Source organism: Chiroxiphia lanceolata, chromosome 3 (assembly GCF_009829145.1).
Source record: "Chiroxiphia lanceolata isolate bChiLan1 chromosome 3, bChiLan1.pri, whole genome shotgun sequence".
Lineage (NCBI taxonomy): Eukaryota > Metazoa > Chordata > Aves > Passeriformes > Pipridae > Chiroxiphia > Chiroxiphia lanceolata.
The window spans coordinates 52,698,937-52,765,001 of record NC_045639.1 but is presented as its reverse complement, the minus strand read 5'-3'; the positions used below and the strand labels follow the sequence as shown (position 1 = coordinate 52,765,001).

Genomic DNA, 66,065 nt, shown 5'->3' with positions numbered 1-66,065 from the left:
GATACTTATTGTTGAACTATCGAGGTTGTGGAGAACTGCTGAGAATGTGCTCTATCACCCTCTTAGAAAAGAACAGAAAAGTCTTGAATGGCCTTACTTTAATCCAGTTATTATTTTTAACAAATTTCTATGTTCAAGAAAACAAATGTATGAGTTTTATGCAACTACAGTGCTGGAAGCTTAACTCCGTTCTCTCCAACTACTATTTGGACCCAAAACAAATGGAAAGCGTGGAAAACGTGAAGTGACAATTGCAGTAAAACAGGATTAATTTTCTAGCATTGCTAATTATTATGACAGTTTTCACCTATTTTTGGGTTCATCTCAAGGGGCTGCACAGCAGCGTGAAAGGCACAATCGGAGACAGAAGCATGCACAAGCTGACAGCTACAGCCAGTGGAAGCAGCAGGGCTCCACCTCAGCAAGAGAAATTTGGACTACTCCGTGCTCTGCTCAGTGGTGCTTGGAGTAATTGGTATTTGTCAGGCTGGATTTGGAAGACCTGCACTATTGACTCATAGCGTAGGGAGCTGTGCATCCCTAGTGTGTTAATGTCCAAAATTCTTTAACCATCTGCCTCACAGGACTTGTTTTTTGTACTTTTCCGGGAGAAAGTATGTGTGTGTGGATGTGTACACATGCACAATTATTTCTCTGTCAGTAAAGCCTTTTGGTATTGGTGCATTAAGTCCAGCAATGCAAAGTTTTGAATTACTGATAAGAATATCTAATTGCAACTGTTTCTGCAGCCTATCTCTGGTAGCTTTTTTGGAAATTGAATCTCTCTCTTTTGGTGGTGTAGATCTCAGGAGCTACCAGAATGAAGTGGGATCCTATTTCCTTTCCTTTTCTCTTATGATGGGAGAGATTTCATGTAGGAATTATGAATCATTTCTGCATCTAGTTCTGATGATTTAATCAATACTGGAGTTTTACCTGGAACAGGAATAAATAGGGATAAATAATATGCTACTTTTCTTTTTTTGCAAATAATCTTAATTTTGGAGGAAGCCCTTGAATGGAGAGAAAAGGCTGTTTTGAGACAGCAAAAGAGGGAGGAGAAGAAAAAGTGTGGTATTTGATTTAAAACTCTCTAGATATTCAGCATTTAAAATTATTTCTAACTTGGAAAAACTATGGGCATGCTGCGCCTATTGTGTCAACCTGTAAGCTTACAGGTCTATTACAGACTTAATATGAAAATTTGTTGGTTTTTTTTTTTGACTCTTCAAGTAGGAAAGGAGTCCACGTAAGCATAATTCTATGTGAGGAACTCCTTGTTTTGTGGTTGGGGTTTGGACTTTTTTTTGGTCTTTTGCTTGTTCAATCATACAAAAGTAACCAACTGTAACGAGGGCCTGGGCTTACTTCATTTATATGAAACATGTCTTTCTGTTAACAGGAAGCCAAAGTGGTTTTCTTACAGTAGTAGAGCCAAAGTTGAATTTCCTGTTTTGTGTGTGGCATTTCAAAGCAGCAGACATTTTAAGATGTTAGTGAACATTTCCTTGACACTTGAAGATTTATACCATTTTGTTTTGCTTCAAGCTGCAGTACTCTTACATTTTTTAAAAGCTGGCTTCATTATGAACTGAAACAAAAATTGAGGTGAAAAAAGGAAAAGGAAAAGTAGAATAGAAAAGCTCTGAGCTAAGATCAGGCTGAAATTCTCATCTCTGTATAAGGGTAATAGGAGCTAAGCTTGCCAAAAGCTGAGCATTTCAACACTGACAAAAGATGGTAAGGTGTTGAAGAGAGTACCACATTCCTTGAAATTTGCCATGGGAGAAGTTCCAACACCTGTCTGCTCTGGAAAAAAAATATTTTTCTAATTTATTTCCTCTTGGTAAAAATGCAAAGGGAGTGGTTTATAAGCTGGCAGTAAGTTAAAAATGACATATGCATGTAATTCATTGATAGTTCAGCAGCCTTGATGTATGATCTCAAAATGATTGATTTTAGATGACTCAGCCTTTAACACAGAAAATCCATTTCTTTGGGAAAGTATTGCAGCTACCAGTGTCTGAGGCTTATGCACCCCATCTGGTTAATTTTGAGGATGCAGGTATACAGCATTTCTACAAGGAAACAGCTTGTGTCATCATACTATAGCTTAGTAACCACTCCCTGTGTCCTAGATGCCTTAGGACCTACCCAAATTATTCTGACAGTTGAAGCTGCTTATGGCAGTTTTACCTTCTCCCACACAAAAATAAAAAAGGACATGAAAACACATCTCTCGTTCTCATGTGAAAAGAAACTAACACTAGTCTAGCAAAGATTCAGGTAAGTCACCTTATTTATGACTGTTCAGCAAAATTACTCACCTGGTGAAATGCCATACGTGCATACTAATAGCAGTGCTCTTGCGCAAAGCTTTCAGTGATGAGAATTGGCCAAAAGGAAGTATGGGTGTGCCTATTCCATTACCCTCCATGTAGAGAGGAAAAGCCATGCACAGAGGAATATTTGCAAAGATATCTGTTAGGCAGGGGCAGCACCTGCAGAACCATGAAGGTATATGGAATCCCGATTTGGTATTTTACCTGTTATTTTTTTTCTTCGCTGGTTTAAAACTCACAGCACAATGTTTGCACTCAGCGCTGCCTTTTTACTGCTTGTTGCCCACACGTGAATTTATTTTCATGGAATAACACACACATCTTGCAGAATGAGAGCCTTATGTTTGCACTTGTCAATTAAACACTGAAATGAGAGAATATTTTCCTCAGCCTTTTTTTTTCTTTTCACTGCAGATTTTTGAGTTTACTGCTATATAATAAAATAAGGTTTTGCTGGTTCTTAAAAAAAACAATATTACTATTAAATTGTGTAATCTGGAACCAGGAAGAGTCAGTGAATCGTTTGACTGAGGAATGCCTTTCACTTGTTGGTAATGCAATTTTTGAAACTGCTGTTAAATTAGTTAACTCTCTTTAATTGATTGTTGTAGGCACCCTTTAGAAAAGTTGGTCTCTTCTGACAGGAAGGGACGTTCCTGATTTATTTTTAGCTCACAGAGAATTTAGCTCAATTAAAAGAGGTTTGGGACCTCCCAAGGTTTTCAGTTTAGCTGGATAGGCCAGCCAGGCAGCAGTACCATGAAGATGTGTTTCCTAGGAAATGAGCTTGTCCTAAGAGCTCAGCTGCTCTTTCTTCTTTGAAGGAAGAATGTCCCTGTCCTCTTTGTTCCCTCAATCTATGATTCTATGGATCTCCTACATGCTCCCACTGCTTGCCTAGGGCTAATCTGCTTGTCATTTGGCACCTCTGTCAGCTCAGCTGAGTCACACAGCAGGGAACAGGCACAGCAAGTTGGATACTCATCTGCAGTGATGATGAATAAAATTGCCTTACGGAGAGGTTCAATGCCTGACAGAGTCCTCATAAGGGAGGCAGCTGGATTGTGTAGGCAAAAGCAGAAGGAAGAAGAGCTGAGTAAGTGGGAGGGAAGAGGGTGACTTTTTCCTTTTTCCCTGACTCAATTTTCCACAAAGTTTAACCTTTGCTTTCACCAAGCAGTGATTTCCCCTTTTTCCCCCTGCAACACAGGGAATTGTGAAGACAACCCGAGACAGCAGTTTTCATGTGATCTCAGCCTGTGCTAATGCTTTCTGTGCCTAATGCATGGCCAAACATTTTGTTTCTGGGCCTGTACAAACTTCCCAATGATATGTTTCCTTAGGATCCTTCCTGGCACACTTGCTGTGGCAATGCTGACCGGAGAGAGGCAGTGGTGGAGAGGCTGGAGCACAATACGTCCACCCATTTATGACACCGCACCTTGGGTTGAGCTGCCTCTTGTTTTACACCCTCTTGTGGTGGTACAACACAAAAGTGGTTCCAAAGTTTTATAAGAATAGAAATGAGTTGTTCACCACGATTTGGACATTTGACTTTTGTCTGCTTAAAAAAACTGCTGAGCTTCGCTGGGCTTCCTGACATTCCCTTATGAGCTTGGAGTCAGCACGTTCACTGGCAACACAGAGGGCAAAGGCATGATTCCTGGCATGTGACCCTATCTCATCACTGCATATTTTGGAATGGCTCAGTCGTCATTCTTCTTATATTACTGTGTCTTGTTTCTTATTGCTGGAGGAAAGTACCTACTCTCAGTAAGAAAGTTCCTGTACTATCTTCCTGTGTTCAAGAAATATCCTAGTTGTCACTAGGGGATATTTAAAATTGTCTGACAGAAGCCGTGGAAGTCATTGGAATACTGTGTATGGTGACAAACTGCTCTGTTATTTTTGATGGTGAAACGTATCTCTCCTCTTTCCACTTCTTGGCAGAGTGGTGGCTGTCTTGGGCAGACGAACAAGTTTGTGTACTGCCGATGGGAAAACACAGCTTCTGCAAATGTCTCTGTGTTTCTGATGGAGAAAACTGATCCCTTAGCACAGCCTACTGGCTGCTGGTGAGACAGCAAGCAAGGGTGAAAATCACAGGTTTGTATGTGAGAGGGGAAGTAATAGTGTTACTACTGTGGGTGTGATGGTCTCAGTTCATATTTGAGCATGTTTTGCAGTGAGGCGACAGCATTTGCTACAGGTGGAAAAATGGAGATGCTGTCTGGCACACCAACCCGCTCCAGACCTGAAACAGCAGTAAAATGAAACCAACCTCAGTCTGGGGATAAAGATGCTCTGTGAGGAAGAGCAAGGGAACACCTGAGCAGCCAAGGCAGGCGCGAAGAGAGCAGAGGTGGTAAATCAGAGATGGTCTGTGAGGGGAGTGGGAGTGGGGAAGGGGTAATTATTGCCTATGGGAAAATGAGTAGCATAAGATCAGTGTAAACCTATAATCAGCCATACAAGAGAAGTCTCAGAGGGAATGATTTTTAGTAGCTGGTTATTTAACTTCCAGAAATCTCATCCAGCAACTTATGAAAGCCGTTTTGCAAAGCACCCTAAAAGATGAGGTCTGAAAGGTCATAGATTGTTTTGTGGAAAATGCCCCCATGCTGCATTTAAAGACCACAGTGTGTTTCTGTCCCTCGTGAAATGTTCTGCTCAAGTCTGGTAAAACCCCAAAGCCACCATCATGGTGTGTTGCAGGAAAAGAGCTGAAAAGTCAGAGGCATCTCCAATGTCCTCAGCCCTTGCAATGGCAGCCATGTCTTGGTAATTGACAGGTCTACCTGTGCTCTTGCATTCCTGTCATTGAAATAGAAGGTATGTTTCTAAGGTGTGTTTTACTAAATCTTATTTTTATTACAGACAGTAAATTCAGTTCATGTTGACTAGCACTTAAATTCATAAATTACAGTAGCAATGAAGACGATCCTGAGAGTGATGTCCTTTCCTGAGAAATTTGGAAATTTTGCTCTACAAATGCCAGGAGGAGTCCCCAGTAAGATTTCATACTGTTGTAGAACACACACACTACCTTTCCAGATAGATGTGATATTTCATCATGAGCATAATTTGTTTTCTGTGAAAAAATTTATTCTGTTCATCTTGCTGATGACAAGTTGAGGCAATTTGGGTGACTGTTTTTCTGAAATGTATTTTCTAGCACCAGAAAAATAATGACTTGTGGTGCTAATATTATTTGGAAGAAGCAGATGAGAGTCTTAGGACTGAGACAGCACACAAAGCTCAGCACTTTGGAGACAGTGACACAAATTATGTCTTGAAAAGAGGATGTGGGAATTTCACTCATTAAAGAGAGGAAGGAAGCCTGTCCCATGAGGAATCAGAGAAATGATGAAGGCAGAGTTTGTGTGACAGCACTGTTCATACAAAAATAGGTACGTGAAGTAACCCCTGGAAATAAAGTTCAGATGCAGTAAGGTATTTACTGGTGTAGGAGCACGGCTGCTCTGGAGAATTGCAGGGCAACCCAGTTGGGTCGTAGCCCAGGCAGGACTGGGCAGCACATCAGCTGACACCTGGAACTAGCTTTAAGGCAAGAGGATCCCACAGAAAGAAAAAAGGTGATGCAAAACTGCCTCAGTTCCCAAGTTCCATGTGTTTCATAGACACCACCTGGCAAGGGAAGCAGAGCATCTAGACATAGTAAAACATGTCTTGGTGTCAAGAAAGGATGGGAAGGTAACATGAGAGAAACCACAGTAGGTTCAGTTCCCAAAGACATATTTGTATGTAGTAGGCAGCTGCAACAGGTTGGCACTCTGGGCCTGAACTTCGTTGCGTGGCCTGAACCATGATGCTACTTTTAGCAATGTTCACAATTCAGTTTCTACTGCCTTCTATTTTCCAATGATTTTGCTGGTTTCAAAGAGATGAAACCCTACCGTACAGGTTTACACCTTCTCTGATGTACTACCTACCTCCTGGATAGGAAACAGTGATAAATTCTGTTTATGATACAAGGGAAGCTGCAGGGACACTGCACAACCACCTAGCAAAACATCGCTATCTCTGAGACATCATGCCATCTGAAGCCTTCCAAAGTCCCACAGTAAAATGATTCATTGGGTTAAGGGCAGGACATAGGGCTTTCTTTGATCAAGGTTTCTTTGCAACCATTTCTTACTCCTACTTTCTCTGTCAAATTTTATAGTAAGGATCAGCACAGTAACTATACACAAACCTATATTCAGTTCTTAATGTTGCATCAAATCAATTCCACGGCACCAAATTCACCTTTTGCATTAGCTGAAGAAACAGAATATATTTTTTCTCTGTAGATTCAGTGAAAGTTTTGGAGTAATTTGTAGTTGCAATATCAGGCTAAATTCCAAAGTGCTACATTAGTGAGGAATACGAAAGTAGTATGGCTAAAGATGAAAGAGAGACATTTATTGTGTATAGCTCCAGTTAATCACTTCTAATCCAGCAGTCTTTTCTGGAGTACACATAAATTTGCTTATACCCACAGATTCACAGACTAAGGTGCTGATATTGGTTGCAACAAAACATCTTGAGCTTGAAGAAAGGTGTGCTAAAGCCTGTAAATTACTGAACACTCACAATATTTTGTTCCTTGTAACACTTTTTATATAACATTTTATTTCACTGTTCTTTTCATCATAAACTTAGACAAAAAAAGTGATGCTCCTCTTCACATTCTTACTGATATCTCTGTGAAAAGCCCAGTAGCAGCCATCAAATACATTATTAGAATCTATGCACTTAAAAGGAACAATCATTTCTAGAAAAGAATAGGACAGGAAAGAAGATTGCTGCTGTGTTGGAGAAGAAGCAGCAGTAGTTCCGCTGAACTTAAGCCAGACAGAAGGTAAAACAGCAACTACAAGGCAGAGGCAGTATGTTAAAGGGAAAGAGGTGGGTGCGTGGGAAGGGGAAACATTAGTAAAACAGCTTGTGGAAATATCCACCTACATGGTATTCAAAATTTGCCCTAAATTTTACTCCAGTATAGGTAATCCTGATCTCACTGAATTTTCCTGCACAATAAATTTACTTATACTGTTTGTTTTCTTCTTCTAACTCACTTCTAAACTGTATTTTATTATTGAGGTATATTTGTTTAGGGCCTGTAAGAAATTTGTTGAAGTTTTGCCATGGTTACCTAAAATCTACTGCTACTAGTGACCCGTATTATTACTTTTAAACCAAAACCCACAAGGGTTTCTTCAGATGATGTTTTGCTCGTCCCTTACAGGCAAATTCACCAATCCAGAGATCTGAAAGCCAAAACCAAATGATAAAGCTTTCTGTTAAGACTTTCTACAAAAGCATTCTGCTAGTCTTTTACAAATCTATATGATCCCAATGTATGATGTTTTGTTTTAAGAAAAGGGGAAGGTATTCTTGATTCAATAATTTGAAATCCCATTATATACCTTCACTATACTTCTGTCTAAAACATGTCTCTCCTACATATATTTTCACAAGGGAGCTACCTGAATTGGACATTGCTTCACTTCCTGCTGACTGCAATTCTTTTTCTGTTTCAAGACTCCCTGCTATTAGAGGGACTAAAACTTTTAGCTGGTGAAGGATCTGGAGCACAGGTCTTATGAGGAGCCTGGAGAAAAGGAGGCTCAGGGAAGACCTTATCGCTCTCTACAACTACTTGAAAGGAGGCTATAACCATGTGAGAGTCGGTCTCTTCTCCCAGGTAACAAGTGATGGGATGAGAGGAAATGGCCTCAAGTTGCACCTGGAGAGGTTTAGATTGGATATTAGGAAAAATTTCTTCATGGAAAGGGTTGCCAAGCATTGGAACAGACCACCCACGGATTGAGTCCCAATCCCTGGAGGTATTTAAAAGACATGTAGATATGGTGCTTAGGGACATGGTTTAGTGATGGACTTGGCAGTGCTGGGTTAATGGTTGGATTCAAGATCTTAATGGTCTCTTCCAACCTAAATGATTCCAGGATTCTGTGATTCTACTTCAGCTCAACCAACAGACCGAAATACAGGTGGTGTGACTGTCCGCAAGTAATTCTGCTGCTACTTCTCCTACTTTCATATAATTGACATGGGGTTTTTCTGCCACCTTTAATCCATGATTTTCTTAGGAGCGAAGAAAACTTTCTTACAATTATCTCATATTCAAAATCCAAATTACAGAGATAATGATGGTAGTATAAAAGGCAACATAAATGCTCTATCAAATGCTTAAAAAAATAAGTCTTCTGTTGCTCTGTAATGAACTGCATTAAGCCAGAGACCATCAGTACAGAGGGAGGTTATAGTTATTAGCAACACTGATGGGAGGCCTCCTGTTCAGAGTTCATCTGGTGATGATACTCATCTTCTCCATTACCAAGAATTAATGTCAAAGTATGAACTTCTCATGCATCATAAGCTGATGCTTCAACATGATCTGATCTTCTCTTGAAAAAAAAATATCTCATGAACATTGTACTATCACTTTTGTGTTAGTCAGCGTTATGATGCTACCATTCTCTCTTTTTATCTAATTGTATTATAATACATGGAACAAATCTTGATTTGTAAATCTTTCAGAGCAAGAAATTATCAGACTCTTGCCTTCATTACCAGACCCCCTATCACATTTGGATCCACCAGGTTGTATTTATCGCTCTGACTCAATGCATTAGGGAGAAAGAATTCTGATGCTGCATACTGACAGCATTACAAGAGAAAAATAAAATAGATATTTATAGAAAGAGGCTCTGACAGTAAACTGATATGCAGAAATACCAAAGTGATGCATCATTTACATATGAATGGTGTATGCCTTGAGCCTGCCTGTTCCCTGTTCTTTTGTCTTCTGTTCTCTGGAACATCAGATACAAGAAAATATTCCAATGAATTAATTAAAAAAAGTAATTAAATTTGAACAGCCTGTATCATCTCTGTATTATTCAGTAAACCATGCAAACATTTAATATTAGAGGTTGAATATGTACATTCACAGACTTGTTAAGCAGTGAGAGAGAATTCAGATTATCCTGAACTAAATTGCACCTTATTCACAAATATATTGCTTCTTCGAAAAACTCAAAAGAAAATACTACTTGTTAGAAATAGAGGGAGGAGAGGGAAGGAATAAAGGATGTGATCCTTTGCCTGGTAAAAAATCAGCCAAAAATATCTGAAAGTACAAACACTTGTGCCTTATGCCTTCACTTTATTTGCTAAAATGTAATACATGGAAGCACTAATCAGTACAAAATTTTAAAAAGATCAAGAGAAACAGCAGCTGGTCAAACAAGAAATTGGACACCAGTAGAAAGTAAAGTGTTGCTCTTATCACTTAGTTTGGAGATTTCAGTACTGGCGATTCCTAGATATATTTTCTGATCAGCTAACAATCCTGCAACAAAAGTTATCACTTTGATCCTATATGATAAAGAAAATGTTTGATAGAAAGCAAAAACTGAAAGAAGGCCTTTCAGTTTGTTTGTAGGAAAAGGCTTTCAAGAGAACGTGATCTTAAAAAACATAGTTTTGAGAAAATTAAGTATCTCAAGTAAGTCACTGGAGAAAATTACTGAATGGTCTTTGGAAAAATCACAGCTAATTTTTTTTTGTGTAAATTTGGCAAAAGACTGATCCTATATAGAAACCTTTTTTGGTAAAAAAAAATACACCAAACCCAGTAAAAAATAAGTAGCAAGAAGGACAGGGACACCAAGGGACTGCCTCTGCAGGCAACCCATGCTGGGGCAAGAACCCTCCTGAGGCCACCAAAGTAATATTTTCACCACTGCAGATGGCACATAGTTGATCTCCAGAGTTTTTTTGTTTTTCCTGATTACCTCAATCCTTATGAAAACTTTGTGTTAATTAGTGCCATTAGTGCCTTATTTTTTTGTTAATTTGGAGATGTGGAAAGGTCTGATGTAGATTTTTACAGTAACCTTCCATTATTCAAAAGGACAGTCATATGCCTGTAGCACAGGTAAGCCTACTCATGCTGCCTTGTCTTGAATAACAATAAAGCCAAAAAGACAGAGAGTTCAGCTGTTGAGCTCACTCCTCCTTTTGTTAGCTGAGTGAACTGGCATAAGCCAGCTCAAAGCCAGCTCAGCTGTGTATTTCTTCTGCTAAGGCATCTGCAGTTGCACTCAGCTGTATTCTGGCTTCAGGAGAGACAAAGTCACACAAAGAGAATTGGGTTCATGAGTTCTGTATCTGCAGTGGAAAATTTTCAACTCTGGGATGAAACACCTCTTGTCAGAGAGGACATTTAAGCAGGAAACCTCTTCAACTTCTCTCTTCCCTTACACATAGCCTCCTGAAAGTAGGGAATTAGCTGATGTAGTTGCCAAGACCAGAGAAGGGCCTCAAATGTCATCTATCTGGACTTCTGTAAGGCCTTTGACATGGTCCCCCACAATGTCTTTCTCTCTACATTGGGCAGATATAGATTTGATGGGTGGACAGCTCAGTAGATAAGAAATTGGTTGGACAGTCACATCCAAAGACTAGGGGTCTAAGGCTCCATGTCCAGCTGACATCAGTGACAAATGGTGTCCTTCAGCGGTCCGTACTGGAATCTGTGCTATTTAATGTTTTCATCACACGCATGGACAGTGGGATTGAGTGCACCCGCAGCAAGCTTGCGGAGGACACTGAGCTGAGTGGTACATTGACAACCTGAAGGATGGGATGCCATCCAGAAAGACCTGGACAAGTTTGAAGTGGGACCCTAGGAATTTCATGAAGTTCGACAAGGCCAAGTGCAACATCCTGCACATGTGTTGGGGCAACCCATCAGACTGGGGGATGAATGGATTGAGAGCAGCCCTGCTGAAAAAGACTTGAGGTGCTGGTGGCTGAAAAGCTGGACATGAGCCAACTGGGCTGCATCAAAAGCAGTGTGGCCAGAGGTCGAGGGAGATGATTCTGCCCCTCTGCTCTGCTCTTGTTAGACCCCACCTGGAGCATTGCATCCAGATCTGGGGTCCTCAGAATAGAAATGATATTGACCTGTTGGAGAGAGTCCAGAGGAAACCATGACAATGATCAGAGGGCTGGAGCGCCACTCCTATGAAGACAGCTTGAGAGAGCTGGAGCTGTTTAGCCTGGATTATAGCAGCTGTCCACTACTTGAAGGGGGCCTATAAGAAAGACAGGACAATCTTTTTAGCAGGGCCTGCTGTGATAAGACAAGGGATAATGGTTTTAAACTAAGAGATGGTAGACTGGTTTTAGTTTGGACTGGATATACAGAAGTAATTTTTTACAATGAGGGTGGTAAAACACTGGAACTGCAATAAAAGCTTAGAGGAATATTTATGGTCTTTGAAGAAGCATTCAGTCTCTGTCTACTTAGGGCTAACTCATGTAACTAAGGGCTGATGACCCTGCAGTAGTGCTGGGTCTAGAAAGAAACACCAAATTAAGGCTATTATGGACAAAAGTGTCTATTAGGGCACTAATATCTAGGGTGGGTAGAGACTAAGCAGCAAAGGTCATCACATGGCCTAACTCTAGTCCAAATGTTGTCACCTAATCTGAGAATGTCACCCAACTCCAAATCAAAATTTGTGGCAGCCTTTCTAAAAAAGAAGAGACTGAGGAAAGGGCATCTGATTTTTCAGTAAGACAAGTAGGTGGGAGAGCAGAATGGATAGACAGGTGGCAAGTATGACAGAATGAAGAACTGACTAAGAATTTCAGAGGTCATTGGAGGAGCAGATGAGAATGTGGAAAAAAGATGAACCAGCTGAGACACGGTGTGAACCAGTTGTGAAAAATCTGTTGGATGCTGTACCTCACCAAAGCCTTTTAAAGAAACTAATATATAATGACATAAAGGAAAACAAATCCTTCATTAATTAATAACTGAATGAAAGGTCAGAAATGAACAGTAGGAATAAATAATAAGTGGAAGGGAAGTTTCCAGTGATTTTCCAGAAAGTTGCTGTCCTGTGTTAAGAGGGGCACGCAGTGAAATAACAATGCTTATAAAAACACATAGTTATTTAATATAGTAAAAGCTAGGCCATATATCACAAAGAACTCCTAAGTGACTGGTCAATCAAGTGATAGATGGCATGTCAAGTTGATACATATACAAAAGAATGTGTGCGTGTGGAGAAAAAAAATCCCAACCACATATGTACCACATGGGTAATAAATGAGATGTTATTGATCAGGCAAAAGATCTTAAGAGTCATTGTGGGTAACCCCTTTAAAACATGCATGCTCAAGAATGTTCAAAATATTAATTAGCATGCTAAGAAATAAAAAACTGAGGAGTTATACAATAAAATCTGTAAAAGTATGACCGGTATGAAGAAGAGAAGAAAAATAGTCAGGATTATTCTTTACTGAATAGTCCCATTGACATCATCTTGCTAAAATGTCATACTAAATGACCATTATTCACTTCCCCTCTTTACCATCCCCCTACCCCCCCCCCCCCCAAATATAAGTAATAGTTTTGCCCAACTAAAATATCTGGCAGAACTTTCAGAAGAAACAAAATATTTCAGCACAACCATGGGACTCCTTGCTAGAGCACGTTTTAGGTAACAACTTCTATCAGTTTATAGATTCAGGAATTCTTTCAGTCACCCCATAAAGAAAAATTCAACAAAGTCTTTTTAAAATTATGAATACTTCTGGAACAATAGAGAAAATGTGCCTGGTTACACTGTCAGGACTCTGAAACCCACTGGGGCAAAACAGCTTGCCTTTAAGCTAGTAAATTCCTTTTTGCCTCCAAAATTGTCTAGGAGCATACAGGTCAGCAGGGAACCAGGCAATAATGCCAGGCTGTACCCTGCTGCTGGGATTAGAAGTACAGGCAAGCTTGTCCCAGTGCCTGGGAATGTGCCCATGCTGTTTAATAGGTAAGAGCCTGGGAAGCCTCCATCTGCCAGAAGCTGAAAAGGGAAAGTTTTCCTCTGCTCACCCTGTCTTTCTCTTAACAGAGATACGCTCCTGTGCTGGCCTTCTCCTGGGGCTGAGTATCTACAGCGAGTTCTCAGCACAGGAGGGACAAACCCAAATACTAACCGGAATCTTTTAAAAATATTTTTAAAATACTGAACTATTGGGATTTCCCCTTTTTTAAATGAAAACTACAGCATATTCTTTAAGGCAGGTGGGTAATTAACCTGAGAACCTCCAAGGCAGTTGTGTTCATATTGGTTGATCATATGGCATTTTTTAAAGCTAAACTACTAATATACGGCATAACATGTTAATCAGTATATATTTCAATACAGTATGTTGCAAATATAAAAGAAACATACACTTTTATTAAAGCTTTGCAATGCAGACACAAAAATTATGTAATAATATCCTACTTACTGTAAAGCACTACCAATGAACATTCAAGCCTTCTGGGAAAAATAAAAAAAAAACAATGACTTTTTCTTATTTTTTGCTAATGCTCTGTTAATAAAATTTGTTTCCTCATATCCTTAAACCATCAAGGCTAAAGCATTAATACTGCTAGAAATAATTACAGTCAGCTTGCTTAATTAACTGTTGGACAACAGAATCAGAAAATCTTTAAAAATATTTGACTGTCTGTTGGCAAGCCACAATATTTTACCTGTGTACCATTCCATTCTAAGTAGAGGAAAAATACTGATTTCAATTAATTATGTAAATTTTGTTAAAGCTGATGAACTTTTGATGAGTCATAAATCTATGATTTTCAGTTTACTCAAACATGTTTTTGATCCATCAGACTTTTCAAATAGTCATTCAATATTTTTAAATTTTGTAAGGTGGTTGTATGTGAGCATGTCAAATTACTCCAAACACATCAGACAGTAATGGTGTCATAAGATGCTAATCTATTTACATCTCCGGTGTATTTTATATTGTTTTTGTTATTTAAGTAATACTCCTGTGTGGTGTAAAACAATATGTCAATTTCTTCCAAGTGCCTGTCTTATGCTGTTTAAAAATTAGATGCAAAACCTCTTAGAATGGTGATGACTCTGTTTTAAACTTTAATGATGACTATGAGATTATACAGCTAAACTAATACAAAATTAAACATTAAATCCACGTGACAACACAGTGGAATTTTCAACAGAAAGGGAAAAAAAATAAGGCACTTCCCTTATATTTAGTTTCATATTCTGATATCTAGACTACACGTTTAGCTGGAACACAGTGTTGAAACTCAAATAATCCTTTAATTTACAACTTGCAAGTATTTGGCCTTCAATCTTTATTATGCAGTCTATGGCAGAAACAATTTCACATTAAACGCTTATTGTTACATAGATTTTTAACAATTAAAATAAGAAATACATTTTGGCTGCAGAACGAAAAAGACAAAAAACCTCCCTGTTCCATAGAGCTGTATTTTAGAATACACTTAAATTCATCAAAGTATATTTTCCCCTGGTTAACTACTGATGATTTATTTACAAACCAAGTAACAAACAATGTCTAGAAAATACCATCACACCACAAATTATCTACATGGATATTTCTATTTCTCATACTAGAAAACAGCTAAGGAGGCATTTACTGCAGTACAATGTTCTCTCCTGAAATCTTAATGTGTTTTAGCAGCTAATACAAAATGCAGATGCAGACTGTATTACACTAGTTAGAAAAGCAAAGATATTACGGGTTTGGTTAAGAAAAAATAGATATCTAGCAAAATGTAACCTTTCTGTTTGTTTGTCTGGGTTTTTTTGGTTTTGTTTTTTAAAACAGGACTAATGCATTAACTGCTCCAAGCACTTCACATAGGGGCTGTTGATGACTTACAAATTGAAAATGTTGCTGACAGAGCAACTGAAATTTGAGAAACTATTTGAAAGAGAAGACATCATCAGCCTGTGCAAGCTTTGACAGGCTTATAGCTACATTTCTATTCACAAAGGAATTTATGTTAATGTATAGTGTTTTGGGGATAATTTGACAATCAATAACATGGAATACTTTCATTTACTCATCTCTTTTAGAAAAAATGATAGCTCATTGTTTTGATTTTACTCTTTTCTTACATGAGAAACAGAAGCAGAAGGTGAAGCTTGGAGTTTTGGGGTGTTTTTTTAAGTGATCACTGAAAGAAATATTTTCCCTTTGAAATTGCAATCCTGTAAGAGAAGACCTGTTGAACTGCAAATGTGTTGTTCTAGATGACCTTGTTAGACTTCAGCACGCAAATAACCCGCACAGGAAACACTTCTACAAATTTTAAGAATAAATAGAGTGTACCCAACGATATTACAACTTCATATCCCATTATTTCCCATCATTAAAAGCTCACTTTCATTTTTCAAAGTATAGTTGTCCAGCCTTTGAATTTTTGTTTCCAACCTGTTTTACCACTGTAAACTTATCAAGAGCATGTCAGATTGCTACAGGCACAATAGCTGTGTTTTAGACTCGTGTACGTATTCCTGGTAAACATGACTGTTTTGAACACTGGAGCCTGGCAAGCCCCCGTATCTCTTGGCTCTGCTTGCTGTTATATTTCATGCTTCTATTCTGCGCAAAGTAGATGTGCTGCAGAAGCAATTTGTGACAGACTGGAAAAGCGGGTGCTTTCCTCTGTGGTATTTTTTTGAGGGAAAGTATATCCTACACGTTCCCATAGCATACTGCCCAGACACACTGTGGCACTGGTGTACAACTGCTTTGAGAGCCATGCAGCAGGAGACCCTGTCACGGCAGTGGAGTAGTTTCAGCTTCTTGAAGTTCCAACTGAAAGGAAAGAAATTGCAAATACAATGAACAGTTGCTTGGTATCTTCCCACCCACAAGTTCATGTGTGTGTCTACATGTGTGCAGGTTTCTTTTAAGAGGAATTTATTTCTCATTTGCATCTACTGTCCTGCTGTATAAAGCTGAACACATAGAGAGTAAGGCATAAAGACCATGTCTTTGCCATGAAGTAACAAAACACAGAAAAGTTTCATGTTTGGCCTTCAAAGACAAAACAACATTAGTAGGTCTGAAAATTGACTTCGAATTAGAATACTTTGTATCAAGCCAGTTGTTCTCTTTCTAGAGTGGAACTCTCTAAGAATTTCACGAGTATGGAAAGATATCACTCCCTCCCTGTATGCTTTCTGGAGCAGTTACAGAAGAGCTGGTATTTTAGCTGATACATTCTATGTTTCAGGATATTGTCTGACTTTTGGATTTTCAGTTAAAGTCCAGTTTAAATGCTGTGTGAGACAGACTTACATCAGAAAACAAACCCAACAACATCTCAGCCCTGGGTGTCCACAGTGTCCGTGTTAGGTTCAATCTGCATGTAGGCACAACAGCACTACAGATGTTTTCATCAAGAAAACATGCTTACTGCACAGCATGTCCTGAAAGTCCAGAATCCCTTTTTGCTGCCCAGCAAATGTTGTACTAGAACTTGTTGAAAACAGGGTAGGAGATACTGCAAATCAAGGGTTTATGGCATGGACAGAAGAATCACAGATGAAACCTGAAGATTCACAAAGAGCCCATGACAGTACGAATCAGCTACAAAAGAAAATTTGATTTTAAGGGTCTATTGAACTTCAACAAGTGTTTAATTGATGTCACTATCTTACCAGAAATGGGCTTCTTAACAAATCAATACCTTTAAATTATTATTGAAACAAAGTATAATTTACAAAGGAGACACAGCAATTTTCTAAAAACACACAGAAAGGCCATTCTCTATTAATACAGGTAGCTGTGAATCTGGCAAGGTTTGGAGTTACAGAAACTGCCCAGCTTTTTCGTGTTTCCATAATAGGACTCACAAGCATTCCTCATATTTGCTTGCAATCTCTCATATAGCACTGCGAAAACTGAAAGGTAAGAAATCACTTTCTTCGTTTATTTAATCAAAGTGAAACTAGCTTTCAATTTTTCCTTGTTTCAACCTAAAAATAGCGTTTCTTGAATCCAATATCCTTTTTATTTCTACATGTGGCTGCCAATCCAAGCAACAAGAGCAAAGTTTTCAGGGCTGAGCCTTTGTTTACTGAACACATCTGAGGCCTCATTTTCAGCATATGAGGAGGATTTGCAGCTTCCATTAGGGCATTTAGACACTTCAGTAGTTAAGGAGAAAGCATCAGAAGCTAAAATTGCAAAATATAGTTACATAGGATGACTAAATAGTCCTGAAGATGTGCCTATACATAATTTGCTTAGTTGCTTGGATACATTCAGGTGAAACAGCTATAAAAACAGGTCACAAAGAAACTAATTCACAGAAACAAATTTCTTGGATTTCAATAATTATTAATAATTGAGTTTCCTAATTATTTATATTTTTTGGTATTAACACAGCAAAAATTTAATATACTTGGAAAACATAGTTTTCAGGAAAAGTAATTATCAATTAATTTTAAATTTAAAAAAATAAAACTTCTTTTAATCTCAGAGATAAAGTAATGCAAATAGTCTCTGAGCATCTGAAGTAAGAGCTATTTCAAAATGCTTGCCAAGGTCTTTTATACGAATCAGGTTAATGCCAATGACATCAAAAATTCTCAACCATTCGCAAAAGCTAGTCTTTGGTCCTTATTACCTTTCCCTACCAATACTGGGTCATACAGAAAAAAGTTCAAAGTAAGCAGTTTTGCGTTCTGAGTGTTTTTTTCAGGATTCCATCACTCCTTCTCCATGCAAATACAATTATAAGACTGCATATGCCTCCCTCAACTAAAGTGAGCTGAGCCTTTATGCTCACTTCAGAACAGATGTACCCTATGCATTTTACTGCAGGAGTTAGTTGAGTGTAACACAGCATACATCCTCCCCCAGATGTGAAACACCTATCTTACAACTCTTCCAGTTTTTTGCATGCCTGATTAGCCACTGTCTTTTATCCCTCAGAGCTGTGTTTGTCTATTGGGCATATACAATTTCTATAAATGCTCGCACCATCAGCGTTACGGATCAGATGTTGCTCTGTGCATTTGCAAGATGCTGCTTTTCTGTAGGAGTTTTGAACTTATTTCGCGCTTCCACTTTCTGTAGATGCTGATAAAACAATAATCAAACTCATAATCTAGACCTTTTCGGTAATGCCAAAGAGCCATAGAGTAGACCAAAGGCCAGTATCTTAACTCAGAATAATATGAATATTTATGATGTTTTCTGTTAGTGCTTTTGCACTGATAGAAAATACAGTTGTTCCTTCCACCAGTCAATGCTTATTTTTAAGTGCTTTAAGAGTGTTAGGCCTTATGTGATTGAGCCTTGCAGTTCTCATTAACTTTAGCAGGAGAAAAGAATTCTCACTTGGCAAAAAAGGAACTTGTAGAACATCTGTTTCTCAGAAAATTATGTGAAGTGTGCGTAGCACTATACAGCCCTGCCATTAGAATTCACACCAAATGCTCTCCAAGGCCTTGTCTTTACAAGAAAGAGCTTGTCAGTATACTTCAATCAATACAGATATATGAGCTAGACTTTCTTGTACAGAAGGCACTTACCTGTGAAAAGAATACCCTGTCAATAGAATTTACAAAATCTGACTGTCTAAGCAAACATTGTTTTGTCTGGGGATTTATTTTCTTTCTTTCTTCTTTTCTGAGAGCAAAAGTTGCATTCACTCTACTTTTAAGTACTACTCCAGAGAACCATTTTAGTGTAGATTAGTTTTACAATCTTATCTGTCATTCTGATAAAAGCAACAACAAAACTATCTCTTACAGAAATGCTTGCTGGAGAAAAAAAGATAAATTAAGTTTAATATTAATCTTTGAACATGGCTTGCTGTGAATGTATTCTTTAGACATTGTGAAGAGTGAGAAAGACTGCACCAAACAACTGCTGAACTGTAGTCCTGGGAGAAGGCCCAGGTCATCACTCAGCACATCTGGCAGAAGTAAACCAATGGCAACAGCAGCAGCTGCTCAAGCAGGGACTGCAGGGATGGTGGTGAGGGAAGAGAAACTGGCTACTCCAAATTCTTTCAAATACCTGACCATGCAAAGAGACCTATCTGCTCATCTATGAGGACCTGAGCTTCCAAGCGTGGTCTTCTTCTCCTTGACTCTGGGGAAAACTGGTAACTTAGTTGCTAGCAAGAGCTACCAAAGTAGTCAAGCAACTTCTTTAAGCTCTGTATACACCTTTGTTCCATGCAGATTGTCTCTTTGCTTCAGTTTCCATCCTTACTGCCTCACTTGGACCTCATTACTGACATTCCCCTTTCTTCCCAGCACTCTTCCTCTCACTTTCCTTTCCCTTGTCTTCCCTTTCCCTTCTCTTTACATATACTTTATTTCTTCTTAACTAACTTCATCACTATTCCCTGAATGGAAAAAAAAATCCCTAATCAACAAAGAATGCAACTATGAGACTAGCTTCCTTCTTATTGTCACTCTCAAGCTCACTTCACTGCTTGGTTCATCCCTGCCTCTGCAGGTTGTCTCCCTTGTTGGTGTAGGTTGAAAGATCTTTGTGCAAAACATATTCTTTTCTGTGTTTGCTCAGTGCTCAACGAAATAGACTTTATTTCACCAGCCTCTGGCCACTGCCACATTAATCTCTGCTACGGACAGAAGTGTACAGCTCTCCTAAAAGTAATATAAAGATCCATAAGTAAATTTAGAAAATGGGTGCATACACACCACACTTTAGAAAGTTGGAATTGTACTACATAAGAGACGCAATCCTGTTGTCGGACGCATGCACAAAATTGACTCCACCGAGGGTTACAAATAGATTATTAACAGATGAGTCTCTCTAATAATTTGCTACACCTAGTGAATACTACATGTATATACATACATACATATATATATGTGCCTGTGCCAAGTTTGGCAGTTCTGCTCCACCACCAAAGTGTGTGTAAGACTGAGCAGGTGCTGATTTCACAGGCCATGGTTTGGCATGTATGAATCAGACAGTGGTGAACAAAAATACCAACTGCTGATGCTTAATAAAGCTCACTTTAGCCCTTCTCCCTTTAGACTGGTCCCTCCTCTTTTCTGGTGCAATTACTGTTTAGTCTGTTTGGAGATGGTAATGTTCAGATTTATGCTTTCTGGCAGCAGCTGAGCGGCAGGTATGCAGCAGCTTTCACAAGAAGCCACTGAGTTCTGCACCTCAAGGAAACAGCCAGCTTGTGGCTAAAGCGGCAGCAGTGAGAAACTGGTGTGCGAGCAACCTTAAGTATATTGCTGAAAGGTGATATGGCAAGGAATGAACCAGGCTTATGCCTTTAGTTCTTCTTTTTAAGGAATTGCAGAGACAACTCAAACTTCTAGTGCTTGTGATGTGCTTGAATGACTTTCATGAATGTTAAGATTTGCTTTCATGTTTTGTTTGATGTTCACTTAAGGATGGGGACTGGAAATTCTCTGGACTAATTACAGGACCATGGACACTGAACATTTACAAAAGAGCTTCTTTGCAAAAAGTAAGCAACCAAAGGGTAAATTAAAAAAAATCTATTTCTCTTGGTACCTGATGTGTCATAAAATGTCTGCTTCTTAAAGGCTTTTTCTACATGGAAAAGGTATCTTAGTATAGCTAAAATGGCAAAATGGCACAATAGTCCTTAACGTGTATGTATATATTTATATCTATCTATCTATATCAAAACCCACCTTAGTCAACACATATCTGATATAAGAACTGCATGTAGACAAGCTTTTGTCTACTTCTTGCATGTCTTTCAGGAAAAAAAAGGCCAGGTAGGCCTTCTTTGTACATCAGTCAAAAGTGAACACACACAGTTTTTTATCTTTTTATTCACTGCTGCAATGGGAGAAGAAGAGAGATCTGTATTTTGTCACACTCCTGTCTCTATCAGTATGAACATAGAAATCTGTGATTAACCTTCAATCAGTCACCTGTTGTAAACATCCTGCAAATGAAATGCTGTTTTGTGTGCTTTGTACATGCATGCACGTGGGACCCAGTCAGGCAAGGTAACCTTGAAAACCCTTGACTTCTGAACATCAAGCAGGGTAGAGAACAACTAGCACCATGCAGGACTGGGGTCTCTGTGTATGCATACAGAAGTTTCAAATATAACCTCAAAGGTGTTCAGACCTTCAGACAGCTACAAATCAGTATAGACAGTAACTTCAGAATACGTGTCATCTCCAGGCAGGTGGCCTGGATCCAGAGATGACATCTCCACTGCTAGTCATACCTGATGGTTAGTCCTATCCACAGTGTTGGCAGTGGAAGCATGGTCACGAGTGTTTTGCCGGATTCGGGTGGAGTTTTGCTGCTCAATGGTTGAGGAAGTGGGGACGCAGAACTCTCTGAAACACCTTTTGAAATTCTCATCTAGAAATGCATAAAGGACTGGATTAAGGCAGCTATTTGTATACCCTAGAGCAATACAGAAGTGCCAGGAGACAGTCTGGAAAGTAGTTTCTGGGATGTTGACCAGGGCTTTAATGATGACATAAATGTGGATGGGAGTCCAGCAGACAATAAACACTGCCACTACTACAAGAACCATCCTTGTGATTCTCCGCAGGTTCCTATCCTTCTCTTTGGAGCCGGATAACATGCGAACACTCTTCAGGCGTAAAATCATCAGCCCATAACACACAGTAATTATCAGGACTGGCATGATGAAGGCAAAGATGAACACACAGATTTTCAGGAGGTTCTCCCAGTACCATGCAGGGTGGGAGAATGCAAGTGTGCAGTCAATAGAGCCTGGGGAAAAAGGAAAATATCAGAGAAGAACAAGGGGGTCAGTTTTTCATTTGCTTTTTTTTAAACTTTTTTAAATTAAATATCATAGGCAAATATATGAAGATTTACTAAGTAAACGTAAAATGAAGCAATCTGTGAGCTGTCGTTTACACAAACATTGATAGGTCAGAGTGCTGCAAAACACGTATGGAGTTAGAAAAACAAAACCAAATTAACGTGTCCTCTTTTTCATTCTATTGCTTGGAATTAAATGTATATTGGAAAAGAAAGAGAGCTGTATTGTCACAAATGCTCAAACCTTGCCTCGTTTTCACTTTCAAAACCTAGTGAAAAGAAAGATGGCTTAGCTACCGTATGTGCTAAGAGTTTGGGCATTTCAGGGCAACGGGGAAGAAAATGATATGTCACCTGGCAACTATGCACCATGGCGGGTTTGGATTTATGTTGATGTGCTGTCACTGTCCCTTTATGGAAGGTCTTTGAGCACCAGTGATCCAGAATTGTGCTTTCTGCTCTGTATCACATCCTGCCAGACTACATGCAACACATCTATGACTGCCAGCCCCAGTGGGAATATCCTGGATAAAGTGTAGGCTTCTTTGCTGTAGGACAATGCATAACTGCCCCACAGCAGAAGGAAGGCAGGCCCAGACGCTTTTCCAAACACTACAGTAACCATGTGGGGCAGCAAGACTTGCAGGGACCATAGAAGGAGCTGGAGCTGTCTGTTGTAAAACACAGATGACATGTAGTGCTTGTCCAGTCAACTACAGCCAGCTGCAAAATTGTTGAAGGGGCCCATTCGCACTGATACTTGCTTTATACAGATTGGAGGGTAGAAGCTAATTCAATGTCTCTACATTAAAACAAAACAATGCAGAAAGGAGTTTAAATGTTGGAATGAAAGCCAGACTTACCATGCCTGTATTTAGTAGTTGCCATGAACATAACTGGCAGGCCAATGGCAGAAGAGAGAATCCAGTTGCAGACATTGACAATTTTGGCATTTCTGGGGGTACGGAAATCAAGAGCCTTAACTGGGTGGCAAACAGCTACGTAGCGATCTACACTCATGGTGCAGAGCGTAAAGATACTGGTGAACATATTGTAGTAGTCTATGGATATAACAATCTTACAGAGGATGGTACCAAACGGCCATGTTCCCATCAAGTAATTCACACTCTGGAATGGCAGAGTACTTGTTGCTAGGGCATCTGCCAAGGCAAGATTGAAAATATAGATGTTGGTGGCAGTCTTCATTTTTGTGTACCTAGAAAAAAAAATTGGCAACGCATGAATGACCATAGCTGACACTGTTAAATAAAATTGAGTACAGTGTATCATCTATAAGAAACTTCTGTAAAATAATGTGCTAGATACTGTCAAAGATTGTATTTTCTGCTTTTAACCAAAAGACCTTGCTATGATTTACCTATATAATGTTGATAGTTCAGTGAGACATTAGCTAAAGGATGTAAGGAAGAAAAGATTAATTTAACTCATGCTGAGGGAAAGGATATACACAGAAGAAACACAGAAGAAACAATATGATAGATGCTAAAGAACTGAGAAGCTGAAAAAACCCTGTACTTCTACATATCAGACGCTGTACTACATGGATAGATTTTCTGTACCTGCTGATGTCATGCCAAATATCATAACCATGCTCTGTAGAAATAGAGAATTCATTTGTAGGTTGTGGAGTAGTAATGATGTAATTCCTCAAGGAATAAGTACCTAAGAGATTAGCATAATTATCATGGTGTCTAAAAATTCAGGCTTTTAGACTTTCTCATTAGTTTATAATCACAGAATTCTAAAATAATTGCTCTACTAATCTCAATGTCCAATATAAGTTAGACAGACGTTCCTTCAATCAAACAAGAAAACAGATGTTATTCATCACATGCACTGAATGTATCAATAGAACCAGCATGCCAGGCGGATGCTGCAACCCTGCTGTTTGAGGTAGGAATGCTCTCTCTGCTCTGCTCTGTAGTGACTATTTCGGCAGGAGGGTCTTCAACCTTCATTGCACTCTCTTCTCCTGAGTCTGTGCTGTTATAACAACCCAAACCCTACTTCCTGAATTTTGAATATGTCACTCAAATCACAGCTGAGAAGGGAGAGCATTTTATACTTTAATTTGTATTTACATTGCTAAAGATAGAGTCCAGATTCCTCCTTAGTTTAATCAAATTTTTGAAGAACATTTGCAAGTCCATTGTGTCAGCTGAGGAGCACTTGAGATCCACTTTTTATGTGGATGCTATTGATTTGCAGTGGTACAATGAATGTTTCACTTTAAGTAATGTTCCTGGCCACGCTGCCCTCCTTGTTGCCGAGATTGCTGGGCACTGTGGCTGCCTGACTTTTGGTACATCAAATAGCTTGATCTTTTGATAAAACTTCCTTCTGTTTCTGCAAAACTAACAAGCAGGGTGTTTGATCAAACATTCAACAATTTGTAGAATGATTTGCAAGAAGAATAGCCCATTTGAAAAGGAACCTGCTGGGGAAGACAAAGTGTAAAATACAGTCTTTCATGGGTTTTATTGCTTTTAGATCTCTTCAGAACATGAGTCAGTTGCAAAAAAATCCCAATGACGGGGCTGTGCAGGGAACACACACTTGGAACCTTTTCTTGGTAGGGTCTGCAGAAATGCAGACTTCATGCTGAATGGACCTACATAGCTCTTTATGATGAACATTTGAAAGCATTGATACTGGATTTGTTCTCTCATTTTCTAGCACTATGCACAAGGAGCCACTAGCAACCCTAATTTCAAATTAGGGTGGTTTTTAAAAACATATTTTCAAGTAGATCCAAGCTCTTTCTTGACTGCTGTCTTGAGAAAGTATGATCTGAGTATGACAGTTCCTAGTTTTGAATAAAATCCATATTCTTAAAGTCCCCTAAACACTTTTCTTACTGCATTTATCTAACAAGATTGTAATACTAACATAAGAGGAGGTAGTTGCTGCAAGCATTCATGACTCTCTCTCTCCTGGAAACTGGAAAAATTTACAGGAAAAATGTGCAGGATTGCAGTGTGGGAGAGATACACAGTAAGCTGAAGCTCTAAAAACTGTTTGGAGGAAGGGGAAAGTATTTCCTGGGAATTTTGCAGAGGAGAAGGAAAGCAGCAACATTTTATGTTGCTTTTACTGTTACCCAGAATGTAAAGGTTGTACTAAGCTCTGTGGTTTATCAAAACGAGTGTCTTTTCCATAGGTCTGAGGATATATTCAGATGTATCCAGAGAGCTAACCTGGAGGTTTGATTGTGTTCTGAGCAGACACATCCAGCTTGCTCCCATCTGATCTGCTCAGGCAGGAACAGCAACAGAGAGGCAGTGGCTCTCAGCTCTGCACAAACAGGGAAAGGTGGTGAGGATTCTGTGCCCTCACCCAGGCTGCTGATCCCTGCTCAGATGCCCATCCTAGACGATTGTCTTATTTTTATGGCTGGACAAGAAAGCACACCTGGGAACACTGCTCAGTGCTGTTGCCATCATATATGATTCTGGTACAGTTCTGTCTGGAGACCACATCATCAGATGATAATGATATCAGTAATTAAAGCCATTCTTATGATTTAAAGAGAATGCTTGATACAGCACAAAAAATTAAATACATCAACCAATACATGATTCTCAGGTTAGTATGTTAGAGGACAGACAGAAAAAAGGTCTGAATAAATGGAATAAAGTTTCTTTACTAGGAATGGGCCTTATCCCACTTAAATGCTACATATTTTCCCCTTTTGCCATCTTCTTTTCATTGACAGTTTAACTTTAAAGGTTCTTGGACTTACTTTGTTTAATGACCACTACAGACTTAATGAAGGGTTTTGCTTGATGTACTCTGCAATCTTTGTACTTCTAATCATGCTGTTCTTACAATGAACAAAAGCATAGCTTTTGTGGTGATAGAAAGTATTTACCTCCACAATTGCCTAATCAACAAAAGCCTACTGAAATTTACAATATTCTTTTCAGTGAATTCTATGGGATTTGGGCATTTCTCTGTACTGAATATTTCAAGATTTTATAAAGGGCTTATTTCTGAAAGGTACATTTTGTAAAATATCTATTTTTCCAAATAAGTAGATTAGCATTGTCCCAAATAAATACTGAAGCAATTGATTAATGTAATTTTAACAGCATGTAAAATAACAATCCACCAAAATGGAGCTTTTCAAAGTCTTGATCTTAGCTATTATTATACCTTTTGCTGAGGTATCAGTCTACCTATTTAAACAAGCAGCACAAATATCTCCATCATCCAGACACAGATGTATACGTGATGAGATTTCTATACTTCAGAGGGACTTCATAATACCCAAACTATTGTGTTTATAAATACAATCTTTTAAAAGATACTGCTTTAACATTTTCATTCAAAGCCACTAGAGAATCTAAAAATTAACAGATGTGTAAAAAAAGAATCTTAAATACAAACCCATGAAAATCTGGATACTGGTATTTAGATTACATTAAAATTTCAGCATCTAAAACACCAAGTATATTAAATTTTGCATTACAATGAGCAAGGTTGTAAATGAAGAGGGATGTTCACTTTGGGTGACATTACTTCTATTTTACAACTCTGTAATGAAAAGAGTAATAGAACATGCTGATTCAATTTTTTTGGTGAATATTTAGCAAAATACTGCTCTTGATACATACTCAAATTAATTGTGCTCATTATACACTAGTGGGCACACTCACTAGTATGCCCTTACTAACTCCTCAGTGCAGGTTTTGTATCATAAAATATTTATGTTTATGAAGTGTTGTTTTGTTGGTAATAGTAGATGATAGATCAGATTTACTAAAGTAAGAATACATTTTATGTCTGTCTAACATTTTAGGGAAAACTCAGCCTTCCCTTTAATCTTCAGTCCAACAAAGCTTTAAAATACACTTCAAGTTTGAAAATCTAAGCTGCAGAGGCCCACTCAACTGGGATTTGCTCGGAATAAGAAAAAGCAATAGAGAAAAGAATGAGAATCCTGCTCAGATAGTCATCAAGTTCCTAGCATTCAAGGATTAATAGAAAGTCTTGAAAAGGACTCTTCAACTGTCTGCCCATTGGCTGCTTGTAATTTGCAAACTAAATAAAAGGTTCACCAGATTAACCTCAGAAAGACCCCCTCGGTCCCATTGCACGAAGTGTAACAGCACCTTGAACAGCAGCCACAAGCACCTTCCCTTCCACCTCTCAGACATGGAACAAGGAGATGTGAGTACACTTGTGATTCTCTCTCTTTCTGCAAGAGACATGCCACAGCTCTGTTTCTGGCCTGTCCACTCCAATAGTTTAGTCTCCACCTTATCACCTTTAAAAAGTTTTGAAGAGTCACCTCTTTTAGGTTTCCATGACTCAAGAGTAGAGACCAACTAACATGAAGAGCATCTATTTTCTTGAAATTTAATGAAATTTTTAGTTTGCATAACACTTTATCTAAGCCTAACAGACACAGTTTGTATGCTATCAGAGTCATGTCCATACTGCTCCTTGGTCAAGTGGTTTACATCCATGTGGATTGTTGAGATATTCCCTCCTCCAGACCCTTTGGCCCTTCTGGATGCAGTTTTACAGCATCCTTGCACCAGTGAGCTGGTGCAAAGCTAGAGAGGTGGTCCATGTTTAGCTCAATGAATAGGGTAATACATACCATTACAAATTAATTTGAAAAAATTTCCTATCTGAGTAACATCAATTAAGAAGAAAGCAGAAATGGTCTTTTGCACTTAGGAAATGGGCTGGTCAATGACAGACTGGTAATAACTACTTTCAGCAACACAAAGGCATTCAAGGTTTTGCCTACAGAATGCTAATTTGGAGACAAAGACTACTTCAAGATCTGTGTTTAAGTTTAGTGCAAAATACATGAAAAACTGGCTTATCATAGAGATTCATTGCAGAAAGCAGTCATTCTTGAAAATGGTTTGGCTGCTGAAAGAAAAAGCAGCCAGCAGTTAGGTCTTGCATACAACTTGATGTAACCCTTATTGATGCTGGAGGAGATTAGATTAGTGTTTCAAATTTATGTTCTTCTTGCATAAATGTCTTGTTACACAAATGAAGAATCATTACATGCATACATTAGATTAGTTGAGGTCACCTTGAGTGGGAAGATTAAAACAAGTGAAGTACGGCTAGTTGAATCAATTTAAATGAACTTTTTTTTCCATGGCTGTTCTGGTGCACCTTGTACATGCAACTCAAAACCTGTAGGAAAGGGGATTTTTTTTGGTGTATTTTCCTAAGATAACAGGTACTTTCAATTTTTGTTGAGCACTCAAAGCTTTGACAAAGGTCATGTCATACTAAGGATGGTCTGGAAAAACCCTCAAAAATTTATTCTGTCTGCCAATCCAATTAGTATAGTTGACACTGAAATGAAGTCTCTTAGATAGGCCATATTCTGGAAAGTACGTTTGAGCTAAAGGGTCTCATACAATGGACTTGACTGATGGCCATCCTATCTTACTGTCCTTTTTATTTCTTCTCATGGTAATGGGTCTCTACAGAGTTAAGGACACGTATTGTATTTCAGCCATAGTTGTGATGTGTGCTGTGGTAGACTGTAACCTCTTAAAGTTTTGAAGCCATATATATTCTGGAGAGGTCTAGCCTTCCTGTCTGGGAGCACATGATTTAATCAGCTTGAAAAATTAGTCTTTGATTTTTCTATTCATGGGTACTTCAGAATGCTTATGCCTTAAGTCATTAAATTCCAGCTCTGGGTACAAGGACCATAAATTTGGGTACAACCCTTATAGGTTATTAGGCAGTAAATCCACCCAGATTGGAGGTGCCATCCTGTGGTTAAAAACTTACTCATCCTTTTATTTATGTTCTTCTGAAGAGATCATATACAAGGCTGTAATTTTAAAATAATAAGTCCCGAGTGAAATCAAGCCAACAACAAATTGAAAAAAACCCCACTCTTGAACAGCTACAACATAAGAGCAGAAAGCATTCACACTTGGATGCAATGAAACTGTGCAATTTGCATCACATTCACTTACTTCCTCCACCAACCCTGAGTTTGAGGGTAAAGGCCGAAATGGGCGAGTGAGGATGCTTTCACTGTTTTTAAGAAAGACAGATGCAGTGGTTGTTCCCCTCTGTTAAAGTCTTGGATCCTGACTCCCAACACATCGCTACCTGGTCACTGCTGTGACCTGTGATGGTGGTTTAGAGAGAAGAAAAACATACGAATATCAGGTATCGCTTCAGGTCTCAAGGCATGACATAGCACAGAAGTGCAGCAGATCTAAAAGCAAAGGGCTTAGTTATTTGACATACTCAGTAATACTTCACATACATTATGCCGGAGGAGCCTTCCCCTCCCCTCTTCACTTACTGGCAAGGGGATGCCCATTTCTCAAAGGAGTTCGAATGTATTTGGTGAATGTGGATCTGAACACAGAGCGGCTAACTGCTGGATTGTAGTTGCTACCTCTTTTCTCCCTAATAATTTGTTTTCCCACTGCCAAGTTCCTTTTTCACTTTACTCTCCTCCATAGCACAAATGAAATTCAGTCAGAATATCACCAATGTCACTTCATGTTATCTTGCTAGCACCTTTGACTTCCCAGCTTGTCCTTTCCTTACGCTGGGACAGGGCCAAGGCATGTGCACATCCAGCCTATTTGGTTACAGGACATAGAAACAAGCAGGGCACATTGCTTCTTGGGGAGCAGCACCAGCTCAAGGCTGTTTCTCCTGTACTCAACTCATCAGCAACTTCTCTCAGACCTCAGCTTTGGGAGAGGGTGAGCTAAACGAAAGCCTTTTAGGCACTGTCAACTTTAAACTCCAGTGTCAGTCTTTCTGGGAGTAATGTGTCCAAGAGAGTTGTGAGGACATCTGACTCATCCTGTTTTCCTGTGTTGGACTTTGGACTAAAAATTACTTGCTGCTGTCTTTATGTTTTGCCTTTTTTTTTTTTTCTTTTGCTACTGAAAGGCAGTATATAGAGGTCCTCTTTCTGCTATTTAGTTTGAACCAGTGAGTTTAGTCCCTACCTGGAGGAAAAAAAACAAGATTCTTTCTCTTGGGAAAAATAGCTATTTTCAGGAGGAAGGCTGCTCTTTTGCTTTGATGTCTGACTGAGAGAATTAACAAGCAAGGAGATTACTTCATACAGAACACACAAACTCCACAGTAGTCATAACAGGCAATTATTTTATTATTTCTCTCTTATTATTTTTGCGCCTTTTTACTTTACATGTATGTACAAAATACATGTAATGTAATTTCCTGGCAGAAACCCATACAAAATAAAGCTGATGTGATGCATTCTTTGTTTTTCCCAAAAACGGGAGAAGAACCAGTCAAGAACAGGTTTTTATAGATATATCCCTTGCCACACAAATATTTAAAATGTTGCAGTGTCTTGTAACTCCTACTACCCTAGGACAGGTAATAAGAGTTTTCCCAGACATCATAAAAAGCTCCTTAATGATAAAAACTAAATGACAGTAATATGGAAGCTCCAGTGCCCAAACAGTCATCTGCTGGTACACTTATTTCCCTTCCAGTCTAGGTAAATGGGGAGAAAACTACTTGGCAGTTATTTCAGAACTTAATCTGTCCTGTTTGTTAAACCACTTTTATCCGAGTCTTTGTTTGCCTGGTGCTGAGGTATATATGGGTCTCTAATAAAGGTTGCTGCTTTCATGGTTATTGTGTAACACATCTCCCTGAAATAAATCAATGGTGCTAAAAAGGCTAACTTCAATATATTGCCATTGTCCAGCAGCAGGTGCTTATTGTTGAAGTTTTTGCTTTGCTAGGAAGACACATAAAGGAAAACTGTTAGTACCTTCAATTTAACTTTCTTCCCTCTGCCTTCGGGGAAGTGTGATCGAGAGTAAAACCACTGACTACATCTTTGATAACTGTGGTGACATTTTTCTAGAGGGGACAAGTTAACACCTATTTTGTCTGTTTTCCAGGTGCTGGTACCCTCCTCCTGATTTGTAGACTGATCACCTGAGAAAAGGACTGTACTTGAAACATCTCCTGCTCAGGCCACACATAGACTGTACAGATCCAAGTAGTGCTAAGTATACAAGGTATGGTCTCCTGTGTACAAGAGAGTGAGGCTGTTGAGTGTGATCTGGAAAGGAGCGACAGAAGTGTGATAAAGGGACTAGGGAGAGACAAATGCAGGGGAAGGCTTGCCTGTGAAGGGAGAAAAGGGGAAAGCAGGAGATGGTGGAGGCTGGCATGACAGAAAGAAGGAGCACAGTTATATGTTATGTGAGAAAACCAAATCAAAAGTACTACATGACAAGGATGAGATTGTGTCTGAAACTGGGGCTCTGATGGAGGTACTGAGACCATCACCTTATGAGAAGGATTTGGGTAACTGGCTCATTAGATGATTTTTCTATACAGGCAGTACATCCTAGGGCTGAAATTCGCACTGTACTGACTGCTGTTCCCTGTTCCCTCTTAAGAAAGAAACTTCAGTCAGTTGGAACTGCTCCACACAACACAATGAGGAGGAGATGCTCCATTTTACACAGACATATTTGCTCTGAAGTTTTACTCCTGATCTGAGATACAAGATCTTATAGCTGATAATTGAACACTTCTCAGCAAGAAGGTGGAAAAAAATCTATTTCACGTCTTTCACAGTTATTTGACTAGCTGTGGTCTGTCATCCCTACCTTTTTTCATCACGTAAACTCAAAGGGAAATATAAATAAAATTTAGAAGTGTTTAACTTAAAACAGATGAATGAGAATGCATCTTATCACAGCTGGGCTAAGCTGTGGAACTCCTTGCTAGTTAACACCATTAAAAGCCCAAAAGGGAGCAGGGGGCTTTGAAAGATAATTATCATATTCCCCTTTTCAATACCATAAACCCAAACTTCACAGTATAAACCAAAAAAGGCACAGGTGGCTATAAAAAGAATTTCATTTGAGATCAGTCTAACCATAGTAATTCAGAAAATAGTTGCTTTTGGATTTTTTAAAAATATAGTTATAATAAGTGGATTTGTATTTTGAAGAGAATCATCGGGTACTGAAAACTTGTTTTTACTCGGAATCATCATGAAAATAAACCACTTTTTGAAAATATCTGCTAATGAAGATCTCTACAACATCCATCTTAGAACTCCTAATAATAACTAATAGTAATAATAATAAACAACTTAAAATCTTCAAAAATGCCTAAAATATTTTTTTCAAAGCAGCTTGGTTTAGAAGTGGTAAATTTTGTGACTTATTATTTCCAATCTTAGTTTTGATTCTGATTTCTTTTGGGACTGCTCCGTGTTAGAAATGTCCACAAAAAGCTACTGAATAAATGCTGATGCAAACTGCAGCTCAGAAAGTCTCTCTGCAGTCTAACAGACTGTTAGGAGGACAGTCACAGAGTGTAGTCCCTTTTTCTTCCACTCTTTGGCTAAACACCAGCTGCTGGCTATGGTTGGAAAACAGGCTAGTAAGCTTAACTACGATTTTGAGACATTTGGGCTTGGATCATATTAGGTTTGAGATTTTTGAAGATATGTCACCTTTTGATCTAGAAAAGTTATAAAAACTTATCAAATGTGTTCAGTAAAAGCTATTCTTGATGATTTGGAAATATACTGTAAATTAAAACAAAATAAAGCAGCATTTTGGGATTATGTTAGCTAAATAGCTCGTTAGCCATTAGCTTGCTAATAATTAAATAATATAAACAGTCTGCTTACAATATTTTCTACTTTTACTGAAGTAAGGAAAAGTTGGTAACATTTGACTTATTTTTATAAAGAAATTTAAAAAAAATCAGGAAATACTTAACACTATTAATATAATTATACTCTAGAGAAAGTACAGTGGGATCAAACAGTTTTTTCAAGAGAAATTGAGTCAATAAGGGTTGTTTTCTGCCCAGAATTGCCTGGTGGTAGCCACTAGGAGAGCCAGTGGGTCTGTTCACCTGGGCTGGCATGCTCTCCTGCTGCAAGAGCTCATTGGGACCAGGTCTGGAGATGAGTGTGGGGCTGCAGAGCTCTCACTCACCCTCAGGTGCCTCTGCTCCCTCACTGAGATGGGGGTTATCCCCAGGTTTCAGCCCAATGTATTTTTGGTCAAATTTTGACCATGTCTGTAACAATATAATTAAAAAAAAAAAAAAAAAGAGGATACAGAGGTACACATTCCGTTTTATCTGTCTGCTTCCCTTGATCTTGGTGGAGGGAGGGGAGCTGCTTGCTAGTCAAACATTTACCCACTAGCAAAGGTTGGTAAACTCTGTCACAAACAGTGTGCAAACAGGGACACCTGCCTTTCTGTAAGGAAGGATGCTGAGGGTCCCCCCCTTGCTATGCTGCTGACTGGATTCAGCTCCTGTGCTGTTTCTACCCAACCTGACTCCCTTAGTTCTATCCCCACTGGTGCATCAATTCATAATTGACATTACTGGATAAGGCTGCTGTGGCTTTAGAGAACAGCTCTTAGCACTGGGATGGAACCTTTTCTTTGCAGTCAGGGGAACAGGCAGGACACACACTTGCAAAAGCAATGCCACCGAAATGCAGAGAAGTTCATACATCTGTGGACAGGAAAGAAAAGAAGGAATTTCATGCATTTCTTGATTTCTAAGTTCCCTGAGCTATGCTGCTATAAAAGATGCCATAGGTCTTCTCACATAGTGCATAACACTATGTCATCTTGCAAAGAAGAACCCCCGTTTTTTAGAAAAACTTGCTTTGCTTCAGCCACTTTCAAGCTTGTGATGATTTTCAGGATTTTTCTCTAAACAGACTCTCCACTTCTGTGAACATGTAAGAATATGTATTCCTCTGGTCGTATCAATTCTTTCTACAATTGTAATTTCAACCCAAATTCTGTTCTACTTAGTAAAACAGTTTTTCTGCAGTGTTAGTGAGCTGAAGTAATCAGACCTTTCAGTGCTGCATAGTCTTTCCAGATTAGATGATGCTTCAGTCCCAGCTCTTTTTTAAAAAGATGCTGTTTTGAGAAAGTAGAAAGATTTCTCTTAATTTCAGAGAGGGCTTCTTTCCTCTGTGTGTTTGTTTTTTTTATTTTTTTTGTGGGTTTTGGGTTTTTTTGGCTTTTTTTTAAAGCAGTATAATCATTTACTCTAATGAAACAAGATATTTTCTTCCCTTGCAAAGGATCACAGAGAACCTGAGACCCCTTTGTTTATGATATGTAACAAAATTAATAGCAAATCAAATAAAGAATGACTCTGAACTGGAGTGACTTCAGTGGCTGTTGGTGGAATTACAGTTCTCTCAGGGCATTTGGCATCATGGAGGACTAGGGCCTCTGTGAGCTATTCCTCCCTTCCAGACCTGTGATGCTCAAGATTTTCACCTAGGATCTATTACAGCTTTCTAGCATATTGCCTTAATCACAGGGCATATTCTTCTTTCCACTCTAATTGTGTGACTAGTATCCCACTGACTTGATGAGAAAGCTGGAAAAGCCTATAGATTACTGTGCAAATTAATGCAATGCCATATGGTTCTAATTGTACACTGTCTTGTTGTACTCTGCAGCAGCTAGAAGTAGCATTTGCTACTGATATAGCCATAACACTGTGTTCATATTAGGAATATACACTTACACAAAAAACATAAGGAAAATAGATAATAAAATTATCAACAGATTTTCAGAATTACAGGAAATTCATGGCTGTCAGTAAAACATTATTACTGCTGTCACTCAGAGACATTTTTTGATACTTGACAAAAGACACAGCTCAGTGTTAGTAACATGAGGTTCAGCCTCACATACTACATATAAAACGTGTAAATATTAATTCAAGGATGAAAGCATTCAGCTGAACAAGAACCATCTGGGAGGAGGGTGGATGAGAATGCATTAATTATAGAGTAACGTGTATATATTGGAAATCCATGGACCCGCTTTGCATGAAGAGCCTTTTCATATCAATAATCACAATACATTTCTAAATCCTTCTTGGACAAGTCTGCTTTCTGACCTCTGTTTGCCCCAGCAGAGATAAGAGAGTGACACTGTGGAATGATCGTCATAGTTCCTCATCAGGCCAGCACCTGCACAGCTCTGGCTCCAAATCCTTGGATCTGCTTCATGCAGAAAAGTTTGAAGAATAATAATGTTTATAAGAATAATATAGTTATTTTAAAAAATATTTCTAAAGAAACCAAGCATGAGATATTAGAATGCAGCACAGTGAATATGAAGTCACTGTTGCTTTCGCTAGGGCTGGGCTCTGAAAGGTAAGCAGGACAGACTTTCAAATATCTAAGCACCTACCTCCCAGTTCCTAGTATTTTCAAGAAAACTAGGTACCAATATCACTTAAACATCTTAATTTTTAGTAGTCTCAATTCTTCTCAAAATTAATATGAAGTTCAATGTTTTGTTCTTCCTTAGCAGGTACGGTGGGAAGGTAGATAACGAAGGGGAATTTTATATGATGCCAAATTTAATCCAGTGAAACGCTGGCCTCCTCTGTGTAGTTGAATGCAAGGGTGCAAGAATGTGAGCACATATATTCACCATTTCGCATATACATATTGTATGATTTGAAACACTGTCATTTTGGTATAGCTTGCAACAGAAAATAAATCACTAAGTTCCCTATTGCTGTCCTGATATACTATACCTACAGAGAGGTACAGAAAGGAAATGCATTTTTATGTTGCTTAAACCACAGATCCTATTCAACCATTACCGTGTAAACTCTTTTTTCATCCCAAATTGCTAAACAGCTGTGTGATAGTAATTGGGAAGGAATTCTGTTATACCAAAAGCTGTTCATGCACAGGAGATCTCAGTTCAGTCCTGCCTTTGCTACTGAATTCCTGGATGGTTTTGGACAAGCCATTTAATTTGTGTTTTCCTCTGTAAAATGAAAATATATTTTTGCTGTCTTCTCTTGCTTCTGGTTTTTGTTTTTAAGCTGTCATCTTAGAGAAAGATGCTCTCTTTAGATAGAAATCTAAATACAAGTGCCTCATTCGATTTGGCTTTGTGGTGCAAGTGTAATTCAATTAATTACTGTAAGAAATATGAACCCATTATGGATTATGCCCAGTATAATAAATACATAATTCCAGGGACAACCTGTGGCATATTTCTCTGCTGACAGCTTTCCTGGTTCTGTTACACTGTGCATCTGCTTTTTCTCCCGGAGGAATGCATTCAACGTTGCTCCAATGATCGCAGTCATGCCCCTGTTCAGAAGCCTTTCTGCAGCTCTATCTTCACATGGATAGCTGAAGTCTCAGACTGATCAAAATCACAGGACAGAAGAGAATCTCCCCAGCTCTGTGTATGCAGCCTCTGTAGTTAAAACCCCAATGTTTCTGAACTGCTCTAGTCTGAACCACTGATAGATACTACTTGTGTTCCCACAAGGTCTATGAGATGCCCAGGTTTTGCAGTGACATCTCCAATATCTGCCGAAGGCAGCATCCTCCGCCCCGCCGCAGCACTCAACCTTGGCCGCCACCTTTACCCCCGGCTTTCTACAGCTGGCGCTGTCAGCCGCTGCACCCACGCACCACAAAGCCACCCGGTGCCGCTGGTCTGCAAGCGATGCCGAGACACAGCCTCTGTTCCTGCGGCCACGGCACTTATGCCCGACGGCTGCGGCCCCGATTCCTCGGGGAAGGCACCGTTCAAACGGAGAAAGGACGCTCTATACCTGGGGAAAGTGGAAGTGCTGGAGCTGCCGCCACAGGGAGCGCGCCCCTGGGCCACTCCCATTCCCCCGCTCAGCTTTTCAGGGCTCAGCGGATGCTTCGTTTGGAAACGACGAGCAGCAAGAAGGCAGAGCAGTTCAGTCAGCTCCGCCCTGTCGTTCCCGGGAGGTGGCAGTATTCCCCCACAGAAGCCACTCGGCCGCTCGGCTCCCAGGCCGGCAAAGGAAGCCCTTTAAACTCCCTCTCACCCGTTTGCCACCGATTTACGGAAAATGGATCTATCGCGCGTGATCTGATCTGTAGAAGGCCAGGTGGGCTTGCGGGAGAGAAAGTTGCGAAGTGCCGCAGCACCGCCGGAACTACGCGATCATGGCATACGTACTTATTATACACGTGTACACCCATGTATGTATATATACATGTAGATCAATATACATGAGGCAAAGGATCTCTAAAGATGGGCATAGAGATGCACGGGCATCTCTAAACACGGGCACAGAGTTGCGTTTGGCCGCGGTGCCATTTACATTTTGCTCGTGCATTTGGGAAAGGTGGGTGGAAAGGCGTGAGGATGCGTGTCGGCTGTCCGTGTGCCACACTGTACCCGTATACGCTCACAGGCACCCTTTTAAATCCTCCCTCCTCAGGGGACAGGTGCGGGATTCAGGCCTCGTTGGCCAGGGCAGCTCGCAGAGGTGCTGCAGCACGGAGGGTCCGTAGGACATCCCCGGACCCGCAGCGGTTGCTGACGGACCGGCCGTCCCTCACGGCCCCACAAGTTTCTCTTCCCTGATCACCGGGTCTGGCTCTTTATCAAAAGCCTCCTTCCCTTCCCCGCAGGGGGAAGGTGAGCCTTCGCACCCCCCAATGCGGCCCCTTACGCGCTGCCTGCCGGAGGGGGCTGCGGGGCGGGGCAGGGCGGCACTCACCTGACGATGACATACATGACCAAGAAGTTGCCGAAGAGCCCCACGACGCAGACCACGGAGTAGAGGGCCATGATGGCGATGGCCGTGAACACGGAGGGGCCGCCGCCCGCGGGCGCGCAGGGCCCGCCGCCGCCCGCGCTGCCATTGCCGCCACCGCAGGGCTCGGAGCGGTTCCAGCCCAACGCCGCCGCCGCCGCCGCCGCCGAGGTGTTTCCCCAGGCGCCCGGCGGCGCGGCTGTGCAGGGCGGCCCGGGAGGGCGGCAGGCGGAGGCGTTGGCGGCGAACGGGACCTCCAGGGCGCCGGCGAGGAGCGGCGCGGACCCGTTGCCCAGCAGGTACGCGGCAGCCATGGCGCGGCCACCTGCTCCCCGCGCCCGAGGGACGCGGTGCCGGCGCGGAGCTGCTGGCGCGGTGTCGGGGAGGTGGCGGCACTCGCCAGCCCCGACGGAGCGCCCGCCGCTGGGTGCGGGCACATGTGTGCGGCGGGCGGGTCGGGGCGGGTCGGGAGGAGGGGCCTGTGGAGGCAGGAGCGGTGGGGCCGCCTGCCCGCCGCCCGTCGCCGCTCCTCCCAGGCCGGCGGGGCACCGTAGCGGCCGCTTCCCCGCCCCGCCGGAGCAGAGCCTCCCCCGGGGCGCACCTGGTGCGGAGCAGGCGTAGGGCAGCGGGCGGCGCGCCAGCAGGCTTCCCCTTCCCTGCGGGTGGCACTTGAAGGCAAAGCGCTTAAAATGCTCCCTACAAGAGCGCCGCGGGCATCGGAGGCAAACACTGGAGAGAAAGTCCCGGGGAAGATTGGCTTGGCGGGATAAAGGCTGGTGCGGGGAGGAGATCAGTGCGCTACTGATCAACGTAGTGATCCAGGGATCTTGACAAAACGATGTCCTCAGTGATTATAGAGATAACTGAGCCGTGTAATAAAATGTGATGAACTTTACGGCAACACGAGGGGTGATTCTGAATGGAATTGTCTTTTGGAAGTGACTCGGGTCTCACAGATCCTCAGGATTTTCAGAGAACTTTCTGTGCCAAAGCTGCAAGGATGCTCTCCCATAGATGTTACTGTGATTGTAATAGGGTGCGATAACACAGATAAGGAAAACATCAGCATCGTTCATTTCAACTGCACATGCATTGTACTGGGTGCTTGACTCGCACACTGCTAGTTTGCCCCAGCACCTTTCTCTGATCAGTTTGTGACAGGTGAGTACAGAGGTGCAACTCCAAGTTTGCCTGCTGATCATTAGTTACTAGAACTTAGCTCCTTAACTGTTATTTTCACTAATGAAATCAGAAGAGAACCTTGGTAACACAGGAAAAATACCTCCTAGTGAACAGGAAGGAGCTAAGAGTGGCAATGATTGCTCCTGCTGCCTCATCATGGACGCACACTTACTGTATCTGCTCAGCCTCTGCAGAGCACACCCCGCTACTTCAGGAGTGGTAATGACAGAAGTGGAGAAGAAACAAGTTGCAACCTAACAGAAAGATGCAAAATCCCAGGCATTTTAGTCTAAAGACTTCTTGTCCTCCTGTGCCACAAGCAATGGGAACCAGTGCTGATGAGGGCAGGTAACAGTAGCAGAGCTGACCACACACTCTTTCATTTGTGGGGAGGAAGAAGAGGGAATGGGAAAGGGGTGCCGCTGGACTTCGAGAGGGACACAGATCTGGGGAATTTGTATTCCTTTTTTCATTCCATAGTGGAATGGAAGGAGAAGATTGACTAAGCTGTTAATGGGCACATTTAGTAGATAGCATCACTGGCTTTATGGCCAGAGAGCGCATTTTCAGCATCCTTTATTGGTAGGAGAGAGCCATTTAGCATCACATTCAGAAGAGCTTTAGAATAGGAGTTATTTTGTCTCTGGAAAAAACTGTGGACAAGGGGAAATGAAAGCAAGAACTCACAAGAGATTTCGCATGGTCAAAGTCACTGTCTCTTTATCCCCACCTGAAGTATAGCATTTTTAATCCTACACAGAGTGGGAGGAACAAGGCTTTAAAACTAGACCATTCTCAAAGACTTTCATCTCTGGGTATGTGCACAGTGTGCAGGAGCCTCTCTCTGTGCTTACCCTTTGTTGCACCAAAGCTATAAGAAGAGTTTAATGTAAGCCTGGACACAATTAGTATTTAGCCCTTTGAATACAACTGGGCCTGGCTGTGAAAAGGATGGGGAAGATGGGGTACGAAAATCAAGGCTGCCAGTATATCCACTCCGTACACTGGCCTCTGCATTTCTTCTCATTAGCTACCACCATTTACCCTACTCTCTTATTTGCCTGGCTAGCTCTTGGGCTCCTTGTGCCAAAATCCACACAAGTATTTTCTAGGATTTGAGAGGCTTGGGTAGGACTGTGGTGTGCCTTAGTAAAGGGGAGATGGACAGGTGCTAATGGAGTCAAAGGAAAACCAACTCAGTTTAGGTGTCTAGTACAAGTCAGTGTCAGAGAGATTACATTTGAGGCAGGTCACTGGTCTAGCATAGCTTTTCCTTCGCTCTTAGAAGTGTTTAGCTGTGAGGGAACTAGGTGCAGACTTGGGGAAATGAGAGTTATCCTGACTTCTGGCATGAAATCTGTGTGCACATCATTTAAAGTGGTATGTTTAGAGTTAACTTCTTTCTTCTCTATAGTAGGTATGTAAGAACTGAGTTTGGAAGTGAGGGACACCAACAGCCTGAATGGCCTGGAAGGCTGCTATGAATTCCGGGATGCTAGGAATATGTGACATGCTTGCTACAGTATGGGTCCCTAAAATTAATTGAATGCTTTAACAGATTTGATAGTAACTTTTTTGCCTCATTTTCTAGCATATGGATAATAATAATCACAACAACAACAACAATAATAACAATAATGTATTGATAAATCATGTGTGGGGCTGGTCTTCAGTCAACTATCTTTGTGGAAAGTATAAGTTTCTGTATTCAGCTTTTTCCTTCTTTCAGAAAAGAAGTCTCAGTAATTTGCATTACTTCTGTATTAGTGACCCAGGTCACCTGTGTCTCCTTGCTAAATTTTGGCAGTGACTCTGCAGGTAAGGGTAGTCTGCAGAGTGGCAAATATTAAATGCATTAGTTGAAAATAAGCACTTCAGGCTTCACCCTCTCTGAGTTCTTCCATGCTTGTGAAAATAAAATGTATCTTCAAAGTTTAATAAATGTAGCTATGAATGATAGTTTTTGTGTTTGCATAACAAGTTTGAAGGGCATCAGTGGGACTAGGCTGATGGGTGGACTAGATGAAGGTGTCTTCCAACCTTGATCATTCTGTGGTATAGACTGACTTCCTAATATGGCAAGGCCACAAGGCAGGTTCATTAGGTTTTGTTAAGGACTTTATTAACAGAACTATCCTTGAAAAAGCATAATTTTGCTTTTGCTGAGTGGGAGCTACATATTGAATGAAGAAGAATGAAAGGTGTTCTAAAAAACTACTAGTGTACTGAATGACCTAAGAGTCTAGAGGAAGTTAGCATGTGATATAATTAAACATTATGGTAAGGGTAACACTTCAGTTCATACAATCTTATGTTTTCTAACTCTTCTATATTTTGACTCTGCAAGTTTAATTTCTTGGTCATTGGTTAGGCTTTCCAATCCAGTAGTCAATAGAGGGGAGACTGCTGCGGCTCTGTGTCCTCGGGTCCAACTAGGAGCAAGACTGAGCTTGTATCCCAATAGTCATGCCTGCAAACACCTGTATAGAACCCACATATAAACTTATACACACAGCTGGCCACATAGATCAGCACAGGCAGATACTCAGCACTAACAGAAACACAAACAGCACCAACAGCCTTATCCTGTTCCCTTCTAGATGTTCAGGATGAGAGTCTGCTAGTTGGAACATATATATACATATACACCATATGGTTCTCTTCAGTGAGCATCTGGGATCAGACAGTCTGCCCAATAGTTGCTCTCTGCATCCCAGCTGTTTGCACCTGAACACAGAAGCCCTGAAGCCACAGCACCACACCGACACACACACAGGGGGACACACGAAGGCTCCCTTGGAATCATCCATAGAATCAGTGTACCCAGTAGCTGGCCTGGATCCCTCCCTTTTCCTACCTGCAATTCCTCGCTTTAGCATCTCATGATACACTTTTGTGCAATCCCAAGATACTCCTCCCCAGCATTCCATTTTGCTTAATGAAATTAAATAATGCAATGTGGCAAAATAAAGAGATTGATTCTTGGGGTGGAAGAACACTAGTGAAACCTCTGCAGAGTGACATGGTGATGTCTGGCTTTTTGATTTATTCATGCTTTTATTTTGAGAAGTAAATTAATTTCAAAATCAAAAAGAGAGGGAAAATGAGGGAAAATGTTGATTAGGTTTTTGAGAATTTTACAATGTGTGTTTTGGTTAATTTTAGAAATAGTTAAAAGTTACAGAATTTAAAATCTGTAACTGAAAATAAGCTTTACTTATTTTCAAATGAGGAAATAGCCTCAATTTGCTCCTGTGTGAAGTGTGAGCTTATGATTCTTTCCATAAACCTAACTGGGGGATATTGTTGTCTGACATGTTTATCAAATGTAACATTCCATTGCCTCCACCTGCTTACATTTCCAAAACTTTTTCCTAGGCATCTTTTATGGATGTTTTTTAAGACTGCATTATTTACTCCATCCTTCAAACTCATGTCCTGTTCTTTCAAATACTTCCTTGTCTTATTTCCTCTGCAGCCCTTATAAGTGATAAGATATACATTTTCATCTACCGAAGGGAAATCTGTCCTTTGTAACTGTAATGATATAATTACCATCATTCATGTTCCCATATGACTAATCTTAAGTTGGAATAATTGGAAGTTTTAAATAAATGGATATTTAATTCTAATTATTCTTACATATAAAAATTAAAAATGTCAAAGATAGCACATATCTTGGTCAACAGCGGCTGTCCAAGCACAGTTTGATCTTCACATTGTATGTTTATAGGATGGTTCTCATACAGCCACCTGTTTCACCAGTGGTTCAGACCTGAATGTATCATCAGTCATAGTGTGCATGTTCACCTGGTTCTTTGTGTCTTCATCAATTCTGTTCTTCAGCTGCCTTACAAGGGAGAACATAGGGGCCCACTGCAAAGAAAAAAACTAGCCTGTCTCTCAGTACTTGTGCAAATGCTTAGCATGGTGCCAGTGTCCTGGATTGTAGGCATCACAGAATGGCTGAAGTGAGGAGGCCGCTCTGGAGATCATCTAGTCCAATAGCCCACTCAGACCAGGGACACCTACACAGAGTACTCAGGGCTGTCCTATTAGGTTTTGAATAGATGGAGACTCCACAACCTCTCTAGGCAGCCTCTTCCAATGTTCAACTACACACAGAGTAATGAAGGTTTTTTTATGTTTAAATAGAATTTCAGTTTGTGCCCATTGCTGCTTCATCCTCTTTACACTGCCCTTCAGGAACACACTGATAAGATCCTCCTGAGCTGCCTTTTCTCCAGCTGAACAGTCCCAGCAATCTCAATTGTTCTTTGTGTGTCAAATGCTCCAGTCCCTTAATCATCTTTGTGACCCTTTGCTTGACTGTCTCCAGTCTCTACTGTCCATGTCTCTTTTGTGCTGCAGAACAAAGAACTGGACCCAGGTGTATGTCACTGTAGTATGTTGACCCTGGCCAGATGCCAGCTACCTACTAAAGCCACTCTCTCACTCTCCCTCTGCAACTGGACAGAGGAGAGAAAAAAAAACAGCTAAGATTCATGAGTTGAGATAAACAGCTGGGAGAGGTCAGTTACTGATTACCCTCATGGACAAAACAGAATCAAGTGGGATATTACTTACATTTATTACTAACAGGATAGAGGCCAAAGAGTGAGAAATAAAACAATCTTAAAAACACCTTCCCCTCACCCCTCCTTCCTTCCATGTTCTCCCTCTTCCCCCCCCCCCAGCGGTGCAGAAGGACGGGGACGGGGTTTATGGTCAGTTGTTGTTTCTGCCGCTGCTCAAAGAGAGGAGTCCTTCCCCTGCTCCTGTGGGGTCCCTCCCATGGGAGACAGTCCTTGATGGCCTCTCTGGCATAAGTCCATCCCACAGGCAACGTTCTTCCCAAACTGCTGTCCTGTGGGTCACTCCTGCATGGGTGCAGTCCTTCACCAATGAGCTGTACCAGCGTGGGTCCCCCAGAGGGACCATAAGTCCTACCTGGGAAAAAACCTGCTCCAGTATAGGCTACTCTCTTCCACAGGCTGCAGGTCTTTGGAAGGACCCTGCTCCATCTTGGGCCTCCCATGGAGTCACAGCCTCCTTTGGAAATCCACCTGCTCCAGCATGGGCTTCTCCATGATCTGCAGGGGCACAGCTGCTCCACCAAGGTCTGCACCACAGGCTGCAGGGGCCACAGCTCCAGCACCTGGAGCACCTCCTGCCCCTCGTTCTGCACTGACCTGTTCTATGTTGTTGTTTCCCATGTTTCTCACCCTGCTCTTCCTGGCTGGAACTCTTTCTGCACATTACATTTCTGTTCTTAGATATGTTATCACAGAGGCATTACTATTACTCCTGATTAGCTTGGCCTTGGCCAGCAGCAGGAAGTCTGTCCTGGAGCCGGCTGGCATTGGCTCCACTGGACAGGGGAAGCTTCTGGCAGCTTCTAACAGAAGCCACCCCTGACCTACCCCCCCCCCCCCCACCCCCCCTGGCTACAAGACACCAGCCACAGAAACCCACTACAGTCACCCATGCTCAATAGAGTGGCAGGATCACCTCCCTCAGTGTGCTGGCAATACTCTTTCTAATGCAGTCAAAGAGTCTGTTGATCTTCTTGGTTGTGAGGATACACTGCAGGCTCATGGTCAGCTTGCTGTTGACCAGGACACCGAGGGCCTGCTCTGCTCAAGGTGCTTTCCAGACACTCAGCCCCCAGCTCATACTGGTGCAAGAGGTAATTACTCCGCTGGGGCAGGACTTAACATTTCCTTTTGGTGAAATTCATGAGATTCCAATTGGCCCATTTCTCCAGCCCATTCAGCTCTCTCCAAATGTCATCACAAACTTCTGGTGCATCAGCCACTCCTCCCAGTTTTGTATCATCTGTAAACTTCTTGTGTGCGCACACTGGCCCATTGTCCAGGCTGTTAATGAAGATGTGAACCAGCACTGGTCCCAGTATTGACATTTGGGGTACACTACACTACAGAGTGTTCTCTATCCAGACTTTGTGTTGCTGGTCACAACCCTTTGAGACCAGCCATTCAGTCAGTTTTCAATCCACCTCACTGTCTGCTTATCCGACCCATACTTCATTAGTTTGTGAGAATGTTATGGGAGAGAGTGTTGAAAACCTTGCCAGAGAGAAAATAAACAAAATCCACTATTATCCTTTTATTCTCCAACTAGGCAGTTCACTGTAGAAGGGCTATTAGGTTGGTCAGGCATGAATTTCTCTTTGTAACAATCTGTGCTGACTGCTCCTGATCACGTTCTTGTCCTTGAGGTGTCTGGCTATGGTTTTCAGAAAAATTTACTCCATCAGTCCCAGGGACTGAGCTGAGGCTAAACAGCCTGTCATTACCCAAATCCTTCTTGCCTTTCCTGAAGAGAGGAATGACATATGCTTTCTTCTGGTCCTCCGAAATCTCCCTTAATCATCATGATCTTTTAAAGGTGATCAGGAACGACCTCACAGTGACATCAACCAGCTCGCTCAGCACTCATGGGTGTTTCCCATCAGTGTCTGTGGACTAGTGTATGTCCAGTTTGTTAAATGGTTCCTAGTTTGATCATCGTCCATGAGGGTAAGTCTTCCTTGTTTCAAACTTTCTCAAGGAGCTTGGGCCTCAGATTGCTGAATGGCAGTTTTAATCTGTAAAAACTGAGATGAAGAAGGAATCGAATATCTGTGGCCTTTTCCTTGTCCCTTGTCAACAGATCTTCTGCCCATTTAAGACATTAGTCTGCCCAATAAAACTGACTCATAAGCTCTCAGCTGCATGCTCATCTATCTCTAAGCAGAGCTCTCTGCATTCCTGTTGTTCTGTCCTCTCCTGCTGCCCCAACCTGTCCTTCCTAAAGGGCCTGTAGCCATCCATTGCAACTCTCCAGTCATGTGAGCGGTATGAGATTATAAACCTCAACAGCACACAGACTTCTAATTCCTTCTGTGTCCTCCCCATGCCATGCTTGTTAGTGTACAAGCACTTGAGAAAGACATCCAACTATGAGGGTTTTCCAGAACAGGCACTAGATCTTCCCCCACCATTCTCTCCTATAGGCATTTGCTTGTTAGTGTGCATGCCATTGGAGCGGATCCTTTTCCTTCCTTTTTTTATTATCTCCTATTCACATCATCCTGCTCACTTTGCTTATTGCCGCAGTCCATCACTTCTTCACTAGTTTGTTGGACATCCACTACCCACGTTCCCATCATTCCTAGTTCAAAGGTCCCCTCACAGATTGGCCAACCTGTGAGCCTCTGCCCAACTGCAGGTAGATCCCATCTCTTCTTAGCAATTTTTGGTCCTCAAAGTGGGTCCCATGGTGGTATCAGCCCTAGAGCCATGAAGTCTCTCATATCTGATATGTTCCAGGTCTCCCCTGGTTGCTGTGGGCTGGAACAAAACTGTAGAGAACTAATAAAAATATAATATGAGCTACATCTTCCTGACTTTCTAAAGTTTTATAGCTTAGACACAGAAAAAGAGAATGCCAAGTCTGAATAATTCTCTTCCCTAGCGATAATCTTGGTATTGGGATGTGAATATCAATTTTTTGAAGTTTGGGTAGAGCACATATGGCAGCTTGCTCTCAAGGCAAAGTCATGCTCTTCAGCCCTCAGGAAAGCCAGTTGTAAACTCCTAAGGCTGGAAAACTGAAAATGTTTCCTGGCCAGTGGAAAGATGGACAGAGAGGAGGAGACAGGATTTGATTTAAACAGCTAATTATCTTACCCCTTGTAAAGGTTCCCTATACCATTATGCATATTTATCTTTGTTGACACCTCTCTTAGTGAGATTAGTCAGATTCTCAGTCTTGTCTTTTAACAGGCAACAGTGAAGTTGGTTTTTTTATCAAAAGGAGCATGGGGGATAGTCCAAAAAGGAGTAAGCAACAGTATGTTTAGTCGCAGTCATTCACACCATTTCACAGAGAATTTTCAATGTCTCACTTCTCAGAATGGGTCTGACTTGGGAAAGTACTCTTTCCTGTGCTGTTCAAGATTAGAGTAGCTGTTATTCCATTCCTAATTTATGCAATTGAAGAACAAAATATACGCTGAGTTACTTTAAAAAGCCCCCTAATGAAAACAGCTTAACCTCATGAGCCAAAAGTATCGTGTTAAAATTACATCTTCAACTTCCATATCAAAGATATTTTTATCTGGATATCAAAGGTATTTTGTTTTTTTGATGGGAAGAACTGTTTCCCCCCGAAGAGCAATATTTGCTACGTTTCAAGAAGAGAACTTAAAATCTAATGACTGGCAAGGCTTTGGTATATTTTCTTTCCCTTTTTGATAGTGATATCCTGATGTTATATGTATTGTGAAATTCATGGTGCACAAAAAAGGATTGCTGCATCTTTGTGTTATTATGTTTCTACTTTATTGCCTTTTTGCTGCTGTTTGCTTACAAGAGATGAATCCACTGAGACAAGATGAAAGGGCTGAAAAAAACCATGCAGCTGAAGCTGACAGATGACAGCACAGCGTAATGACTTGCCTGGATCAGAGAAATCTACACTTTTCCTTGTTCGGAGTTAATTTGCAGCTGCGATATACTGTAAGGGTTAGTTAAATTTAAATATTAGGCATTCAGCATCCTTATGGATCATCCTGGTAATGTCTGCCACAAAGGGATGTGTTGGTTTTTATGAGAACTCAGCGAGTCTTTAATTCCCTGTGTTCTAGAAAGACCTCCAAATGCCTTTGGTGAGCTTTCTTCTTCAGCCTCTCATTCTCTAGTCTGTAAACACAACTGAGGTTGCCCCATCCCAGATGCAGAATCTGGCACTTGCCCTTGTGAAACTTCATACAGTTGGTGATTGCCCACCTCTCTAATTTGTTGAGATCTCTCTGCAGGGTCTCCCTGCCTTCGAGGGACTTGACAGTTCCCCCCAGTTTAGTGTCGTCAGCAAACTTACTTAGTATTCCTTTGAGTCCTGCGTCCAAGTCATTTATGAAGATGTTGAAGAGAACAGGGCCTAAGACAGATCCGTGTGGAACCCTGCTCAGGACTGGACACCAGCCTGATGTCCATGTGGCCAGCATGTGAGCCAGTTGCTCACCCATCATGTAACATAGTTATTCAGCTGTGTGCTGGACATTTTGTCCAGAAGAATTCTGTGAGAGATGGTATCAAAAACTTTTCTGAAGTCCAAATAGATTACATCTACTGGCTTTGCTTAATCAAGTAGGTGGGTTATCCTGTCATAGAAAGAAATCAGGTTCGACAAGCAGGACTTCTCCCTCATGAAGCCGTGCTGACTGTGGCTGATGATTGCGATGAATTGCTAACTAATTGTTGTCTAAAATCAATCTCTTTCAGCTTTATTTTTGAAGACAAAGCTGTCCTTTCCTAGGACAGCTGGGAGAAAGATGAAGTAGAGGATGTTATCCTGTTTATATCATCATGTCTGAGTCACTGAGAAGGGCAGGATGTCACACATTTATTCTTACCATTTTGTGTTGTCTAACATAGTGGGTCACATCCTTGGCAGCAGATTTTGTGTGTCTCATTCAGAAGTGCCTAAATCTCCTTGTTTGGTGCACAAGAAAGAAGAACCCCTGAACTCTGGTTTTCTATTTGAAAGCTGGACCAGCTGGTTAGCTAAGGACACAGTGGTCAGTGCTGTAATAGTTAAGTCAGCATTTTAAAATTTACTGTGTGGGGGAGTCTTGACTCTAAAAGAGTCTTTTTGAAATCAAATAAGTCCTGAAGACAGTATTTTAAATTTATATCTTAATCAAGGGTTTATGATCTCTTTTTCTTAGCATCACTGGAAAAATTAACATGTTTTCCTGAATTTCGTGAGGAGTCGTTACTTGTATTTTTCAGGTAATTATTGATTTTTAAAGTCTTCAATGATAATTTGCACTTCTAATAGCTTTATAGCTTACATTAGATAGCTTCTAATGTAGAGGTCAGTGGTAATACCAAATGATTTACATGTATTTGTTCACATACACCAGCGTTCTGTTTGATATCAACAGAAATAAAAGTTTGACGTTAATGTAAAATGTTAAAATAAACTTCCTTGAAGAAGCTTCTACCATTCAGAAAATCTAAAGGAATAACAGCGTTTCACAGTGTTCCACTGGGGAACTGTGCATACTGTATGAAGTTGGCAGAAGATTTCAAAGGGCTAATAAAAATTATATTAGGTAGACTGTGATTAGTATGAAGAGAAGCAGAGAAGAGAATTTCTAAGAATTTCTTAGTCAGCTTGCTGAGTTTAATTACTAGAAAAATATTTTCTAAGAAATATGATGGGTTTTGACAAAGAATAAATGTTATATTTTAGGATTTTTTTTTCTATTCTTTTCTTTCTTTTTTTTTTTTTCCCAGGCTAAGTTGAATAAAATATATTAAATTGGAATAAAGAGAGAAAACTGTTGATGTGCCCTTCAAATATCCTGTTTGTCCCTCATGAAAGAATAAGCATAGTTGAGGCACCACTGGAATGAGCCAAAATAAAAATTCAGCACACCTCCTCACAGCCTTTATTCTCTATTCTTCCTCATGCGGAGGAAGCACACTTTAACACCATACCTGCAGTAATTTGTAGGGAGATAATTTAGAGACTCATATAAGTCATGAAAGCAATGTCCTCACAACATTGCTTGCAAAAGACACTGGTAACATACCCGACTGGGAGCAATTACCTACAGGCATGCCATGGGCTTTTTTCTTCAAACCTTTCCTCAGTAAGTGATACTGTAAAGTGAATTAATCTCTCTTTTGTCATCCCAGTAAGTATCAATTAGTGTAAAACAAGATCCCCTGTTTTCCAGCTTGTGATAAAAATTGTTGCTTCCTGCTTGATTTGTATGCTGTGACAATTAATACTCAAAATACTTCTTGAAGCATTTGTGTGCATTCTTGCTGTGTGCAGCGTGCCTTGCTTCTTTCAAAACAGGTCTGTAAGGCTGCCTGTTTTTGTAACCAAGCACTACACTTTAGAGTTTGCACATAACAGGTGAAGACCAGAAGACAGAAATAGGGCAAAAGGCTGAGACAAACAACAGGAAAGGAAAAGGCACACTGGAAAAACTTGAATTCCATAAAGAGTCTGATGTCATACTCTGGTTTCTCAGAACACCAGGTACAGTCCTAGAAATCCCTACAAATAGTGAAGGAGGCTGAACCTTGTTTTGCCTCATGAGTAGTAGGATGCAACACAGTTCAACTTGAGTTTGTCAAGGTCATCAGTTAGCCATAAAGGGTCAATTGGACTAAAAGGTTTAGATATTCACTCACTAAATCACAGCCTCTTTCCAAAATTTAAAGTTCTATATTTCTATTTGGCTTCTGCTTATTACTAGATGCTAAATATTTTGTATTTATGGTGTTCACTGGAATAGGGACTGGTATTAAGGTTCACCTCAGGAAGTAAAATCTTCTTAATTGCTGAACTGGGAGTTATCATTGTCCATTTGCTCTGGCTAAGTGTGCTGATTTTGGCTGGGATAGAGTTAATGTTCTTCACAGTGGCTGGTATGGGGCTATGTTTTGGATTTGTGCTGAACACAAGGTTGATAATATAGAGATGTTTTTGTTATTGCTGAGCAGGGCTTACCGAGAGCCAAGGCCTTTTCTGCTTTTACTGCCACACCGGCAAGGAGGCAGGGGGTGCGTGGGAAGCTGGGAGGAGACACAGACAAGACAGGTGACCTGAACTGACCAAAGAGATATTCCAAACCGTATGACAGCATCATATAAAGTGGAGGGAAGCAGGAGGAAGGGGGGGGAAACATTTGGAGTGATATCTTTTGTCTTCCCAAATAACCATTATACATGGTTGGCCTGCCTGCCCATGGGAAGCAATGAATGAATTCTTTGTTTTTCTTTGCCTGTGTGTGCAGCTTTTGCTTTCCCTATTAAACTGTCTGTATCTCAACCCGTGAGCTTTCTAGCTTTTACCCTTACAATTCTCTTCCCCATCCTGCTGGGAGCACAGCCAGCACAGCTGACCCAAATGGGCTAAAGGGATATTCCACACCACAGAACATCATGGTCTGTATATGAACTAGGGGGAGTTGGCTGGGAGGGGATGATCACTGCTTGGGGGTGGGTTGAGCATTGATCAGTGGGTGGTGAGCAATTGCATTGTGCATCACTTCATTTTCTTGCATTACATTCCTCTCTCTCTCCGTTTCATTACAATGATGATGATGATGATGATGATTGTTCAGTTTGTTTCAATTATTAAACTACTCTTACCTCAACCCATGGGTTTTTACTTTTTTCCAATTCTTCTCCCCATTCCACCAGGGTAGCGAGTTGAGCAAGCAGCTGCGTGGTACTTGTTGCCAGCTGGAGTTAAACCTTGATGCTCAGAAAGCAGAACTATCTGGGATGATCCTTCTTTCACCTGTGGCTTGACAGTTCATGGGCTGAGAAGAGAGGTGAACTGTGGTAGCCTTGTTCCCACACCAATCCATTTTGAGCAATGAACCCGGTGAAAGGAGGCCAAAGAGTTTTCGTGGCAAATTTTTCTTGCTCCACTTGTTTCCTGCTCCACTTATTTCTTTGCAGCAAGTACAAGAGGCAACATACAAACAGGTAGTAATCCTTTTTGGTGCCATGTGGTATAGGATTTCACTGGAACATGGCGGTTGTATTATGTATTCAGAGTGCAGTAGTTGTGTCGTGAATATATGCGAGCATACATAGACTCTGCTCAGTGAGTTACTAAGCCTCTTCATCAAATGCATAATAGGATCAGCAAGCTACACAAGTGAGATGTCTGAGTCATAGTTTTTACATTTGTCTAGGAATATAACGGGATAAAGTTCATAAGTGTGTCCTGTATTTACTGATGTATTTTTTAAGCAACATAAAAGCTAAAATTTGAAAGAAAATGTTTTCCCTGATTTTTCTGATTTATGTTCTCTCTTCCTTCCTTTTCTATTTTCTGTTTAGTTATAAGTATTCTGCAGTTACTAAAAAGAGAGCATAGGAGATGATTCATTTCCAAATAACCTACAATAGTAAAAAGAAATCAACTTCAAGTGAAGCTTTCACACTTATCTGTATAATAAGCACTTGAAATTTCTCATCAATTACTGATTGCAAAAACTAATTTGTAGCAGGATATGACATATAGGAAGATGACCTTTAATTTGTCACTAAGATTCTGAATGCTAGAAGCCACTGGCAATAAAAGGTATTCTGTTGGGGTACACTGACATTTGAAGTGACAGGAAAAATAGTCCTTTCTCTTCCCACCCTTTAGATTGTAGAAACGATTGTTTATTGAAATTTCTATAATTTCAACTAGTTTAGAATATCTTTTCTCTCTTTATATCTGTAGTCTATTAGGTTAAGATCTCTTGTAACCTCTGAAGCGTGACTTTGATGTTGTCTTTGCCTGCAAGAATTAACAGAGTGAAGATGCATGTGTGTTTCTTGCCTGAGGTAGATGGGAGCACATATAGGGAATGAAATGGAAAGTTGCCTGATGGGTGACTAAAAACATGGATATTATTCTTTCCTGGTTTGTGTATGCCACCCTTAGCATGACATTCAAAACTTTTCCTTTTGTGGATGCCATTATCATTTTGTACCATAAATAATTTAATCATAAAGAAAACTATAAGACTAATTCGGCTTTGATATTGCTGGAGTAAGTAAGGTACAATCATACCGAAATCAGTGGAGCTTCACAGGGCAATAGGAACTTGAGGAAAGACTTATTGATTACTGTTAGCCAGGGGAAGAGAATCTTTCTGGTAGTTGATTTTACTTAGACTGCAAGTTCTGGGAGGGGGTAATAAATAAATGTGCTATAAATAAATGTGTATAGCACCAGGACAAAGAGTCATGGCAAAGGAGGTCACATGGAAAATAAGGAGGTGATTTGTGACAGCCAACATGGCTTCACTAAAGGCAAATCACGCCTGACAAATTTGGCAGCCTTCTACGATAGGGTTACAGCAGTGGTAGATGAGGGAAGGGCAACTGACATCACCTGCCTGGACATGTGCAAAGCATTTGACACTGTCCCATGGCATCCTTGTCTCTAACTGCAGAGGCATGGATTTGATGGATGGACCACTTGGTGGATAAAATATTGGCTGGATGGTCACAGCCAAAGAGTTGCAGTCAGCGTCTCAATATCCAAGTGGAAATCAGTGACAAGTGGTGTCCCTTGGGGGTTGGTATTGGGATCAGCACTTTTTAACATCTTTGTCGACAACATGGACAGTAGGATTGAGCACACCCTCAGAAAGTTTGCCAATGACACACAGCTATGAGGTGCGGTTGACAGGCTGGAGGGAAGGGATGGCATCTGGAGGGACCTTGACAGGCTTGACAGGTGGGCCTATGCGAACCTTATGAAGCTCAACAAGGTGAAGGGCAAGGTCTTGCACATAGGTCAGGACATAGGTCAGGACAATCCCAAGTGCAAAGACAATCCCAAGTGCAAGACACTGGGTGCAGAATGGATCAAGACTAGCCCTGGGGAGAAGGACTTGGGGGTGTTTGTGAATGAAAAGCTCAATATGATTCAGCAATGTGCGCATGCAATCCAGAAAACCAACTATGTCCTGCGCTGTATCAAAAGCAGCATGACCCGCAGGTCAAGGGAGGTGATTCTTCCCTCACTCTGCACTTGTGAGAGCCCACCTGGAGTACTGCATCCAGCTCTGCGGCCCCCAACACAAGAAAAACATTGACCTGTTGGAATGAGTCCACAGAAGGTCCATGAAGACGGTCAGAAGGCTGGAGCACCTCTCCTATGAAGACATGCTGAGAGTGTTGGGTTTGTTGAGCCTGGAGAAGGGAAGACCCCAGGGAGAGAGACCTTATAGCAGCCTTCCAGTACCTAAAGGAGACTGCAAGAGAGCTGGAGAGGACTTTTACAACAGCATGTTGCAACAGGACAAAGGGGAATGACCTTAAACTGAAGGAGGGTTGGTTTGGGTTAGATAGTAGGAAGAAATCCTTTACTGTGAGGGTGGTGAGGCACTGGAACAGGTTGCTCAGAGAAGCTGGGGATGCCCCATCCCTGGAGGTGTTCAAGATTAGGCTGGATGGGACTTTGAGTAACCTGGCCTACTGAAAGGTGTCCCTGCCCATGTTGGGGAGGTTGGAACTAGATGACCTTTAAGGTGCCTTCCAACACTATCCATTCTAGATTCTATGATTCTAGAACCTTGGTCTTACAGAGTTGGCTTGCCAAAGAGAAAAGAAAGAGCAACAGGAAGCCCTTCACCTACCTGGTGGTTCCTGGGGCCACACCACTTTGTGGTGCAGCCATGTCAGATCCACAAGTTTGGGAGATTGTACAAAAGCCAGAGTTGATATAGTTGCCATATGGGGATAGCAAATGATGCAGGAGCTGGAGGAGAGAAGCAATGAATGTCGCCTTTTGGAAGAACTGTTACTGCAGCAGAACTTCAGAAGGAGCTTGGGGCGCTTGTATTACTAAATACATACAATACACAATAAATGTGCTAATAGGAGAGAAAAATAATTTCCTGATTTGTATTTTCATTAATGTTTCAATGAATCTGAAGCAAAAGAAGTTTTAGGCTTCTGGAATAAACTGCTACTGAATTCCCTTTGCTTTATTTCAAAGTAATATGCTGATATTTCTCATTTCCTGCTGAAATGTTTATATACTGTCAGATAATTTCTTGGTTCTCTCTTGGAAGTTAGTACAGTTTACTGAGGAGCTGAAGCATTCATTACATCTTTTATGTGTCTCAGAAGGGTATTGCAAAGTTCAATTAACATTCGACAAGTGTTCTGAAATCCTCAGATGACATGTACAGTAGAAGCACACAAAATGGTTATTATCCATTGAATGCATAATTTTTCCCGTGTATCTATCTTTCATCAAGTTACCTAAGTGTTCTTTTCTTGGTAAGAAGGCCAGGCCACTTGAACTTGTGCAGTGGTGCTGACCAAATATAGCATTAGGAGGTGTGAGATTTGACTGCTCATTGAAATCACTCACAATTGTGGGGAGAGTGACAAATCATTGTTCAAGACCTCATTTATATAAAATTCTCAGTCCCACATCTTGTAAGAACCAATGAAGTCAATGTGAAAATAAGAACAAAGGAAAGGAAGTCTAGGAGGCAGGAACCATGGTCCTGCCATTGTGTGTATTTCACCTGCCATGCATGATTATCTTTGCGGTCCCTGCACCACTTCTAAGGTCGAGTTAGCATGGTAATCAGAACATTAGTTTAGAGTTCAGATTGTCATTGTAAGTTTGCCCTTTGATATGGCAGATTGTGGGAGGATGGGTTGCCAAAACCTTGACGTTTCATTAGTCCTGGAATGAATCATTTGCACAGAAGAAAGGCTGAAGTCAGTCTACCCTCTTTGAATGAATAAAGGCTTTTTATATACAAGTGTGGTGAAGCTGGTTTCAGAGCACCTCATGATTCATGCTTTCCAATAGCCCACTTGATCAGTCAGGTAGCCCTTCTGATGGAACTGTATAAATGCAAGTGTCCAGGAGAGCATCATACCATTAAATGCTATATGGGGTTAGGGCATAAGCGCAAACTAAAATGTAAGCAAATGCATATAGTCCTTCAGCTGTAATACAGAAGAGGTAATTGCAGTTGAGAATATGTCTCTAATAAATAACTCAGCAAGCCAGTTTTTTCTTCCCTTCCAAGTCCTGTCAGGAAAATTTTCCTTTGTTTTTGAGTATTACAAGAGTGTAGCAACTTCCAGTATCACTTTTCTTTTGACACCTGCCATTATTCCAGCCCATCCATAATGAAATTTCCTTCCTACCGGGAACTGATGAAAAGAGTCCCAGCTGTGTAGGGTGTAGAGGAGGGACAGAGAACAAAGCTACAGTGGGGAGAAGTAATAGTGGCAGAAGTAATAGTTAGTGGCAGAGTGGGAAGTGAATTGAATCATGTGCAAGAGAGATTTCTCTTTCCTGAGGAAGCTTCCATCTTTCTGTTTCCTGTGTCGATGCTGGGCCTCAAAATCCCTAACACAGATGCCTCTGTTAAGTTCCCAAATATAACGAAAATGAATCTAGACTTTAATTCCCATGAGATAACTTGCCCATGAGAACATGTCATGACCTATATTACCCTGGGATAAGTAGAAATTATTTCTCTTGACTAAAGCCATGGAGTTTTTCAGACTAAGGCAAAAGAAGTTTGACTTAAGTTTATCTGTATCTGTTTCTTTTCTTCCATAGCATTGTAACAGGAAGGAACAGCTTTTTTTGCTCTATTGGGTGTAAATTGAGGTAGGTGTGCAGGACTTGTGGACTTCTGCCTTTTCCAAAACAGCTGATACTGTATTCTCCTGAATTAATTCTGGTTAGTTTTCCTTGTAAGGTTGTGGTATAATAAAGTATCAAGTTGTTCCTTTGAGATAGACTCTGGTGGTTGAGGTCCCAGTCCTGAAGAGAGAGGGGAAGGGAATGCAGGTGAGCTGCAACAACTGAGCAGGAGTGGTTTGGGTCTTATAATCTGTGTAGATCTGAGAAAGGAGTGGGGGAAGAAAAGATCAGTTGAACTGTTGGAACTTGTTTATCAAAGGAATTGTTTGCTATCCTGACTTCTGATTCCAGACTACAGCATGCACATAGGTATTGAATTCTGAACTGAGGCTGGGCACATTCCCTGTCTAGTTCCTTTCTAGGCAGCTCCTTGCTTGTGGATCTGTCAACATACATTCAAATCCCAACCGCGCCTTCACTGCATTGGGTTTCCACTAAAGCACCCGCCTGTTTTTGACAGGTACACTTAGGAAGTGCCAGGGCCGATTCTTCACTTGGTACATATTAGTCTACATTTTCCTCATTATTTTGTTTTGGTTTTCTGTAAGCAACACTAGCAAATAAACCAAAGTATATTAATCACCATATCTGTTGCCAGGTATTAGTGGACGATGTGTCTTCTCACTATAAATATCTTTTTATTTTTAACTATTGATTTGAGCTTTAAGAGTAGAAGAAAGGTGAAAGAAGCAAGAGGAAAAGAGAAGGTGGCCTACCTGTGGAGAGACATATTATGTATACAGCATGTGTCTTCCTTTGTATGGTCCTGCAGATAAAAGAAAAGATCAACACCTTTGCCTCCCTCTGGAGTCAGAAGTCTATATTCCAGATTGAAATTGGAGGCATCAAAAAATAAGTGACCCATTCTGATATAACTAATCTTTGCCTCAAACGACCCCACAAATGGAGAGTACAAGCTGCCTTTTCAATCTGACCAACCATAATGCTACTTGAATTTAGAATACCTTCTCCTTATGTCCAAGCAAGGTCTATATGTAATTTAAAAGTCCGGCAGCTAAAGGGCAATTCAGTTTTAAATTGCTTGATAGTGAAAAATTCAATAATTTGCTTTCACTTGTATCTTTTTCTGTTGCCTTCAGAAATTATTTGTTCCTGCCTAAATTTCTCAAGCCCACACAGAATCTCTCTCTGAGACACACAGAGTAGAAATTCATTCTCACAGAGAAGTTTACAGTTTTAAAAAATTACTTTAATTTCAGCTATATGTGAAACCTGACATTTTAAAATTTGCCAAGAAAGAATTTGCAGAAAAAACCATTTCACACAAAGTTTTACTTTCAAAGCATTATTTTTTCATCTGTGATTTATTTTTATTAGTCTCATCTGCTCTAATTGTAATTTTAAAATGACATGTTGAATCAAAATTAGTTTTCAGCACAGGAACAGCACTCTGTGAAAGGTTTTAGCAGTCCCAGAATCTCCAGCTCAGATACCAAGACCTTTTGTCTGTATCGCTCCCTTCCATGAGGTTCACCATGTTTCTTCTGTGCATTGAATGATCTTCTAGCTCTCCAGTGCAGGTCCCAGAGCATACCTTATCCTCTGGCTTTTAGACATTAGTACCTTTTCTGTGTCTTAAGGCAGCAAAATATTTAAGTGTTCATTAACAGTTAACGAAAAAAAAAAAAAAGACTTTGTGAAATGTGAACTTCTGAACTTGAATTAGAGGGATCAATCCTGGAGGATTTCTCAGTGGCCAATCCAGATAGGGTGAAGTTCAGTTCCTTGAGCATAGACATCTATTGCCATTAAAGATATCCTATAAGGTGTTCATCCAGTCTCCTGTTGTGTCTTCAGAAAGTCTTGTGTCATTACAGCCATATGGTGTCCTTAGATAGTACAAGAATCCTGTCCTTAGGGTTTATTTAAAGTGAATCATATCAGCAGTTTTACTGAACTCAGTATTAACAGATGCTGAAGTTAAGATACCACCTGGTGAACGTGTTTCTGCAGAACTCAGACCATTGAAGGACCAAGGCTGTGTTTGTTTATTTGGAAAAGCCAGAATACCATTTATGATTCACAACCCCACATACAGAGTGAGAATATAAAGATGTCAGTCTGAATCCTGACCTTATTACTGATCAATAGTAGGTGCTGTTGGTAACAGAATAGTAGGAGGACAAGCATGAGCAGTGCTTCCTCAGATTTTCTTCTCGTTTCCATAGGTTTCTCTTGGGGGACTTCTCAAAACAGGGAGGATATCTTTGCATTTGCTATGACATGATTTACTTTTTTTCTTGGAATTCATCCAATAATTTTTGAGCCTATGCAACTTCTTACCATCCATGGCATTCATTAGTGCATGATTTAACAATTCATTATGTTAGAAATATGTCCTTTTGTTCATTTTGAACCAGGTACTTGCTACATTTCTACTGAGATGTTCCAAAAGAAATTGTGACGAATCACTCTTCAGTCACTGCTGCAATGTCAGTTATGAGTGCTTAGATTTCTAATTCCTCAATCATTTTCCCCTCCCCTCCCCCCTCCCCTCCCCTCCCCTCCCCTCCCCTCCCCTCCCCTCCCCTCCCCTCCCCTCCCCTCCCCTCCCCTCCCTCCCCTCCCTCCCCTCCCTCCCCTCCCCTCCCCTCCCCCTCCCCTCCCCTCCCCTCCCCTCCCCTCCCCTCCCCTCTTTTTCCTTTTCCTTTTCCCTACATGGAAGAACTTTTCTATAAATACTGTAATAATGAGCTATATCCATAAGGAACTGTCAGTGAGCTTTCCCTTGCTCCTATTTGTAACTTTGCCTTTTTTTCATAGAGAAGTATGGTATGTGCTAATGCTATTTTCTGCTGTCTGAGAACCACCTACACCTATCTTTATCCTTACACATCATCAAAAATCTACTGACAGCTGTAAACAACAACAAAATTGAACTGTAGAAATTTTGTATTTAGCCCTGTCTTGTCTGAAAGACATTAACACCCATATGTACTTAGTGTAATATTTTCAAATGTCAGTGTCTCTTTCTCTACCCATGCATCATGACTGCCAGTAGGCAATACGGTTAAGGATGGAGTTCAGTGATTTCCAAAGATATAGCACTATAATGTAAGGTATGCAGATATTTTCTACAACAGGTCATATTTCTTCTTGTATGATAGTCTGCTTTTTTTGGCCACTGTTTGCCATCCACTAAGTATGCATTCTTAACAGTGACTTGTTGATCTATAATTTGTTTTCTGATTAATTTGATGTCATGATACTCAATTCCGAACTTACATAGTTGTTGTTGGAGCAATGCCAGCATTTGCCAGCATTTGACATTTGTCCCTTGTTTGCACGAGACTAACATCATCCTTTGCTGTCTCTAGCAACTGAGAAAAGCTTTTTTTTCAGTACTACAGGGCACTACAGGGCATTCTTCTTGTAATGAGTGAAACAGGGAAGAATCTTTCCCTATTCACTGATTTGTTGCCAATTATGAATTTGTGAACCTCTGTGTATACCAGAGCAGTACTGCAGATGCAAAGATTATGTATTTGCTTGCACTGTTTGGACCTTAAAGGTGCTTAGATTGACCTACAGAGGCTGGAAGAAGTACTTTTTTACTTTTTTTTTTTTTTTAGGAAGAAAAATAATCACTGCATTTCTTTCCTTTTTCTTTGTTCCTACCTCACAGCTTAACAAAAACTGGCTTAGGACTGCTAGTCTTACCTAATTTGGTTTCTCCTCAGGAAGAGAGTGCTGTTTACTGCATGAGCAAAAACCCAGTGATGGATTAATTTTTGGTGTTCTTTGAATTGCTCCCTGCTTTGGAGAAAAAAAAAATCAAATCTGTGAGCATGGTTATGAATTTTAAGCAAGCTGTGACCTTAGTTCTTGAATCCCTGATTTGCAATTCAGCCACAGAGGTATTCACGCATTCACTTCCTATTTAAATTATATGTTTTAGGTTAATTAAATCAGGACTAGATCTAAAAAACCCCAAAATATGCAATTCTTCGTGTAGCTCTATGCATTTAAACCAATTTTTCTAGATGGCCTAACTGTGGCAGTTACTGTCAGATTTTACAGGAAATAACACATGATAACCACTGGGGACAGAATAATATGTAAGTAGCACTCTAGCATTCATGAGTAACTGTTTCAAGTGGTTTGTGTCAGCATTGCTTTAGTTTTGTTGAAAATCAGATGATTGGAAAACTGACATGAGAAAAAGAGGTGAGCTAGGGATTTCCATTGTCAGGAAAGACAATAGAACTAACTTGACCACAAAAGATGCAATGTACATATATTGTACCTTATTTTGCTAAAATGATATCCAATTACTTTATATACATTAAGATCATTTTATATTAGTGATTAAGATAATAAAAGAATAGTCCCTTGCCAAGGTAGTGCTTCTCCGGCACTGAATTCATATAAATGCTGAGTTTCCCTCATGCTCCAGAAACCTTGAAACTCTCTTCTGATCCTAAGCAAAATTTTCGTAGAATTATAGAATATCCTGAGTTGGAAAGGATCCACATGGATTTTTGAAGCCCAGCTCCTGGCCCTGCACAGGACAACCCCAAGAATCACACCATGTGACTGAGAATGTTGTCCAAACACTTCTTGAACTCTATCAGGCTTGGTGCTGTGACCACCTCCCTGGGGAGCCTCTTCCTGTACCTGACCACTCTCTGAGCGAAGAACCTCTTTCCTAATATCCAATCTAAACCTCCCCTGATACAGCTTCAGGCCATTCCCTGAGGTGCTATCACCGGACATCAGAGAGAAGAGATCAGCACCTGCTCCTCTGCTTCCCCTCACAAGAAGTTGTAGACTGAGATGAGGTCTCTGCTCAGCCTCTTCTCCAGGCTGAACAGACTAAGTGACCTCAGCTGCTCCCTGTAAGGCTTCCCCTCTACACCTTTCACCATCTTCTTGATCCTCTGTTGGACTATTTCTAATAGCTTTATAGCCTTCCTATTTATATTGTGGCACCCAAAATTGCACACAGGACTTGAAATGAGGCCACATCAGCCCAGAGTAGAGTGGGACAGTCACCTCCTTTGATCAGCTGACAATTCTATGTCCAATGCACCCCAGGACATGATTGGCCCTCCTGTCTGCCATGGCACTGCTGACTCACATTCAACTTGCCATCGACCAGAAACCCCATAACTCTTTCTGTGACACTGCTCTCCAGCCTCTTCTTCCTCAGCCTGTATATGCATCTGGGGTTGCCCCAACCCAGGTGCAGAATGCAGCACTTACACTTACTAAACTTCATATCCCCAGCAGAGCAAGAATATCAACTCAACCTGTTGGAATGAGTTCAGAGTAGGCCACCAAGTGGATTAGAGGGATGGAACACCTCTCCTCTGAGGAAAGGCTGAGAGAATTGGGGTTGTTCAGCCTGGAAAAAAGAAGGCTTTGGGGACACCTAATTGTGGCCTTCCAGTACCTGAAGGGAGCCTATAAGAAAGATGGAGAGGAGCTTTTTACAAGAGCATGTAGTGACAGGAAAATGGGGAATGGTTTCAAACTGAAAGAGTGTAGTTTTACATTAGATATTAGGAAAAAATTCTCTACTGTGAGGGTGATGAGACATTGAAACAGGTTGTCTAGAGAAGTTGTAAATGCTCCATCCCTGGAAGGTTGGATGGAGCTCTGAGCAACTTGGTCTAGTGAAAAGTGTCCCTGCCCATGGCAGAGGGGATTGGAACTAGATGATCTTTGAGGTCACTTCCAACCCAGGCCATTCTATGATATGATTCTGTGATATAGATTGTACCTTAATGGGTTAGTTTTAAATCTGACTTTTAATACTTATTTTTTCCACCACATAACCACCAATGATGTGCATTTTAAATGCTATCCAGTGCATCATCAAGTAGCTAGAAACAACTGTAGCAAAGAGATTCTTTTGAAGACTGTAATTACATTAACTCTTCTTTCTCCTAAATTTGATAAGTACTGATTGTGTCTATGTATTACTCAGTGCCTGAATTTTATTCAGGTAGACTTCCAACTTCTAGAGGAAAAGAATGTTTTTGGAATTCATCTCCACCACTCCAGCATTTTAGGAGTTGAATAAATAGAGTAACTGATATAAAATTTTTTTTTGCATTTACTATGGTGAGATTCTTGAACCTTTCTTGATCTGTGGGCTTGAGTCAAACCCAGGGAGGAAAGATTAAGGGATGAAGTTTTGTTTAATTCCAATGGTGCTATTTGTGTTTGATGCACATGTTTTTATTGTAATAGCTGAGCTCTTTTCAAAGTGCAAAATCTATAAGTAGCTTAGTAATCAAAGTGTAAATCTGCTGTTTGAGGCATACCCAGGATCTGAGGGAACATAATGGCCCATTGCTCTGCCTGATGCTTTGGGGACTGCTGTGTCACAGGCAAGACAGGACTGCTTACTGCCTGGAACAATTCTCTGGCCCTGCACTGAAGTGTCTTCCTTGGGGACACCTAACACTTAACCTAGAGACATCATGGGATCTTCAGCACTGCACACTTTTGAAAACCTGGAAAGTGGCCCACCCATCATTCATCAACAATTATCCTGATTAGGAAGGAATAGAACAGATGACCTTCTAATTTTGCAGTCATTTTTAGTTTAATCTTTTTTTCCTCTATTCAGTCATTCTGAGTAGTATCCTCCATAATTTCTAGTTTAATTTTGTTCAAAACCAGAGGTGAAAGTGGGGTCTCTTGACAGCTTTTGGCTCAAATTCTCAATTATCACATTGGATGCCTAAAGGTTTTGTTATATGAAGTCAGAAATACACATTTAAAAGAAGAATGAGAAGGAAAAGAAAAAGAAGACTCAATAGGCAGACTTGTGCTGGTGATAGTTTAGTCCTTCCAAAGATTTCAGGCCAAGGTTTGTTTCAGAACAGGATGGACCTGGCTCTGGAGGTAGGGGAAGGAATTGCCACATGGAAAAAAATTTGAGAAGATTTCACTTAAACTGAACATGGTGACACTGTAATCTACTCACTCATACATGAAAGACAAGGACTGGTAGCATGCCTCACCCTTTATGAAATGAACTAACAATATATGTCATATGTCTGGCACTGTTTAAACAAACATAAAAAAATGAATTAATGTATTTCTTCTGTGGAAATACTTCCCTTTGAGATCAAATTGCTCTCTGCGGAGTAGCTGAACAGTATGTAGGTATTGGCCACTAGTAGATTCTTTGAGGGCTAGTTAGGAATATAATCAGCTTTCTGTGGACATAAGTTTTGCCATGTTTTGGCTAAATAATTGTAAGACAAGAATGAGGTGCTGAATTCTAGGTAGGTGCAAATAAAGATGATGTTTTTGGCAATCTGAGTGTCATAAATTCAATATTTAGAGTTTGTTTAATGTGCCATAAATTAAAGAACAAGAGAATGTTGTCTTATGCTTGATTTCTGTAAAACATCTGTACAATTTTCTTCCATGGTTGCAACATATTGAAAATGGGAAAAGGGAGACTTCCCTACCGCTATAGCTAGCCGCCATGCATGACTGAGAGATAATATTCTATGGAGGTATATGTATTATAGAAGTGCTAGGTCATGGCAGGATCTGTGAAAGGAATGTAGGCATCTGAATTCAGATTTAATGTTGGATTTTGGCACTGACTTAAAGTTCATTTAATCTATCTCCACTGACAGCTACCTGAGACAATTAGCATCCAGTTGCCATCTGTGAGCTGTTAGCAGCTTTTCTGTCAGCTGAGGCACCATATCAGACAGTGTGGCATTTCCATTTTACTGTAATATAAAGGAATCCATGTGAGATCTCATTGAAGGTGCTACTCCACCTGTCTAGATTGAGTAGTTTGATCTTGTGAGCAATTACAGAGCACACTGTCCAGGTGCAGGTGACGCTGCAGGGTCCACTGCTTTCTTTCCGAGAAGGTGTCCCCTTGCTAAGCAAGAGCTCCCTGATTACAACGTGTATGCAGAGTTCTACATCTCCTGCCATCACTTTCCATTTTCCCCTGGAGAAAGGAATCCATATTTTCCTTCTGAAAAGATTGTGCTTTTTTTTTTTCCTTTTACAGTTGTGGCGTTGGTCATAGGAATTGAAGATAGCTGTGAAATAAAGTATAAAGAAAAAGGTCTGATCTTTAGGTACCTGTTTAGACTGATCACCTGGGAGATAAATGGTTGGGGACTCCTGTTTCAACAATCACTTATGTCAAGCAGCTTTTGACTGGAATACACAAATGCTCTGTAAACCAGGGTGGGAATCTGAGACTCCTCACTTTAATCTGAATGCTCAAACTACTAAAATATGAAGCCATATTTGCTAATATTCTATTTTGGCTGCCAATTAATCGTTAATATTCTTTTCCTAGAGGTTACATTCACTAAGCAATCTGTAAAAAACAGCGAATCAGATAAAAAGGCAAGAACTGCCTTCAAGAATAATGACAGAACAAACAATAAAATATACCCAGACTTGCCAATACTATCTAGATAAGATCACTTTCGAAGTGAGAAATTACATCATACAATGAGTTCTTTTATTGAGGTGTTATGAGAGGAAAATAATTACTACCCAAGTAACTGTAGACAAGCTGATACCTGTGATACATCAAAAGGAATCAAAACTTCAGCCTCTCTGAAAAGATATATTATTATATACAGTATTGTACTGTAGTCTATGAAAAAATATTTGCTAATCTTACTCTAGATTAACTGTATGTTAACTGCAGAAAATACATTAATACTGTTGGAAGTGCTTTCTCTTAACTTTTGGTCTAAAACCATCATAAAGGTCTACATTTAAGACAGTATACCAACATAAAGTGAGCAATAGTTGCTGACCGTTGAAAGCCATAGGTGAATAGACTGATAAGGATCTGTGAAAAGTGAGAGTTGAATACATAGGGAAGTAAATTTACCTCATGGAGTCATAAGGCTGGAAAGAACCTTGGGAACATATCAAGTTCTTCTCAAGTCCTAAGACAGAACTAAATATGCAAAATACACTTCTGGCAAATGTTTGTCTATTCCCTCAGTACTGGAAGGAGGTTTCTGCTCCAAACCACAGAGCTCTTGAAACATTTTCTGAGAGCAGTAAAGGGATTAAAATGCTAACTAGTGTCAGGATTGGAGCACAATCAGTTTGTGAAAGGGATCTGTGGTATAACTGCTGGTGCTAATAGGAGACTGGAACTGATCTCTAGAAAAAGTCTATATCTGCTCTATATTCTTAGGAGGAGCTGAGTATTCTGTCAGGAGTAATATTTCATTTGATTTTGCACCATGCAGACCAAAACTCTAGGTAACTGTAAATTTGTTTGCAGAGTAGGTTTAAGCAAGATGTTATAGTGCAAATCAGCAGGGAACGCACCTGAGCTCAGTCTTAGCTGCTCGTGCCCTTAGACAGAGTTATAGGGAGGAAAACACAGAGAAATACAGACAAGAAGAGAGACAGGGAAGGGATGGAGGCACTGTCTGGGGCAGACAAACTTCTTGCGTAGGGGATTGAATAAAAGCATGAGTGTGAATCCACCTTCCTTAATCCCCAATAACTCTGTCCCTCTCCCTCATCAAAAGCCAGTCAAACTTTCCAGGACTCTGGTGAAGGTAAAGGAGGTATCCAGGCTATGACCATACATTGCTACCCTGTTGCTTTAGGGAATTTCTTACATCACATCCCTTCCTGCTTGTAAGCAACGTGCCCACCTGGCTGGCCCAGGGAAAACTTGTGATGCTTGGTGCCACAAGCAAGCCTCTCATGACTTTTTCCTTTTCCCATGGGCCATACCAAAACCTGATGGCATATGACCACCTCTCAAGTGCCGCCAAAATAATATTAGATTGAATCTCCTAGAAGTTATCCCCCCTGCTTTGCTCCTCATCATCCCTGATAATGTGACTTTCAAATGTGAGGAAGACCTCTGATAGGGCTGAAATCTGTTCCTTTTAGCAGATGTTGAATCATAGTAGACTTCGGTTCTTGTCCAACTTAAAATGCAATCCAGATTTCCTGATATGCCACATCTCCAAATTACATATTGTCTTACGTTTCTCAGAGGTGAAATAAAGATATTTT

The 66,065-nt window shown here is 40.6% G+C and overlaps 1 protein-coding gene across 1 annotated transcript; it reads right to left on the bottom strand.

Moving 5' to 3' along the window:
* Positions 1-14,306: 14,306 nt before the first annotated feature.
* On the bottom strand, positions 14,307-38,124 carry OPRM1 (opioid receptor mu 1). Its single transcript, XM_032682633.1, has 4 exons — positions 37,590-38,124; positions 22,889-23,241; positions 21,451-21,971; positions 14,307-16,046 (listed from the first exon to the last, which is right to left on the bottom strand). Exons 1-4 carry the CDS (start codon positions 37,937-37,939, stop codon positions 16,008-16,010), a joined length of 1,263 nt encoding a protein of 420 aa, XP_032538524.1. The 5' UTR covers positions 37,940-38,124; the 3' UTR covers positions 14,307-16,007.
* Between the last annotated feature and the right edge of the window lie 27,941 nt (positions 38,125-66,065).

What these genes read in the sequence shown, in the direction of transcription:
- OPRM1 (XM_032682633.1), bottom strand. Translation starts at nt 37,939, where the DNA reads ATGGCTGCCGCGTACCTGCTGGGCAACGGGTCCGCGCCGCTCCTCGCC. An exon ending in GTCATGTATGTCATCGTCAG is followed by an intron (nt 23,242 to 37,589) that starts GTGAGTGCCGCC and finishes TTTTTTTTCTAG; the next exon opens with GTACACAAAAATGAAGACTG. An exon ending in TGGATAGGACTAACCATCAG is followed by an intron (nt 16,047 to 21,450) that starts GTATGACTAGCA and finishes CTTTCCTTTCAG; the next exon opens with TTGGAACTTCAAGAAGCTGA.